Here is a 72,089-nt window from a genome sequence, read left to right as displayed (position 1 = left end):
TCTTGCATCTTATAGATTGGGAGAAAAGGTGTCTTGAGAGGTAAGATATTATTTTAAGGTCATCCCACCACATAGTGGCAAACCTCCCATCCTGTTAATAGGATCACAGAAGAACCCATTTGTCATACCCTCCTACCCAGTGCTCTTTCCATTACACAGTGTTATTGCTCACCACCTTGCTTCTCATTTGTAGCTTGCATGAGAAACCCTTGACCTGGCTCAGAATTTCCAAATCTTGCAACACTGAGAATTTATTTCAATGATGTATGTTTTCTATCATTGTATTTTTTAATAATTAATAAAACCTTATCTGGAACTACAATACATGCAACAGGTAGAATCAAAGAATCATTTTGTTAGGCAATTAAAATTTCTGTTGTAAAAACCCCTGATGCTCTTTCAAAGGTCCAAAATATCTGGGGAGCTCAGACTGAAAACTACTTGAGACTGAGGGAAGAGCATATTTGGTAGCAGGAGTTGTGAATTCGGCCACTCAACCAACCTAATGCTCCACTTGGGCTTGGACTTGGACAGAGCTGACAGGTACAGCAAAGGTTACTTTAGTCTTTTTTTTTTTTTTTTTTTTTGAGATGGAGTCTCATTCTGTCATTCAGGCTGGAGTGCAGTGGCACAATCTCGGCTCACTGCAAACTCTGCCTCCCAGGTTCACGCCATTCTCCTGCCTCAGCCTTCCGAGTAGCTGGGACTACAGGCACCCACCACCATGCCCGGCTAATTTTTTGTAGTTTTAGTAGAGATGAGGTTTCACCGTGTTAGCCAGGATGATCTCGATCTCACCTTGTGATCACCCGCCTCGACCTCCCAAAGTGCTGGGATTACAGGCGTGAGCCACTGCATCCAGCCTACTTTGGCATTTCTGTGTCTCTTAACAGTGCACTAAATAATTACCACAATGAGACAGTAGTATAAAGCAGAGCTCAGCCAAGACAGATTGATACAAAATTGGGCAGTAGAAGCAGTCCTCCCATGCTTTCTTTCCTTCTTTTCCACCTTACATACATTCATTTTAACAAATCATGTTTTTGGTTTTTGCACTGTTTCCCCTAAGGAGCTTTAATCACCAGTATCTTGGCAGTGTCCAAAGTGCTCCTGTAACATAAAGATCTGATATGGAGGATACAACAGACAATTTTTAAAATATGGTTTATGTTCTAGACAACGTCAGTCATTAAGTTATTCGCACAGGCCTGCTCCATATTTCAAGCTCCTAGTAATTCTTCAGTCTATTTCTTATCCTAGCTCTTTTGTTAAGCCATGTCTAACTCATCTAAAGGAGGCCAAGATGGCTTCCTCCTTTAAATTGTTACAGTGTTTTGCTCAGACTACTTTTGTAATACCTAGATTCATCAGAATTAGTCTTCACAGGACCTTCCTTCTCTCTGACCAACCATTCTCTTCTCTCCTTACCTCACAACACACACTTATATTCTTGAGGCAGCTGCTCTCTTTATCTATGTATCCAAAAGAGCAACCAGCCCAGTACCTGGAAAAACACTAGACTTTAGAAAAGATGAATTGAAGATATACTTTAGTCTTATCATTTTTTTAGCTTAACATATTGGTTGTGTAATCTTTTTGTATCTCGATTTTCCCATCTGCAAAATGGGCATAATACCTGTCTTGGAGAGGTAGGTAAAATTCTTGGTAAGGATTGTGAATAATGCCTGGGCAATCATTATTCAATACATATTTATTCTGATTCAGTGGCATGGAACTTTGGGTCCACTCTTTGGTTTGTAGATTGCTATGGCTACAGTAATAGTCTTTCCACAAGGCCTAGAACGCTGCATAGCCCAGAGCTTGGCCCATCAATTCTGTCTTGTACAGGCAGATTTTATTTTCTACCCAATTTGTTTTGTGGTCCTTGGCATACCCAAGAAAGCAAGTTATGATGGGACAAATGCTGGATTTGGAGGCAGAAAACCTTGTGTTAAACCTAAGCTTTAACTGATTGTATGATATGGAGGAAGTCAGACACCTGTATCCTCAGTTAATTCACATATAAAATGAGAATACCTGCCATGTTTGCTTCACAGGCTTTTTGCAAGTACCAGAGGGAATTATGGAAGAGAAAGCTGTTTGGAAACTGTAAAGGACAATACAAATATGAATTAAACATTTGGTTATTTTATTTGTATTTTGAATAAGTAATATATAAACTTTGTACAAAATTCAAAAAGTACAAATGAGTACATAGTGAAAGGCAAGTCTCTCCATCCTGTCCCCCAGCCACTCAGATCACCCCTATAGGGACAAGAGATGCTATTACTTTTGTTTATCCTTCCATAGATTTTCTATTTATATGTAAGTCATTATGTAACTTTTTATACATCTTTCCAACTGCCCCCACACTTTCCTCCAGCCTAAGGCTCCACTTAACACCTTTGAAGTCAGCAACACCCAGGGCTAACACCTACAGTTGGCCTACTTGCACTGTTAACTGTATTTACAATTAAGAGTCACTCAGTCACTGAGAAAGATTCTGTCATAAGTCTGAAAAGGCCATCTTTCTCAGCACACAATCCCCCTGGGGAACACAGGGCATGATGAGGCCCAAAGTTGCTACATCTTCTGCTCAGAACCCTAATAACTAAATGGTCCCTATTCTCGCACATTTACTTTTTTCTTCTACATACCTTTGCTTAACTTAGTTGCATATAAAATGTTTTATTTGGATTTTCTGCTTGAATCTTGTATACTTGAAACAATCTTAATTTTTGGCTGTTTCATATGTGTGATATTTGCATCCTATTATATTCGTGAGAATATTGTACAAATTAGCTAAAAGTGTCAGTATTACAAAGTTCATTCAAATTGTTAGGTGAAAAGTCTACATTGATGTTAATTATATAGTATTATTTTCTTTTGGTAACTCCATCCCCTAAGTATGTGATTTCAATATTAAAAAGTCTGTCTAATTTTAAACCACTTCAAGTGAGTTTTGTAAATCCTGAAATTTCCTAAAGATTATATTCTTTAGACCCTTTGGGTAGATATAGTCTGAACTTTTAAGACCACACTTCAATTGATCACGATTAACTTTATGTTGCTATTTTATCACCCATGTTTCTCTTTCGTCACATTTTCCACCTGCTTTATTAAGGTATAATTGACAAATAAAAGTTGTGTATATTTATATTGCACAACATGATGCTTTGATGTATGTATGTGTTGTGAAATGATTAAATCAAGCTGATTAACATATTAATTACCTTACATATTTATCATTTTTTGTGGCAAGAACATTTAAGATCTAATCTCTTAGCAATTTTCATGTATACAACACATTATTGTTAACTGTGGTCACCATGTGCACTGTTGATCTCCAGAATTTATTCATCCTGTCTAACTGAAACTTAAGACTCTTTGAACAACACCTCCTTATTCCTCACCCTACCTCCAACCCCTGGCAAAGACCATTCTACTATCTGTTTCTATGAGTTCAATTTTTTCAGATTCCAAGTTTAAGCGAGATCATATAGTATTTGTCTTTTTGTGCCTGATTTATTTCACCTACCATAATGTACTCCAGGCTCATCCATGTTGTTGCAAATGATGGGATGGGATTTTTTCTAAGTCTAGATAGTATTCCATCATCCATTATTTTACACACATTATCTTACACACACATGCAAGTGTATTTCATATTTCCTTTATCAATTTACCCACCAATAGACATTTAGGTTGCTTCCATATCCTGACTATTGTAAATACTGTTGCAATAAATATGGGAGAGTTATATCTCTTCAACATACTGGTTTCATTTCCTTTGGGGAACCTCCATACTGTTTTCCATAATGGCTGTACTGACTTACATTCTCACCAACAAGGTACAAGGGTTCCCTTTGCTCCACATACTTGCCAACACTTGTTATCATTTGCTTTTTTAAAAAAAAAAAAATAGTCATTCTAATTGGTGTGAGGTGAGATCTCATGTGAATTTGATTTGCATTTCCCTGATAATTAATGATGATGAACTTTTTAAAATATATCTGTTCACCGTTTGTATGTTTTCCTTTGATAAATGTCTTCAGTTCCTTTGCTCATTTTTAATTTTTATATTATTCATAGGTTATTGGGGTACAGGTGGTATTTGGTTACATGAGTAAGTTCTTTAGTGGTGATTTGTGATATTTTGGTGCACCCGTCAGCCGAACAGTATACAATGAACCCTATTGTACCTCACCCCCCTCCCATACTTCCTCCTAAGTCCCCAAAGTCCATTGTATCATTCCTATGGCTTTGTGTCCTCATAGCTTAGTTCCCACATATCAGTGAGAACATATGGTGTTTGTTTTTCCATTCCTGAGTTGCTTCACTTAGAATAATAGTCTCCAATCTCATCCAGGTCACTGCAAATGCTGTCAATTCATTCCTTTTTATGGCTGAGTAGTATTCCATAGTTTCTTTAGTCAGTCATTGATGGATGGATGTTTGGGTTAGTTCCACGATTTTGCAATTGAGAATTCTGCTGCTATAAACATGCCTGTGCAAGTATCTTTTTCGTGTAATGACTTCTTTTCCTCTGGGTAGATACCCAGTAGCGGGATTGTTGGATAAAACGGTAGTTCTACTTTCAATTTGTTAAGGAATCTCCATGCTGTTTTCCATAGTGGCTGTACTAGTTTACATTACCACCAGCAGTGTAGAAGTGTTCCCTGATTACTGCATCCATGCCAACATCTACTGTTTTTTTGATTTTTTGATTATGGTCATTCTTGCAGGAGTAAGATGGTGTTGCATTGTGGTTTTGATTTGCATTTCCCTGATCATTAGTGAGGTTGAACATTTTTTTCATATGTTTGTTGGCCATTTGCATAAAAATTCTAGAAGATAACATTGGAAAAAGACTTCTAGACATTAGATTAGGCAAGTATTTCATGACCAAGCACCAAAAAGCAAATGCAATAAAAACAAAGATAAATAGCTGAGACTTAATTAAACTAAAGAGCTTTGGCATGGCAAAAGGAACAGTCGGCAGAGTAAACAGACAACCCACAGAGTGGGAGAAAATCTTCACACTCTATACATCTGACAAAGGACAAATATCCAGAATCTACAACAAACTCAAACAAATCAATAAAAAAAAAAAGCAATCCCATCAAAAAGTGGGCTAAAAACATGAATAAACAACCCTTTACCCATTTTTAATGTTACTTGTTTTCTTGCTATTGAGTTGTTTAAACTCCTTATATATGTTGAATATTAACTCCTTATCAGATATATAATTTGCAAACATTTTCTTTCATTCCATAGGCTGTCTTTTCATTTTGTTGGCTGCTTTTTTGGCTGCACTAAAACTTTTTAGTTTGGTTCAATTGATTTTTCTAGTTTTGCTTTTGTTGCCTATACTTTTGGGGTCATATCCAAAAAATCATTGCCCAGAGCAATGTCAAGAAGATTTTTCCCTGTTTTCTTCTAGTATTCTTGTGGTGTCAAGTCTTACATTTAAGTTTTGAATCCATTTCGAGTTGGCTTTTGTATGTGATGTGGGATAAAGTTCCAGGTCATTCTTTTGCCTATGGACATTCTGTTTTCCCAATATCATTTATTGAAGAAACTCTTCTTTCCCCATTGTATTGTCTTGGAAACTTTGTAGATGATCAATTGACTATAAATTCATGGATTCATTTCTGGACTGTCTATTCTGTTGCAGTTGTCTGTGTGTATGTTTTAAAGCCATACTATGCTGTTTTGATTACTATAACTTTGTGGTATATTTTGAAGTCAGGTAGTATGATGCCTCCAGCTTTGTTCTTTTTGCCTAAAATTATTTTGACTATTCGGGGTCTTTTATGGTTCCATATGAATTTTACAATTGTTTTTTCAGTTTCTGTGAAAAATGTAATTGGAATTTTGATAAGGATTGCATTGAATTTGTAAATCATTTTGGGTTCTATGGCCACTTTAATAATATTAGTTTTTCCAGTTCATGAACATGGAATATCTTTCCATTAATTTGTGTCTTTTCCAATTTTTTAATCAATGTTTTATAATACTCAGTATGCTGATCTTTCACCTTCTTGGTTAAATTTATTCCTAAATATTTTTTAAATGTAGCTATTGTAAATGGAATTGCTATCATGATTTCTTTTATGGACAGTTTATTGTTAAGAGTATAGAAACACTACCAGTTGTTGTGTGTTGATTTTATATTCTGCAACTTTACTGAATTTACTAGCTCCAAGAGTTTTTTGGTGGAGTGTTTAGGGTTTTCTACGTATGAGATCAAGCCATCTGCAAACAGGGACAGTTTAAATTTTTCCTTCCCAATTCAGATGCCACTTATTTATTTTTCTTGTCTAATGGCCGTGGCTAGAATTTCCAGTACTAGGTTAAATAAAAGGGTTCAACTGGGCATCCTTATCTTGTTTCTTATCTTAGACAAAACATTTTCAGTTTTTCAGCATTGAGTATGATGTTAGCTGTAGGTTGTCATAAATGGCCTTTATTATGTTGAGGGGCATTCCTAATACCTAATTTGTTGAGCATTTTATCATGACAGGATGTTGGATTTCATCAAATGCTTTTGCTACATCTATTGAGATGATCATATAGTTTTTTTTATTCTGTTAATGTGTTGTATCACATTTATTGCTTTGTATATGTTGAGTCATCCTTGCATTCCAGGGATAAATCCCATTTGATAATGGTTTATAATCCTTTTCCTGTGCTGTTGAATTTGCTTTGCTTGCATTTTATTGAGGACTTTTACATCTGTGTTCATAAAAAATATCAGCCTATACTTTTCTGGCAGTATCTTTGTCTGGCTTTGGTATCAGAGTGATGCTGGCCTCATAAAATGAATTTGAAAATGTTACCTCCTGCTCAATTTTTGGAAGACTTTGAGAAGAATTGGCATTAATGCTTCTTTAAATATTTGGTAGAGTCTTTAGTCACTTTATGAATGAAATTTCACCAATAAGAATAAAGCCAATCTAAAAATTTGAATTTCTTTTATATAGGAAACAATATGTATTTTGTTTCCTATATAAAAGAAGAGAGAAACCATATCTGTTATAACTAAGTATCAAAGAACTAAAAGCAAAAAGGAACAGAGGTAGCAACTGAGACAGCAGTTACAACCCCTGTCCTGGAGCACAAAGGGAAGAGGTGGCATTGTCAAAATCTAGAAACTTAGAGTTAGAACCATGGAGGGGCTCTGTGGAGCTGAAATTGATCTGAGGAAGAGGCTCTGAGTAGGCTAGTGTTACTGCCTTCGAGCTGTGAAACAGACTTCGACCTCAAGGACAGGGCACTGGTAAATTGGCACCGACGTCTCTGAGGGACTGTGATGAAGCTGGTTCTAAAGCTTGGGAAAACTGTGAACTGGAGTCAACAGCTGCTTCTACAAAATACTGCCACTGCCAAGTAAATTACTATAGCTACATTGAAGGAGACAGGAAGAAGATGCAAAAACAGAAGTAGGAATAAACTAGGAAGCATGAGAAAGAAACGCGTTATTTCTCTCTCCTCCACCCTTGCATTCTCCCTCCATAATCACTGATGAGCAGAGTCTAACAGGAGCAGCTGGCAAAGCAGAAATGTGTTTTGTAGAGTTTATCTCCAACACCACAAAGCAGGGTAGGGAGAAGTGCATTAAAAATGAAGTGAAAATAGCTTCACTTTGGTCACAAAATGTTACATAAAATTCAAAAGGGAACCTCATACGTGTTCAGACTTTTAAAAAACAGGTGAACAAACAGAAAAAAAAATAAAGAAAACCCAAACTCTAACAATGAGCCAAAAAAATGAAAAGTTCTACATTGTTTTGGAAAGACCTGTGAACTTCCCCTTGTTTCTTAAAACATTGGTTAATGGAATGTTGACATTATTGCCTTGCATACTTTTGAGGGAACAACAATATACTAGAAGAGTTAAACAAAACACTGTCATATTACTTTTATGAAGAATTAATTAAGTGGAATATAAATCATTTCTCCACTTCCACTCTAAAATGGAACTATTCCGCTCTCCTAAATGATTTTTTTTCTGTTCAGATGCTTGAATTAGTCGTTTCACCCGTTGAGAGATGCCATACAAAACCAAGAAACTGTGTGTTTTCTTTAGGTTAAAATAAATTAAGATGGCCTTTAATTTGGTTCTTCCCATTCATATTATAAAAATGGTCTAGTTCACATGAACAAAGATAGTGCAAGAAGCCCACACTAGCCCAGGAGTTGTTTGTGTTTCTGTGAGTGTGAATACCTATGTCTGGATCAAGAGAAATGAAAGTAAGAATTAAAATAAAACTGTAGCTATCTTCCTTTTCTATCTGACCTAATTCTGTAAAGCTCAGTTCTACACATATCTTCAAAAGTACATGAAATTGGGGGCATTCCAAATTAACATCACCTCTTTTGAATTATGTCAATGACTCTCTCTTGAGCTTTTGAACATGTAATTATAGAAGTTGTGGTGGGTTAAAAATGGCCACAAATTCTTCGCAGTTCCTTTCATCAGGGGTGGAGACTGATTCCTCACCTCTTGAATCTGGACCAGGCTTTTGAATCGCTTTGTGAGACCAATAAAACGAGACAGAAGTGACAGTGCTCAGCCTCCATACCAGGCCTCAAGAGACCATTTCGTCGTCTCTGCTCCCCCTTCTCCAGCCCTACCCCATTGCAGGCCTTGGGATTCACTGCCTATTCCTCTACTGTATTTCTTTCCTCCTTAGAATCTTTCAGGGCTTCCCACTACTGTGAAGGATAAGACAAGATCCCTCCTGCCTTTCATATTAGCCTAGGAATATCACACTTCCCATGCATGCAAAGCAAGAAGAGAATTAGATATTATTTTAGGTGGTTCTATAGCAAATATTTTGTTTAATATGTATGAGATAAAAAAAGTAACCCACACATAAAACAGATATTACTATTTAAGTTGTTAATTTTGAATAAGCTATTTAGTAAAAAGAAGATCCACAGCTTAAACTGAGTAATAGTAGAGGCTGTGTTCAAATATAGAAAACTTTTGGGAAATCCTGCTTTAAGGCAAATTGGCTCAAATCTCACTTGGAACAAATACACTATCTAATTTACTTTCTTTCCTTTTACCAAAAGGACCCCTCTAACTTTAAGATCCTCCCTGCTTCAGCTTTCTGTTGCCAGTGAAAAAATCAAGCAGCTTTTTAAAGCTTTCCTAACTAACTAGTAGCAAGATGGTAATTTTGGAAATATGCTACCCTTACCCCCCATCAATATTGTGCTTCTCCATTCTATTCATATTTTCTCATCATATAAATTTTGGCTTTTTGATGTTAAATATGTATTGTGGTAGAAAATTGCAAAACATTTTCATCTCACTGCTCTGGAAACCTCTCTTTCATCTTCAGCCTTTCCCATTATTCTGTAATTCCTACGTTATGTAGCCCACTTTTCTGGCACTACTTCTAGTTTTGGTACTGAGTAACACATTGTCCCTTTTTTCCCTTAGATTTCTTGACTCTTCCAGTGCATTTACACTGCTTCTCATTATTTTCCTGCCGTCTTCATCTCTTATATCCTCTGCCTCCACGCTCTTTACTAACTATCCTTAACCCTCATGCTTTTACCTGTCATTATTATCCCACCACTATTTTAAGCCCTAACCACTATCTCCTCTTCTCTTCACTCTTTTCTCTTCTATTTTTCTCCTCTTACTCAGTGCCTTTATCCTTCATTTTATTGTGTTTCTTCTACATTGTGCCCTGCTGCACTTACCTTGAAATCCAGAGAAGAAGCAAATAGAAGGTTTGTAAATGTGTTTGCTGATGTAAAGATAAAGGGAGCCAGACACTTCTAGTGCTTTTGAAGTTCTTTTGGCATTTGAGTCCCGCTTGATTTGTATGACTGATTCCCTTAAGAACACTGTTATTCAAAATAAATTACAAAAATTCTGGTCTAAAATTGATTGGATATAAGATTATCTTTAGTCTTTGAATGAGACCCTGTTTAACACAAATTACATATTCCTTACAGGTCAGTGTGCAATTTCCCACATAGATAAGGTCTTTGAAAAGTCCTTTCAAAATCAGAGTGATTTTCTCATGTTTTGACAGATGTACAAATGAGTTCTTTTGAGTTTAGTGTTTCAAATGACCTCTGAGTTTCAAGCCTATTTGAATTTTCATCATGTTATTCTCTTCTTCTAATTGCAAAAGAAAAAAAAAAATTTGCAGTTTCTTCAAAATAGGAATTCCCTCAGAGTTTCATTGAGTAGTTTCAGCTAGGCAATTGAAAGTGATAGAATACCACTATGATTATCACATTAATAGAAATTATGGTCTTAGAAATATAGAGAGCAATGGATAAAAGGCTATGGAGACAAAAGAGAAATATTCAAGGCTCTATGTTTGGTTATACTTTTTGGATGAGAAAACATTAAAGGATTACATTGAAGGAATGGAGAGGATTTCGACTGGGTACATTTAAGCTTACATTAGAAAAATTCAAATTTTTCCTTTATAACACCAAGAGTTTTTAGAGTTACATTAGACACTATTGGTATGGAAACTGTTTTCCCAAAATCATTTCAGTGATTCAATTACCATTTATTATCTAGAAAAAAAATGGCCCTACTTCTTTTAAATGACCTGAAATAATGCATTTTTTCTTCAACAGAGCATAATGAGAGTTGAGAAGTTGCGCTCAGAAAATGAGAACAGTCCCTGTTTCTCATTACAGTCCCATACAGATTTTTGCATTTTATAGAGTAGTGATTCATTTTTGATCTAGTTTTACAATAGAATCTGATTTGGCATAATGAAGTAAATATTAACACATTTCTTTCCTAGAGGTGGTATTTAAAAGTAGAAATGTGACAAAATCCAGTGTTAACTGGTCTAATCCAATAAGGAATTTAATACATTTGAGTCTGATAACACACATTGAAAAGCTTAACATAATTTTAAAATAATGCTATTCTACTAAGGTTTTATTTTCTCTAGGGAAATTTCCTTTCTACACCAAACTACTAGAAAACAGTTAAAAATGGTTGTTAAGATGACTGGACTTGGCTTATTCTTTCTTTCTTCAGTTTGTTCTCCACATTTGTGAGTGACTACCTTGAATCCATTTCAAAAGGGGAGGAGCGAGTATAATAGCTAAAAGCACTGCCTGGGTTCAAATTTCTTGGCTAGAAATATGACAAGTTCTGATAGCCTCAGTAGCATCATGTCCAAAATAGGAATTGTCATAATTCCTATTGAAGATTGCTCTCGTGAGGACTAGTGAGCAGTGAGTGACAATAGCAGGCACTTAGAAACCACTTAATAAATAAGTGATTAAATGACCAAAAGGTTAAGGTGGAGATCTCCCTCCTTTAAAAAAAAATAACTCAGCTCTAGGGTTAACAGGTTACTTGAAATAGAAACTGGCTGAATCAAAAGTATATATAATTATATACCTACTTTTTATGAGCTGACATGGTGAGTTTTTTAAAAATTGTTAGCCCTCCTCTTCACTGCTTTTCATAGAGAAGTTAGTTTTTTAAATGTCTTTAGGAAAGAACTCATACTGTGTCAATGACAGAGTTTAAATGATTTTCAAATAAAAGAGAAGACTCAAACAGCTAAATCAGTTTGGACTATTCCACCTCCCTCTGGCTTAATCTTTGAGACTTCTGACCTCAGAGGTTTGTGGCTAGAATTGATGGATAGGTACACTTTTGTGAAAACACTACATGTGGTTAGATTTGCTCTTATATGGTGCCAACAAGGAGACGCCAAATCAAATTCTGTGGTAAGATCCCTTTTTAAATAATGCCCATTAACGTGACAGCATCAAAAAAGAAAAAAAAAATCTGTGAAATTAGTTGATAGAGGCTCCAAGTAATATACTGGGGCAGCTTGAGTTGGTTCAGAACACAGGCTTTGCAGTTTGACAGAATGAGGCTCAGACCCCTGCTCAGCCACTGATGGCCATAAACCTCAGTTTTCTCATCTGTGAAATGCAAATAATGTCTTTTTCACTGGATGTTTTAGGAATGAATTAGTAAAGGGAAGAGTTTTTGATTTGTTACCTGAAATTAATCATTTTGGCCATCCTAACAAGCAGGGTCTAAGTGATTCCTTTTGTTTTATTTTTTCACTTACAAAGTACAGTTTTCTGATTAGGCAGAGGCAATGTTTTGTTTATTTGAAGGAAAATTGAATCCTGGGAGTAAGAATTGGCGATTATTATATAGGCAATTGTTTAGCGCCTATTATATATCAGGCGCTTTACATACTCAAAATAGTTTAACCCTGACAATAACCTTATTAGAGAAATTTTATTATCCCCATTTTACAGATGAGGAAACTGAACTTCAGAAAGATTAAATGACTTTCCAAGTTCACACAGTCACAGAGTTATTAAATGTCAGTGCAGGAAACTGTACCCAAGACCTCTGGCTTGGATGTCTGTGTTCTTTCCACTACATCTGATTCCATTCAGCTTCAAAACATTTAAAAAAATAACCAGGCTTTATGTCTTTGTGGCCTCAAGGCAGTATGATATCACTGGCACATAGCTATCAGGAACTTGGGCCAAACTGCTCACATGAAAGAGTTTTCTTCTTTAGCTGTGCCTAAACAAGCCATGGGATGTAGAAAACAAAGCAATTATTAAATGAACTCAAATTATAGGAATGTATTAATCACACAATCTCAAACTGTTACATTTAAGGATCTATCTCCACCCGTTTCTTTCAGCCCTTTCCATACTCTAGGCTGGACCAGTATTTTATCTCTTTATTTTCACGTGTAGCTTTAGTACCCTCACAACACTGCTGCTAGCTTAGGCTTGCATTGACTGTCATTGCTGCAAGATTGATACAGAACAGTCTCCTGGAAACAGCCATCCATGCTGCTTTGGTTAACTAACCTGGACCAGAGAATAGTTGTGGGATCACCGGCTGAGACTCAACATTATCAGTGGATTCCTTCTTCTAGAACACAGGAGGCGGTTAGGAAATGTTTTCAGTATCGACATTTTAAAAAAACCTTAATTTTTTCAGCAAGTAAATGATATAGTGTAATAAATCAATTAGTAAAAACTTTCATAAGAAATGGGATGATGGGTGGATATATACTCTGAAGTGCAAACAAATCAGGGATTTTTATATCAGAGGAACCCATTAATTGCAATCAAGATAATGTCTCTTTTACAAACCACCAGAGTCCTTCTTAAGTGTGGCAAGTGGCATTTGCCTTATTGCTTTTTTTCCTTTAGGTTTTACTCACTGCCAAGAGGATGAAGCCTGAACCTCTACTACATGATCTCTCCAATTTGCCCAACCTAGGTATCCAGTTTCTTCTTCTGCTAACTTCATTAGCAAAATCCATCTCACCAAATGACTCTATTCACTGCCTCTGAAATGTACTTTGGTGTTTCCTTTCTGTGAACCTTTCCTGGATGCCATTTCTGTGGTTTTGATGCTCTCATCCTCTTCTCTACCAAATCAAATCTTTCCCAGTGGTGAGTCAGTTATATCCTATAATTCTTAGCACTCCTTTGACTGTTGTCATTTGACATCTGATGCTACAAGTAATATTTAAAAGCCAAGTAACTAGTCACTATCATACTGTGTGCTCTCTGAGGGCACGAATAATATCTGTCTTTTTAATACTGTATCTTCAACATCTGAAACATAACAGGCATTTAATAAATATTTATTGAGTGTCTAAAGGAAACAAAGAAAACATATCTAAACTCATCTTACAGACTTTTTCTGGGCAAATACTATGTTTTAGATTTTTTTGTATCTCTTTTAGCACTGTGCTCCTTGCCTTGAACAAAGTGAGAATTACATTATTTTTTCAATGTCCTAAATTAAGCATTGGAAATTCAAGCAAATTGCATTTGAGGGCTTAAATATAATTTTTAATCTTTTATTTTAATCCAGTGGTTTTTTGTAAGATAGTGGCAATTCTGATTTAAGATGTTGTTAAACGTACCATAATGATCTTAAAACATCCCATTCTACTTCCTGAATGAATTAAAACAAGGAAAATCAGTTGATCTTATGTACATATGTAAAATTAGGGTAATTTTTAAAGTAATAGTTAATTTCATAACATTTCCTGAATATGTTGTAGTCTATGATGTTCCTTCTTCCTTCAAACCCTCGTTTACCCCACACCCCCATCGGTTAGCCTAGGATGACTGATCCATCCTTCAGATCTCTATTTAGATGTTACTTTCTCCAAGAATCCTGTCCTGAGGCCACACTCTCACCTTGGTCACTGACTTATGCACTGCCCCATTCCCTTAAGATATCACCTGCTAATTGCTTAATTCTTCACTACACTGCAGGTTCCTCAGAGCAAGGGCCTCATTTATTCCTTGTTCCCAGCAGCGAGCAGAGGGCTGGCGTATAACAGGTGCTCAGCAAATGTTTATTAAGGGAATAAACACCCTCAGGAAGAATAAAAGGTGACCCAGACTTGATGTTTCAACTTTACATTGGCTAAGTGTGTAAGAGGTGTCAAATTACAGATGATCATTAATTTTTAAGAGACTTTAGAGAACTACTTCTTGAATTGTTTAAGGAAGAGACTGAAACTGAACCAAAAGACAAAAGACTATCTGGTGCTAGTGTGATCTGGGATATGACACTGTTTTATCCAAGCTTCAGGACTTGCAGGATGGTTTCTATCCGTTCTGTTGTCCCAGTCCCCATTGTAGAGATGTCGACTATAACACTCTAGAAGTTTATGTACAGAAGGATCTATCTACATTTGTATAAAATGAGAACTGTATTGTACAATGCAACTGAGGTGATGGCCAATCCAAGGGCAGAATATTATTATAAGCTTCTGATGATCTTTCAACCTTCTTTCATGATTGAGCCTAGTCCATATGACAGTTGTTCTTAGGGCCACTTGACAGTCTGAAAATTATTGTGGACCCCAAGCAGTTTTTGTTATATAGGTTATTTCTTTCAACAGTCAACATATGAATTATAACATAAATCTTTAGATTATTTATTAATTCATTTAAATAACTAGAGTAAACCTACAGCACATTAAAATAACATTATTTTCCAAAGAAATGTTTTACATTTTTGTTAATCTCTTTAACGTCTGGCTTAATAAAAGACAGTTGAATTCTCATATGTCTGTTTTCAATCTGTTGCAATTTGTTGTCTTGTTTGAAGTATATCAGGAAAATCCAATTTTTCACAGATATGTAGTTGGAAAATGAAGAAACACTTCAATAATCTTTTCAAACAATTCTGGATATTCTTCTTTAATGTGACACCATAACTCAGCAAATGGTAGTTTCTTAAACCTTGTAATTGCAGTATGGAATATGAAACCGTATAAATTAACTTTTCAATGTGTTACATTAAAACCCATTGGTATATTTTGCACTTTGAATGGATCCTTATGCATGATTTTAGATCATCATGCATTATCAGTCATTTGGAAATACTTGTTCACTGAGTCGTGCAGCTCTTCCAAATGTTGATACATTTCATTGTACGATATCTAAAACCACATTCATTTAAATGATCATGATCTTACTAGGAAAGACTTTAAGTACTGGGAAACTGTCAAGCTTGTGGTGACAGAAACAAGTTTTCAAAATTCTAATTTTTTACTCAAAAGCTCAAATTTTTCATTGGAAATAAAGATTGCTGTTTGTTTGCCTTGAAATGACAGGCTGACTTCATTCATTTGTTAAAAGAAAAAAAAAGTGTGTGCCAAGTATCCAAGTCTGAATAACCATAGTTTGTCTGTCAGTTGTTCTTTCAAGTAAAAATATGTCATATAAAAAAGCAGGTAGTTTAGCTCACAAATCAGTTACATAAATGTCTTCGTTCAGGATAAACAACTGTACTTCAAATGCTGCAGAAGAGCTTTATTTGTGCCCCCCAGTTTGCCATACAGAATATTAAAAAGACACAGTCAAGAGTTAAAATTTAATAAAATCAGTAGTTTTTACTCTTCGTCAAAGACATTCTTAAGTGAAATTGACATTTGGAGCAGTAAAAAATACAATAACTACTAGGATAGTTGGGTGCCACTGCTTTGAACATGCTAAGGTGCTAGCAGTTTTACCCACCATTGCTTCTGTATTATCAGTGCAAATGTCAACACAGTCAAAGAGGCCAAATTATGTCTTAGAATCAATATGAAACTAGCTTTGTCCTTGCAAATCTCCCCTGAAAGGATCTCAGAAACCCCCACGGGTCTACGAACCACAGTTTGAAGACTGCTGCCTTAAAACATAGGTTTCAACTAGTAGTTCTCCTAAACAGACTTAAATTCACTCTTGGCTTTATAGTTTTTGGCTTTTTCCTCCAATTGCATATTTATGAATTTCCTGACTTAAAAGTAAATGCAGATATAAATATGTAAATATCTTGCAAACACTTGAATATGTTATATTATCCAACCCTCACGAAACATCTGTAAGTCAACTATAATTTATTCCATTTTTATATTTGAAAAAAGCCACTAATGCTCAAAGAGGTTTTGTCCTACAGCAAATAATTTTCAGAGTCTAGAATTAAATATAAGCCTGTTTGGCTAAATAATGTATGTTCTATCTAATATGGCACACTCCCCAAGTCTCTCAAAACACTGAAGATACTTACATATGTATGTACATATAAATAGATACAATGCCACTGGTTTTATTGGTGGCATAGTTTTTGAGAAGACAGAGTATTGCGTATATTGATATACGCAAAACACAGATATTTTGATGAATTTTATGAAATTCACAGAGTCCTTACGGAACTTTCCTATATAGTCAGGTCTGTCATTAATTGCCTGAATTAATGTTGTCTCTCTAACATCATTAGCACTCAGTTTCTTCTTAATGGCAATTTTAAATCAATACCCCAGTCACTGGTTCATTTGAATTCCCAATCAACCCTGTGAAATGCACGGGGGTAGATAGTGTTACCTCAATGTACCAAAGAGAGAAGTGATCCTCATACACATAACGCATAAACTACAACTGCATTGTTCAAGAATACCAAGACGTTTTGTAGTGGAGCAGCAGCTTTTCAGTCTGGTTGTCTTCTGTCTGCCTCATTCTACCCTGGTCACTAGCCCTGTCCTCCCTTGGCTTCATCGGTCTTACTCTGTTACCCTTCCTCTGGTGTTCATCCCTTTGTTTTGCAGGGTCCTCTTCCTTCATCCATACCTAAGACATTGGTGTTCTGCCACGTCCCATCCTAAGTCTTCTCTTCCTGGCTGCCTTACTCCTCCCCCATGCTTGCCAGACACCTGAATGTACCCTTCCAGCTCCTATCTACTCTCCTAGGAACTCCCCTTTTGGCTGCCTACATGGCAGGACACCCAGATGTTACAGAGGCACCCCCAACTTAACAAGTTTAAGACAGAACTCATTACATTCCTCCTAAAACTGCTCCTCTGTGTGTTTCTCTTGGCTAGTGGCACCATCCCTGCCTTAGTGCACCAGCCAGAAAACGGAGTCAGTCTAGACTCTCTTCTCTGCATTACCCTCTATGTCCAATCAGTCACTAAGCTCTGTCTATTGTATTTCCTAAATATCTCTAGAGCTGTCTCAACCTTCCAAATAGCATTTCTGCTGCCTTAGTTCAGACCTAATTTTTCCTCTGGAAATAACCTCACTGTGATCTCTCTTCTATTTGTCTTGCACAGTGAAACCAGAGGAAACTTTCTAAAACACATTATCTGATAATACTTACAAACTTTAAAATCTTTCCTAACTTAAAACCTTTAACAGTTTCCCAATTACTCACCACCTCCAGGAAAGTTCTGGCTCCTTACACCCAGAGAGCCTTGTGCAGCTTGGCCTTGCTTACTTCACCTGCAGTCCAGCCGCACCTAGTCTCCTAGTTTCCAGGACACACCATGTACTTTGACACTTTCCTAACCTCTTCACTTGTTTCTGTTTGTGGAATGCCCTCCCCCCTCCCACTACATGCTTGTGCTTCCTTGTCCTTCAGAACTCTACACTGAAATCTCTACCAAGAGAAGCTTCTGAAGAGGAGTTAGCTGTTTCCTTTTCCATGCTCCCATATGACCAGGATCCTGCATTTATTATAGTGCTAATCACATTTTCATTTATGCCTCTGTCTCCCCGTCAGGCGGTGAGTTCCTTAAAGGCAGCACCATCACCTCTAAATCTCAGCACCTAAGACGTATCTGGTACACAGCAGGGGCTTCATAAGTGTTTGTTAATGATTGACCCAGTGGTCTGCTCTAGATCATATCTCCTAAGTGCAGGGCTTTTCCCACCTCAGTGTCTCACCTGCGAAAAATATGCTTGCACAGAGATCGGAAATGTCCTTTTTAGTGTTTAAAAATTTTACGAAACTATTTTGTGACATATAAACGGTTTTATAAATCCATTTCCTGCAGTGTTTTCATTTAGGAGCCACAAAACTTTAGGAGCTGCATTGGTCCACCCTCTGTGACCAGCTATTTAACAAAAAAGAACATAGTTCTTTCTTAATATGACCGAGGTAAGGCTGATTTTCATCTTATCTATCTTAATTTCATTGTGGCAATAACAGAACTAGTGTTTTCAATACTGACACTATATCTTAATAAATAATTTTATATTATTAGAACTCATATAAAATCAGGTTTGCAGGAAATCAGGTTCTCAGTTGCAAAAATGAGATCAGTAAATCAATCGGTACTTTTTTTTTTCTTGGTTTTCCTAAGCCCAGGCCAGGTTGCTAATTAGGTAACTTCTTATCATAATTACCTAGTCAGTCTTAATGGCTTCACACACTCTGCTCAGTTTCACTGGTCCTGTAGGGCCGCTTTTCAATTGTTAAAACAGCTGCTGAGTTTCAAACCGGAGGAGGCTCGGTCTGCGCCGAGGGGGAAGCGCTCTCTGAGTGAAGGCTGTGATAGGCAGGCGTTCGGGTGAAAAGTGGGACATGAATGCACAGTTTGCACACTCTGCTTTCCGCCTCCAACCACCAACCTTCTGGATTTAACACGTCCCCCTCCCTGCCCCCAAATCAACCCCAGAGTTTCCCTCTATTGTGCACCCCGGTCTCCTTGACAGTGTGATGGTCCCGCGTGCGCGTCTCCTGGATTTTGCAGCTTTGTCGGGGACTCGGTGGGCCTCCTTCATTCTCCCCGAGTGGCACTGAGGTTAGGACAGCAGTGTGTCCCTTGCGATGCCGCCCGCGAGGGTCCTGTTTGGGGAGCGCTGGGTTGCGGAGCAGGGTGGTGAGTGTGTGAGAGAAAGAGAGGGAGGGAGGGCTACAAGGAGAGAGAAAAGGAGGGAGAGGGTGTCTGTGTGTGAGTGTGTGTATGTGTATGAGTGTCTGTGTGTGTGTGTGTGTATGTGTATGAGTGTCTGTGTGTGTGTGTGTGTGCGTGCGCGCGCGCTGGCGCGCAGCGGGAGGGAGAGAAGGAGGGACGGAGGGGGAGGCAACGGGCAGAGGAGGGAGGGGGCGGGCGGGCAGCGGTGAGGCGGGAGGGGTTAGGGCTGGGAGGAGAAGAGACTCCAGGCTTCAGCGGTGACACTCTGGAGCGAACACACACTCCCCGCTTCCAGCCGCGAGAGAGCGGAGCTAACTGAGCTGCGCACCCGCCACCGCCGCTGCCGCCCCGTGCGCCCGGTTCTACCCGCACCCAGCGCGGCGCTCCAGCAAGGCGCCTGTGCGACTCGCGGCCGCCCGCGAAGCCCGCGCCAGCCCCGCGGGTCGCTGCGGCATCCTCCCGCCGCCCAGCCCCCGAACGTTCCCGGCCGTTTAAAAGGACCTCCCGCGGCTTCCAGGCTCTGCCCCGGGATTCCCCAGCCCCGCGCGGCTCCCTACTCCACTTCGCAGCAACTTCTGCAGCCGCCCGCCGCCCGCCCTCGCCCGCCTTTGAAGTTTGCTGTGCAGACTGCAAAGTTGGGATACTTCAGCGGATTGAATTTTTCTCTTTTATCTGCCTCCGTCCCCGCCCTCCAGGCTTCTAGTTCCTGAATATTGGTGCTTAGCATCTTGGCAGGGTCCGGGGACGTGGACTATTTCGCACACCACACCTCGGTGAGGGATTTTTCCTCTTTTCCCTATGAAAAACAAACAGATCTTTTTAAGGTAAGTGGGGAGAGGAAAGCAATGCCCCAGAGCCCTGACGCTTTAGCCCGCCACCCCTAGACCTAGCACAAGGAGCGTTCACGCCCGAAGGGTCATGTGAGATGGGGGCTCGAGGCGCGCGCCCTCAAATCGTCAGGGCCCAATAAGCTTCTCAAGGGCGCCCTATCAGTAGGAACTGAGGGCATGAGGGACAGGAGCAGGTTTCTCTCGTTTTTGTTTTTGTTTTGTTTGGTTTTTGTTGTTTGTTTTTGTTTTGTTTTGTTTTTGTTGTTTGTTTGTTTTTAATTTAGCTGCTGTCGAAGCTGGGCGGCCCGGAGAGATGTGAGGAGTTGGACAGACAGCGCAAGGGCGGGGAAGACCTGGGACCGGGGATCTCGGGGTGCGGTGGGGTCCGGGGAGTCGCGGAGCCTTTATCCCGGACTTAGCCTAGACACTTACTTTGCCCGCCTGCCAAGAGGGCTGTTGTCTCCCTCTTTCAGGTTCATGCCCTCCGCCAGCCGCTAGGGAAAGTCTGCGGGACTGCGGTTTTGCAGAGGGCGTCTGCCTGTGGGGCGAAAAGCTAGAGGTCCAGGCAGCGCGCGAGTTCCTGGTGGGCGTCTGGGAGCTGCGCAGCCGGGGCCAGGAGTTCAGTTGGCCCGACCCCCAGCCGCTCTGGCTCCTCATGTGTCCTCTGCGTGGTAGGCGAGCATCGTTACAGAAACTTCCTTGGGCTGAGCGAGGTGGCCTGGGACCGGCTCATACTTTCTTCCGGGGAGCAGAGCGGCCACCGAGGTGACGCCCGCTCCGCCCCGAGCCCGGAGACTCGACTTCGTGCCCTCGTCCCGTCTGTGCGTGAGTTGGGGTTCGCTCTCACCCGCGCTACTTTTCTTCCTGAGCCGAGTCGCCGCGGCCGGGACAACCTAGGAGTCCGAACGAGTGATTCCAGGTCCCAGCTGTTTTCTTGGAGGCACTTTGCAAACTGCTGAATTTGGGGTGCGGTTTCTTTGCATTGTGCGCTCTCGGTTCCCCTTTCTTCCCGCACCCTATCCCAGGCCCAGGCGTGAGAGCTCCCCTTAGTTCCCCGGACCCGCCCCGCACCAGCTTCTCGGAGTTTGCCGCGGGCACCTCTACGCTGTCTGAGCTGTCCCTCCGGCCAAGTCGCGGTTCCCCTCCCGGCCCCCTTCCGGGCGCTGTCCATTTCTTGCTCTTGGGTACGGGTGGCTCCCTAAAACCAAGACCTTGAGCGGGAAATGAACCTGAGTATATGCCTGGGTTTTGTTGTTGTTATATTTTTTCCTTCTTCTTTTCTTTAAATTTATTTACAGAGTTCTTTTTAGCAACTTGGTTGGGTTGATAAATTTGCTTCTCATCTGTCGATCCCGCTAAATCACAAAGAAGAGTTTATTTTTTCATTTAGTTGTTGCTCTCCCCAAACACACTACCCTCTCTTTCCCCCCTCCACCCCTCCTCCTCCTGCCTCGCTTCCTGAACCCTTTTTCTTTTCTGACGGAGGGAATCTCCGCACCTCCTCCTCTCCTCCTCCCACCCGGTCCCTGAGCGCCTGTGAGAACCAGGGGAGTCATCAATGGAAATAAATAGGACCCCGCTCTATTCTCCGCCCCCTTCAAACAAGTAAAATCCTCCCTGGGCTCGCAGAAGTAGAGATAAAACATCCCTCCCCGAGGGAGCGGTTGCGGGGGATTTGATGGGATTGAATTGTTTCATTATCTTGAAAGAAGTGATGGATGGATCCGAGAGGGAATATGTATATAAAGCAGAGTGTGGTGAGGGCGATCGGTATGATTATTCATTATTGTTTGTTAAGAGTAATAATAAGGCCGCAACCCTCGCTCAGACTGTGTTTATATACTTGGGTTCGAGTTTATGTCAGTCTCTTATTACAGTGGTTTCAGAAAGTGAAAACACCAAAACGGTATTAATTCTTCAGTCATTCTGCATATGGGATTAATCAAATGTCAAAAAAGATGCTGTTGTTTTACCAAAGTTTTAATCTATGAACTTTTAGAAGGTTGCACTGTCATAAAATGTCATTTGCCTCCATCTGTCTTCTTAAAGTTTAAAAAACTTGGCAACATAATTAATTATGGTCCCAATTCCCATTTTCAATCTAAACCTATATTCAGGATTATATTAAAATACCCCATCATTTATTCCTCAAAAGTGACTCTTACGAGTTTAAATTCTTGGAGGGGAGAGAGGGACAACTGGGAATGAGGGGCCTAGGAGTTAGAGAAATTAGTGCTATTTCAGATTTCTCTAAAAACTCCTTTACTTCTTCCTTTAAAGAAAGAAATTACAAAGTCCTTCTCTGCACAGTTCATCACTTCAGTGAATGCCCTTAATCTTTACCACACACTTGAAACATAACAGCTTGCAGCCTTGTCTCCATTATTGCTTTCATTTTTGTGTCAGGACATTTTATTCATTAAACCTGTACGTCAAAGACTTAGGCTTAGTGTGGCAGTAACACTCTGTTTTAATCAGTAACTATCATAAAAAAGAAGCTAGAACTCTGTAATAGGCCTAAATTGCTATGAATTATGTGTGGTTTAAATTACGCATTTATTTCAGCAGAAATGAAACCATGAATATAAAACATCTTTTAATCACTTGCAGATACAGCTTTTATCTCTTAAGATGTAACAAAATATGTAATTGAAAAATATCCTTCTAAGGATAAGAGAAGCCCCCACCCTCAGTTTATTTGTCCTGGGTCTGTTTAGCATTCACATAGTAAAGGATGAATGTTAAAGAGTAAAGACTGTTGTCACAACATTGCCAGTATCAGGCCGATGGAATGCTACCTTGAAAATAGCCACAGTGGGTCAGTTGTCAGCTTAATGTAGAGACACTTCCAGTTGGCTGCATGAACCTTGCTGTTTCAGATTTTAGTTTTCTCACTTGGATTTATCGACCAGACTCTGTTGCGGAAGGGGGAAAAAAATGTATTTTAAAACTCTTAAATTATTTGACATGAAGGGGAGAAAGTTAGAAATAAAATATTTATTTCTATAGCAGTTCTCTTCAGCCTATCTAGAGGTCAGAATTTTTATTTTAAAACTGATTGTGTTTTTATTGTCGTTGTTAGGACATACCATTTTGGTATGATGGATGAGTAGATATTGGAAATGGAATAATGATGACAGAATCAACCAAGAGCATAGAAACAGAGTGTGAATTCCACATCATATGTGCTAATTAAAATTATTTTAATCTCCTTTCCTTAGTTTCTCCATGATAAGGTGGTCGATAGTGACCAAGCAGTGCTCTCTCTCACTTTTTTGCTTCCTGCCTTCCTGTCAGGTCTTGCTTTGGGGAGCCATACACCTATAGTAGCAGCTGAACCTTGCCAGAGTCAGTCGCCATCAGCTAATCACTTGGAAGAAAGTATGTCTCATAGTCATCTGTATTGGGTTAAAGGCAGGGATACCCAATATAACCAACAAAATAGTTCAACTAATTCATTTGACTCTGAAATAATATCTAGAACCTCTAAATGTTTTAGAATGATTATTCTAAAGAACATAATTTATTCTTCCCCTGTGGGCTCATAATCATTTAATAGAAGCCACAGCGTGGTTGATAGTAAATAGTAAACCATACGAAATCTTTGCTTTGAAAGCTGATTTTAAAATCAAATCCTCCAGTATTTAAATACTCTATTTTAAAATACTTTGTATTTTATTCCCTGAAGTTAGGATAAATTCTGCTGTATTTTTCCACTGTATAACAAATGTAATATTACATGACACTTAGCATGCATGCAGTCATGCTTCCATGTTAATTTCCTCCTAGAAAAAAGTAAATATTTTGCTGCTGTTGTTAAAAAATAATCATGTAGTATGAGACAGAAAAACAAGAATGCTAATATTTTATTGAATCACCTGGTGGTATGTTGACCATAAACTCAGTTATATTTTTGTTGAAAATCACACCATTTCAATGTAAGTCTGTTTGCTTGACTGTGTGTATTTCACGTATTTCTTGCCTCTTCTGAGATGACACCTGGCATTTGCTGTTCCAGTGCCTAAGCCAGTGCCAAAAGCAGGTGTATCCTTGGCTGCTTCCTTCCTAAACACACAACCCAAAGATGCAATATCTACATCTTTCCCATTCCTTCTGGTACTTTATAAAAACTGCAAACCAACAAACACATGAATTTTAGTCTTTTGAAATATTTGGAAAACATGTAATATATAATGTTAATTCCCCCAATAAAAAAAAGTTGTGGCTTGTTTTGATTTTAAAAATTTAGGATAACAAATTTGATCAGTGTGGTATAAAAGCAAGCTAGCAAAATGTGTCTGTAGATTCTTCACTTTGGGATAAAGAGACAAATTTGGCCACAGAACAACTGGGTATTGGGCCCTATTACAATGCCAATTTTTTTCAAGGAACTCATTGAGTTAACTTTGATTTAAACTTCACTTTAAAGTCCACAAACCTCAAGTTTATGAGAAAGGTATAGAAACTTCCAATATTGTATGTCATTATTCTTTCAATAATTTCCGTATCCTTTGGAAACTGATTTATTTTAGTAAGTTAGTTAATAGGTCTTGGATTTCACTTGTTAATTTTTTCTGTAGTGAATTTGAACATGACACAATTAATATTTTATATATTTCTCTGAAGTATTTATTTTTAGCTTCACTTATGAAATCTCTGAAATGCATCTTTTCTTTAAAAAAGAAAAATATGGCTAGAGGTAGTAGCATAAATATAATTTATCAAATGTCTCTTTCAATTCTTTTAAAATAATTTTCTGTCTTTTTTATAGTTAAAAGAAAAACATTTTTAGGAATAATGGTAAGATTATATAAAGTTTGGAGGGTACTCAATAAAAATATGATTACGCATGATTGAGAATCAACTCATTTGAGTAGGACTCTTAGACACTGCCTCCATAGTGTGGAGACTTTTAAATATAAAAACCAAATTATAAAAACAGTTCACAACATGCATGCACGTTTGCTTTCTAACTGGAATGATTTCAGGTAATATCACAAATAGTGGTGACCAGCTGAAGTAAATGGAGACTGTACAAGTTTCTGTCAGTGTTTCTTCTCTCTAAGAGGAAATCAAGGTAAACACCCTCTTCTTCCAGCTGTGTACTCTGAGAACATATATTCCACAATCTAAAAACATAGCCAGAAATATGGACTATATTCAAATATGTGTTTTATCAACAACTGAAAATCACCATATCTTGTCTTCTGAGGAAATGCCCTTGTATACACAGATGTAATAAAATAGGAGACTGAAATTTAACATTTTCCAAAATAAGCAGTGAAATCTGAACTCATAATTAGACCTGTAAAATATGATATCTTGTTTTTGAAATCACCATGACTGTTTTTAAAATTTACAATGTAGGGACTATGAACAAATTGGTGTATACAAGACAGACAATGCCCTATCCTGGCAGTTGGCAAACTGTTGGCAGACAGTTGGGGGTAGTGTTGTGGTACTTACTTGAAAATACTGTGTTTAAGAGAGAAAAGCTAGTGTAAAAGGGCCTGATTGATTTATTTAGGATTACTTTCTCCAATTTAGCTGCTACAAGTGTATGGTGACTTCTGGAGTGTAGATGGTTATAATTTATATTATGCTGTAGTGAAAAGTAAACCATAGTAATCCGTAGACACCTCAGAGATGGCTTTGATGACTCTTTTGCGTGCAAGTCATAGGGATACTAAGTCTGTGGGCATTGCCATGTGGAATGCTATGCATTTTATTCCAGTAATAAAATGCATTTCCAATTAAATTATCAGAGCTATACAAAAAACCCTCCATGCGAACATAAAAGTACTTGATTCATTTGAGTTATCTTCTTTAAAAAAATACATTTAAAAGCACATAATAAACACATTTTACCCATAATAATACACTAGTGTGTGTGTGTATATATATATAGGATATAGGTCTAAATATTATGTGTATGTTGGTGGCCCTCAATAAATGTTGTCATTTTACATTAAATTCCAACATTCACAAAATTTACTGATATTATCAAAAGCTTCAAATTTGGATTGATTCGTAAGTCGCTGCATCCTGTAATTCAAGAGAGATTTGTTGCCAACAGTGGGACAGAGATCAGAAACACCAGCGCTAGCTAAGACACGTAGTTAACTGGGGAAAAACATCAGTCGTTTATTGCTGTGCCTTCCTGAGTCTCTGATATTGTCAGTTCTTTGGGTGCTATGAAAATGCATTACTTTTTATGGTAAAAGAAAACTGCATGTTAAATGAGAGGTAAACATTTAACACTTTGGTGATAGCAATGGCAGGATTCACCATACTAGTAGAACTAACAGGTGGGTTACATGAGAGATGGCCTTAGAGGTACCCTGCTCCCAAGGCCTCTCAGGTACCAAAACACTACCTCAAAAAATATGTTTTTTTTTTTTAACTTTTAAAGTAATTTTATTTTTCAGTGTCCTCTATAAATATGAAAATGTTTCTGCAATGGGAAATGGGTAAACTGATATCAGCTAACTTTTTACAAAGGTATTTTAATAACTAGATAAAGCCAGGTCACTTAAGACAACATTTTAGAAAGAGGTTATTTTATACATATATATGTATAAAATATATATGTGTATAATATATGTGTGTGTGTGTATTTCATTCTTTACACGTAAAAGTGAATATAAATAGGTCTTTTGGTATTTCCTTCTTACACCATAATGGGCAATTTGTGCCCCGCAATGAAGCAAAGAGGACACCCCCTTTTAGAGACCTCTGCTTTCCAAGGTTGACACTATCAGAAGCTGTCCAGGAATTAGAAAAGGACATTTGAAATTATCTTTGCAAGGTTAGGCCCAGTGAATATTTGCATTTAAAAGCTTGTCTTTTAATTGCAGTAAAGTGGAGGATACAAGATACTGTTTTAAACAATCAAAGTGGAGGTTGCCCATTGCCTCTCAAATCGTACTGAACAGATATTCAGCTTCTGTTAGTGTCAGCCTCGTGAAGCAGAGGTCTCTAAAAGGGGGTGCCCTCTTTGCCTCATTGTGGGGCAGAGATTGCCTCATTATGGTGTAAGAAGGAAATACCAGAAGATCTATTTATAGTCACTTTTATCTGTAAAGAATGAAGTCAAGTTTTGTGAATATTGGTTAATACTGTATAAATTAACAAAAGCACTCTTACTCAGGATATCAGACAGCCATGGAACAACAAAGAACAGCAGAGGTGACAGCATGTGTGAAGCAAAAATAATGCAAGATAAAAAGAATGACATTCTGCTAGGTGCAGTGGCACAGCTATAGTCCCAGCTGCTAAGGAGGCTGAGGCTGGAGGACCACTTGAGCCCAGGAGTTTGAGGTTATAGTACACAATGATCTCCCTTGTGAATAGCCACTGCAGTCCAGCCTGGGCAACATACTGAGACCCCATCTCTAAAAATATGATGATAATAATAATATTATAATCAGCCCTCTTTACAAAACACCTCTGAAATTAACCAGAAAAAGATTTGAAATGTACAATTATATCTACTATAATTATCTATGATACTCATCCCAGTATAGAGTGCTTTTAAGTATTTTTTAATGTACTATGAGTATGTATGTGTGTATACAGACTCACACACACAAACCCACACACATGCATATACATTTTCTTAAAATCACAATTCTAAGAGGTTTGGAGACCTCAGTGTAGACAACACATTACTGAGTGAGAGGCGTTGAAAGGAAGTAAGAAGCTGAAAAAGCTCTCAAACTAGTTACTATTTTCAATATTATTCTGTTATTTGTAGAGGTATTTCATAATTCCTCTTTTATGAATAAATACATATTGTGCCCCATTATGTTTTGAAAATTTCAGTAATCTGAGAGTTTAAAATGTTCCATCCATCATATTTCATGTGTATTGTGTTACATTTTGCAGTTTTTCTTTGAAATTATATTTTTTCTCAGTAATGCTGTCAGTTATTAACTAATGTTAAAGTTGTTTCCATGCTTTGAATTTCACAATGGAAGTGGAAATGATTCTATTTATTAATAATGTTATATCTTTATATAACTCTTGATTGTTTACAAGGCACTTCCACATCCATCACTTTCCTTAACCCTCACAGCAACCCAGTGAGGAAGATATTCTGTCCTCCTACTCCTGATAAATCTGACTGACCTAAACTCACAGAAACTTTTTAAATAAAGTCGTAACTCTTTGGTTTTAGAAGCAAAAGTGTTTTAAAACGTAGGCTGAGATTAGTTGCCAAATTAATTTGTCTGGACAATTTGCTTAGAAGTTTTTTACAATTTAATTATTCGGAATACCACTTGTTTAGCCTAAATCCACAAGACCATAATTGTAGACTGTCTATGCACTCACTGTTTGTTTTTGGTAATAGTTAACTTCTTAGGGAATTTTTAAAGTGGAAACTGATTAAACTTTTTTACTTGTAAATCATTATTTCAGGTAAAACAGAAACAAAACTTACCTTTGAGAGTAAAAAACACTAGTTACAAATGGCACAAAGGGCTAACAGTGATACGTAATCCCCGTATCTCTCCTTCCAGAAGGTTAAAGTCTTTTTTAATAGGGGAAATCATTGAAAGTGAAGTAATCTCTGAACATGCATAGGTTCTGATGTAAATCTCCTCTGGCCCCCCCACACCCCCAGTCACCATTTGCATAGATTCTCCTCCAATCATAAAAGGTAAACTAGGTTGTCAGTTGGCTTTATTAAGTCTACTTATAGCCTGAAATCATCTCTTGAAGTCAAATTTTCTCTCTTCAGCCCTCCTTTTAATTAGTACTACTAACCCAGTCATTCAAATCTGGGTATTGCAATGTTCTAGGATATGCTATTTGTTGAGTTTGATTTCTCCTCTCTCTCTCTCTCTCTGTATGTGTGTGTGTCTGTATGTGCACATATATGTGACAGACAAAGCCTTTCACATACTTTGGAGACAAGTTACCGGAAAAAGGAAATAATAAAATATATTTTCTTCAGTAAATAGAGCCCAATAAGAAAATTTGGGATTCGAAAAATAACTCATAAGTTTATTAGAGACACATAACCCATGATATTGAAATATATTCCCATTATGTATGGTAGCTGCAATCACTGAAAAATCAATAAGCTGCAGAATCCCTTGTGAAATTAGAAGTAGTTAGTAAATTTACCTATCAAGTTATTCCATTATAATGTTAATTATGTGGCATTCTTGAGAGGCAGGAGTTGAGGTTAGATCAGTTCTAAGATTTTTAAAATTATTTTTAAATTATTTTTTAAAAATTGGATGAAATTGTACATTTCAGCAAAATGAGAGCACCTATAAACATATATACAAAAGATATGCCAAAAATTCTAAAAGTTTAAAACCCTTTAAGATTTACTAAGAAAAATAAGTTCAGATAGTGAAAGTATTTATACACTCAGCACTTCAGCCACCAAACTCAGTCTATATATATATTTTTTAATTTCCACATTTAAAGTTTATTCACACTTACAAAGCAGTGACAACAAGCAGGCAGTTTCAAGACCTCTTTTTCTCTTGGCAGGCTCTATCTTGTGTAATGATCACTGACCATTGTTGACCGCAACACTCACTAGCTGCAGCTTTTTCCTTAGTGCTTCCCTTAAAAAAAAAAAAAAAAAGGAGAAGAAAAACCACACCTCACTGTATATCTTACTTCCTTCCGGGGAAAGGATTACATAATTGTGGGTCTGAATTCCCATATTGTGTCAGTACTTGTGGTTTGTCATCTCTCTAATTGTTGGAAGTTTACATGCTTGTATTATTTCATCACAATTTGCTATAAACTATTGAAAATGACTGTGGGATCTGTCTGTGTTGTTTGCCTTTTGAAAGTGTACTTTTCTTTAACCATCTCTTAATCCAGAAATAATAATGCAGAACATCCCAGGAACTGATCCTAATCCTCAGTGCTCTGATCTCAACACGTGCCTCTTAAATCCTTTGCTAGATATAGTGCCTAAAGAGCCCGAGCACACTCACCTTTGAACCAGCGTTGATCTAGTTTTGTTTATTAAAAAATGTTGATGTCCTCAGATACGGTGTATGAAGGATAACAGAAAGCATATTAAGAGTTTACAATTATTTTTGTGATTATTTTTTAAAATCCAACATCTTGGCCTTTTACTTTGTGCTTCTCATGAGTATCTAATTGAATAGGGTCCTAATCTTTTACCTGATAGGTGAGGTAAATAAAGATGGAATAATCTGATGCTGAAACTCCTTCACATATCTCTGTTTTAAGAGTAAGTCAAGACATGTTTTTTGCTGCCGAATAAAACGTTGCAACCAGTTTTGAGAAACTGGCTTACACTACTTGAAGATCAATAGAACCTTTTTAATTTTAAAAGAACATTCATATCAATTATTTCATTTAATCTCATAGCAATCCTGGGAATAATTGTCTCCATTTTGTAGATGAGGTGATTCAGATTGAAGGGGATTAAGAGACTCAGTCAAAGTACCAAAGCCGATCATGGTTTAATCAAGGACTTCTTCAACTTAGATCTTTGACTCAGATCTTACTCTTAAGTTGAGTGATCTTTTTCTATTTTGCTTTGGCACCCTGTAAACTGTTTCAAAACTTGACTAAATGAATAAATGCATGAATAGATGAATAAATAATAAAAATTACGTAGTAGTTGGTGGGGGGAGAGGGGGAAGTAAAGAACAGACCAAAAAATAAATTCAGGTGTTTGCAAGAAAACTCAATCCTGAATTGATGAGGAACTCAGACATGGGAAGAGGTCACCTGAGACACTGAACTTTGAGCTAGCAGAAAAGAGAGAAAGAAAAGGAAATGATATGTTACCTATTCTTTCTCCAAATTGTGAGATGGTGGCTGTGAGGGTGATCTGGCTGCGACATTTGTCACCCCTTTGATGGCCAGGGTTGATTAGGCTGATCTGGCTGGCTAGGCGGGTGTCCTTTCCTCCCTCCCTGCTCCATGTGCATCCCTCCTGAAGCTGCGTACTGGGCCAGAGAGGATGACTGTCCCGATGAAGGGGGACCGGTCTTTGGTCAAGGGTATATGAGTAGCTGAGCTCCCCTGCCAGAACCTCCAAACAAGCTCTCAAATTACTAAATTATCAGGAACTAATATCTTTGGAGAATATTTTCTAATCTCTCCAGAGGTATTTTTATGTGTTTTGGGGGCCTTGGATTTTATAAGAGGGCTGATAGAATAAATACATATTTGAAAACTTCCTTTTAAGTTACTTTCTTTTACAAAAACAAGTTAACTTCATACTTGTGTGTCCTCCCCTTTTTTCTGGAAGTAGTATTTCCAGGGCATGGAAAGGGTTTAACCCTTTTAACTCTTTAAGGTCACTGGTACATCTACTCATTCATCTATCTATGGATTATATTAGCTTTATTATAGTTTTTAAAAATTACTCTTTTGTTTATGTCTTGTGCTTTGGCACTGGAGGCCACCACACATCCTTTAATAGTAAATACTTAGACTTTAGTGCTGACCCATCAAAAGAACTGCTGGGGACCTTGGGGGTAAAGATGAGGGAGAGTTGAAGCTTCCAGACCATCAGATATTTCGGTAAATGTGGGATTAGGCCGACAGAATGAAGCATCACTGTTTTACTCTATGCAATTTATTATTCTGTAGTAGTAATAAATGGTTTCTTCTTGATCTCATTTTATTTATTAGTAGTATTTTTGCAAACTCTATTTAAGTATATGAACAAACCAGAAACTTTGGTGTAATTTTGAATCTTGTCACCATCTCCTAAATAGTCCATTGGTCCGTTATTGGGCTTTGTGATAAACACAAACTGCTCGAGGGTATAAACTTTTTTTTTGTAATGTAAAAGAGGTAGGCTGGGCATGGTGGCTCATATCTGTAATCCCAACACTCTGGAAGGCCAAAGCAGGAGGATCACTTGAGGCTAGGAGTTCAAAACCAGCCTAGTTTTGAACCTCGTCTCTACAAAAACTAAAAAAATTAGCTAGACATGGTGACATGTGCCTGTAGTCACAGCTACTTAGGTGGCTGAGGTGGGAGGATTGCTGGAGCCTGGGAGGTCAAGGCTGCAGTGAGCCATAATTGCACTACTGCACTCCAGCCTGGGTGACATAGCAAGACTCTGTCTCAAAACTAAAAAAATAAAACTAAAGAAAGAAGGTAGAGAAAAGAGAAAACTGAAATAGTATGGATATAATAATATTTATTAGAAAAAGAAAGGATATGGGCAATGTCTCTCCCATTCATACCTCTCCCTAAATAGAGGTTTAAAATATTAAAACTTGGTAGTCAATGAAAATTAAAGATCAGAAAGTTCTAACAATCAAAATCCTAGAGATGAAAATCCTACTGCTGCTACTACCAGATTATAGGTCTTCATACTTTGGAAGTTTCAAAATAAAAATACACAAGAATCACGAGATTGGAAGAGACAGACCCATCCATCACCTAAAAATACATGAGAATCGCGAGATTGGAAGAGACAGACCCATCCATCACCTGGCTATTCGCGTGCAGTCCATGAACTGTCAACATCAACATCTCTTGGGAGCCCGTTAGAAAGGACCATTCTCAGGACTTACCCCAGACCTGTTGAACCAGAATCTGCATTTTAATGGGAAAACAGTGATTTCTGTGCCCACAAAGGTTTGAGAAGCACTCGTATACGCCATTCCTGTGCTCAGATCAGAATAGATCCTAAGCAAACCAAAATGTACATTATTTCAGAGGAAAGAGGCCCTCCTGAGTAATATGCTATTTTTGTTCTTATCAGGACATTTTTGTGTTCTTAAAGACAGAAAAATGCATCCTTACACCAGGCTCCTGGACCATCCAGCACATGTCATCACCATATGGCAGCCATGCCAGTGGATGTCCATGATGTCCCCCTCAACAGATTAGAGATATGCTTCCAGACTATTTAGGTTTCATGCAATAACCTATTATGTATAAATTTAGTGCCCATAAAATAGTCAAAACATTCATATTTTATTTGCTATTTAGCCTATATTCTCTTGAAACAAATTCTGTACATCAGCTACAGTAGTCAACTTGAATGTTCTTTTTCATTTATTCGTTATGCACCCACAAAATGTCATGAGTATCTGCTTGATGTTGGGCTCTGTGGTCAGTACTATAACTTGTAGATATACGTAGGATTCCTTTTCTACCCTTAGAAAACTCTAGAATGTGTATAAACAATTTAAGATGGTCTTCAATAGAAATATGAGCATAGAAAAGTGCACAACCAAATTTCTCTGTCATTGTTGAGGATTGAGTCTTAAAGAATGAGTAGAATTTTGCCACCCAGAGAGGCAGTAAAGGCATCCTAGCAAAAAAAGTGGCCTGTGCCCAGGCTAGAGGCACTTACTGGGAATATGAAGCAGAGGGTGAGGAGCTTGTAGGAAATGAGTGTGGCAGAGTGCAGGGCTTGAGAATGAAGGACCTCATGGGCCGTAGACTTCATCCTCTGGGTAATGGGAAGCCATCTGACTTTTAAGTTTTTTGAAGAGTGAAACAGATTTTTGTTTGTAAAGATGCCAATGTCAGTACCATAGAAAATGAATGAGAGATGTTGGAAAAGGGTATGAGAGCAGTTAGGTGAGACACAATAAGTGGACAATTTGAGGCATTGACAATTTGGATAGAAAAGAGAGAACAAATTTTGGAGAATATGCAGCAAGTAGATTGGCAGGATTTGAGGATTAATAGGACATGGGGATTGAAAAGTCAGATAGCATGAAGGTCCCTAGTCTCATAATTGGAAAGATGGTGCTGCTACACTGGCATGTCCTGATTTTCATGCAGCATCCTCGTTTACCCTTCAGCTGCCTCATCAGGACCTACTGTTACACTTCAATCCACAAACATGGAAACCGAGGCTTGGAGCAGTTGCATCATCTGCCCACAGTCACAGTGGTATGGAGGCATTCTGGCAGAGGAAGGAGTGGAACTCAGATTCAAATTCAAGCCTGACTCTTGAGTCTTGAAGCTAAGAATTAGCCTTGAGGGTTTGGTAAACAGCCACCCCTAACTTCTTTGCACAGTACAGAAATTTTAGGAATTTTTCTGATGGGAGATATTTCAGATTGCTTTGCTGTCTACTGTTAGCTTCTTGAAAACAGTATAATTCAGCAAATATTTATCTAATGCCTACTTTATACAAGAAAACTAAAAACAGCTATGAAGGGAATATAAAGGGGAGTAAAAGGTAGTTTTTGTTCATAAACTTGTGTTATATAAGCCCCATGAAGAGCTTTTTTATAGGGACAAGAAAAATATAAAAATAACTATAATTCAAGTGAGACGAGAAAGTAACGTAAGAAACAAAGTCTTCGGTTTCACCAGAGGACTGTAATTCCACCTTATTGGCCTCTGAGGTTCCCAGGGGACTTGGAGTAGGCACTTAATAAACACTGGTTGACTTATTGACAGTGTACAGGGAGAGCTCAGATAACAAACCATCTAAGTAAACACCACACTGTCGCAATCCTATTAAGAATTTCCCCGGAGATTTTATAGCCCTGTTTTGGGAAAGTCAGGAAGCATCCTCCCTCTGTAGGAACACTTCCTACCTTTCAAACTGCTTCCTTCAGTGGAATGGCTTTGTCAGATATGCCTTTATGTTGCTGAGCTCCAAACTCCTTCCTCTAAAACCATGCTGACCATGGGGACTGGCTGGGCTAGCCGGAGAGCCTCTAATCCGTCTCATCTGATAATGGACGTCAGAGCATCTGGTGTCCTCCCTGGGTTTAACACTGGCCAGTTATTCCTCACCTGACCTGACTGCCGGGCCCCGGTGAGCCAGTGCCTGTCTTACAGTCCCCGTGACTTGGCAGCGTGTCCCTCTTAGTGGCTGATGGTTGCAGTTAACTCAGGTGACGCAGGTTCCCAGGTGCGAAGCCAGGGAGACTAGTGTTTGTCTTTCTGCTGTCTCTTCCTCAGTGTTTTCATCTGTTAAAAGTCACTTCTGGTTCCAAAATTGCGTGGCTCTGTATGGCTTACTCTTCATGTGAGCCCTTGCTGAAATGTTCCTTCCTCAGAGAGGGTTTCTTGACCACTTAGCTTAGAAGGGCCCCTTCTTCCCAGCCTTCACCTTTCCAAAGGTCCTCTCTAGTCCCTTATCCTGTATCATTTTCTTTAGAGTGCTCAGTGCCCTCTGGGATCATTATATTAATTATACTTTGTTCTGTACTTGTTTTTCGTCCCTCTTATCCACTGAGTATAAGCTCTATAAGTTCAAGATCTTCACACTTGTTGTTCACTGCTTCATTCCCAGCATGTCAGGCAGTGCCTAGTATAGAGTAAATGCCCTACACATATTTGTGGAATTACCCACTGAACTCTGTAATCCCACCATGCTGGCTCTTTTCTGTTGTTACTGCCTTATTCGTGGGTATTGCTTCTTGTTACATCACCGAAGCTGGGTTATAAAAGATTTCTTTGACGGACGCTTTAGGGAGGATTCAACCCATGTGTTTAACAGACATCGCCAGCAGAATCACCAAGGCAGTTTTTAAAACCAGGTTTGTCATAAGAACAGAAACATCTTTGAACTTGAATCATTTTAAGTAGCTTATCTTGTTAATATGGTGAGTAGAACTAGAAAAACCTTTTGAATGTTTAAGATCCTTTAAGTAGATAGTACATATGGCCTGAGATAGATGGAAAATATACAAAAATTCAAGGTCGTGACTGAATGAAATGACTGATAGTTTTTTAGTATCTTTTTTTCTTGCTGTACTATTCTGTTTTAGTCTTTCAGTTTTATCCTTGCTGTTACTAGCAAACAAAATCAGTAGTTATCTCAGTTCAGAAGAGCTAGTGATGGTTCAATTTGATCCATCAGTAGTGAGCATTTAACATGCGTAGTGCAAAATGTATGAAAAGATTGCTGAGCTGCCCTGTGAAGTATTATACGTCAAAGCTTGGTATCCGTCCTAAAGATGCTGCCAGTCACTTCCTTACTCTCTCTAGCCTGGTTTTCTCGACTGTCTCGGTGACTGCAGTCAATTCCCTCCTAGTCTTTTCTTCACTGAGCTCACCGTCTGCCACTTCCCTGCTCATGCTTGTGTAGTTTACTACATTCTGGATTACTCCATTGCCTTTAGAATTCCTCCAGGGATGGTGCTTCTTTCCAAATAAATGCCTAGTAGCATAAGTTATATGGTATTTGGCAGGTGTGAGTTTCTAGGAAGGTCCATAGGTTTTATTTAGCCTATCTGTTTGGATACAGCATATGAAGAGGTCTGGTCACATATACCAAACAGTAATATTTTCTTGTCAAATTTTCTTTGTACCTTCTGTATCTGTCTTTCTTAATTCTGTTTCTTTCTCATTTACCATAACCACTTTCCAGGACGAAAATATGCCTTCGGACTTCTTTCTCCTCTGGGTACTTTTAACAAATGGGTTGGCCTCAAATAATATGCATCCCTTCACTTAAAATTTAAGTTCAAAGAAGCGACTTCTTGGGGGTCGGTGCATGTGTGTATGTATTGCCTTTCTCTAATATGTCTCTTCAACCATCCATGATCCAATGGCAGATCACATTTCCCACCATGATAATTGAAATCAGTCTTCTATTTTTTTAACCACACTTCCTACTAATTTCCACTGTAGCCTTTCCTCATTTATGTTTCTCATCATTTAAAGAGAATGCCTTCCTCTTTTTCTCCTCTCTTCTAATACCTTCTTAAATATAATAACTAGTTTTTAAAACTGCATCTAAGATAGACAGCTATTCAGGCTATTAGATGCCGCCTGAAAACTCTGTTTGACTAATTTATTTCTCTCCTTTCTGCTATCTTTGCATTACTTTCTATTTGTCATTTTATCATATGCATGTTCCTATAATCAATGTGTTATTTTTTATTCCTCTTTTTTCCTCACTTCCTTCCTCCAACTTACCTGCACATTCTGGCAATCCAACTGCTAAACATATACCCAATTTTTCCATTATTCCTCATCTCCTCTCCAAAGTTGAAACAACCACCATCTCTACCATGGACAACTGCAGTAGCCTTCATCTGATCTTTTTGTTTTCACAAAGATGAAGTTGTTTTCTGCTTTTAACACTACCTCTTCTCTGAAAGTCATTTTCTATACAATAGACAGGGTTATTCCTGAAAAAGCTTGGATCACTTCATGGCCTTTCCATGCTTAAAGAGCTTTCCACTCATGCCTGTAATTCCAGCACTTTGGGAGGCCAAGATGGAAGGATCACTTGAGCCCAGGGGTTTGCGACCAACCTGGGCAACATGGCAAAGATCCCTTCTATACAAAAATTTAAAAACTAGCTGAGTAACGTGGCACACACCAGTAGTCCCAGCTACTCAGAAGGCTGAGGCAGAAGGATCTCCTGAGCTCAGGAGGTAGAGGTTGCAGTGAGCCATGATTGCACCACTGCACTCCAGCCTTGGCAACAGAGCAAGACCCCGTCTCAAAAAAGTTGGCGGTGGGGGCCTTTCCAACACACTTGGAACAGAATCCAAACCCCTTAATATGGGTGTAAATCTTTATGTGATCGGCACATACTTGGTGCTGAGATAACTTACTTGGTCTTCCTTTCTTCCCTCACCCACTCTGTTCCACACTGATGTCCTTTCCTTTTGTCAATACCTCATGCTTAGTGCAACCTCAGTGCCTTCACACCAGCTATTTCTCTGCCCAGAATGCTTTTTCTCCTGACATTTATTTGCTTCATTGGTTTCCTATTGTCATTCAGATGACAGCATAAATGTCATCTCCTCTAGGAAAACTTCTCTAAATATTCAATCTAAAACAGCCCATCACCACACTTTCACACAAGCCTATTTTAATTTTTAGCATAGCTACCAGCAATGATGTTTTCTTGTGTATCTGTTTATGTGTTGCCTGTCACAACCACTAGAACACTCACTTCCTGAGGTCACAACTGTTCCTAGAAGAGTACCTGGCATGTAGCAAAAACTTATTATATAGATATTGAATTAAAATAATAAATGAGTGGAAATGCTGACATTGGACTCTGTTGGCTGGGCAGGTACATTTTGCCCCATAAATAGATTCTAAGTTCCTAAAATATATATTTTTTTGAGACCTCACAGTACCCGGTTGAGTTTGGAGTATGGCATCAATACTTGACAAACTCTTAATCTCTTCATCTTTGCTCTTTTGGACATATTTAGGTTGTGGTATCCTAAGAAATCCATGGAGTGACTTACTGAAGAGTTAACTTCTTGGATAAAATGGCTATAAAAAAATCAAATTTTTACGGTGCTACACACTGCAGGGACTCAATATATTTTTTGTTGACCACAACAATTCATGCCTCACTTTCCAGGCCAATATGTGCTGTTGCTACATGCTACTGGCGCACTGCCATGCTCCATCTTAGCTAAATTTCAGTAGAGAATGAGGTATGCAGTTTGTAAACTGCTTTGGGGAATGTTGCACAGGAAGTCATTTTCATTTTGTTGCAGATCAACAGGAAATAAGGCTTAGTTGCCAAACAAAAGCAAGAAAAGCAACCAAGCATATTATTCCTTCCTTTGGGGCTTTCTAAGAATCATTAGCATCACCTAGGACAGTGGAAGTTATCCCAGCTATCTCAGTTTTACATGTACAGGACATTTTGATAGGAAGAAGGTATTTAGTATTTTGTTCCAGTTTTTCTTTGCATTCTCCCATACACTGCTTTTGAACTTTGTCATATCTTCTAATCACCCATCTGATACATTTTAAGAGTTTTACTCCTTTCTTTATTAAAATGGGTCTGGCTTCTTGAATTACAGACTACTATCTATGGGACATTTATTTCGGCCAATTCTATTGTTCATTATTCTTCTCATTGGCATTAATATTGATGGGAATACAAGATTACTTACTTTAAAATCTGATCCTCTTTGAAATAATTCTGATTGTGTAGGCTTGGCCATCTTTTAAATTAGAATGCCCTAACGTTATCCCTGTTATGAACTCTGCATCATGAGACTCAGAGGGAGTGCATGACAGAATGGAAACTTTATTCGAATTCTTGGCATGTTTTAATTTCACATTGCTTTTTTATATTAATTTAATTTCCTTCCAGAAGGAAAGTTGGCAGTCATTTAGAAAAGTGCTAAGGGAGGTTGGAATGATTGCAGTTGAAATGCGTGTGCAAGTCCCTAATCCATAGATTATTGACATAATGAACTCTAAAACCCTTAATAATCATGCCACTGTGCACTGACAGCCTGCATTTAGAGAGCTTTAGTGTATGAGTTCTGTACATAATGTCGGCTCTACTTTGTTGAGCTGGGTAGAAGTTGGCATGTTATCGCAGAGTGTGAGCTCACCTAGCATGTGCCAGAGACCACTCCTCAAGGCAGACCAGGAATCCTTTACTTCCATCTGCTTTATTTCTCCCTTTTCAAATATGGAAATGTCAGTCCATAATAAGCTATATTTCCTTCAAATTTTTAACAGATTTGGATTTTTAAGAACAACTAGCTTCAGACATTTTCATTGTTTGCAAAAGAAAACAAAATAAAACAGCTTTTGGGAATTCAACTTTTGATTGTTGCATTTTTGCCTTGAGGGAATCCGTACGTTCACGCTGACACATGGTGGACATTCAGTATTAAAGTGTGCAGTCCCCTTCGCTTGCTGCCCAGCAAGTCAACATCAGACACAAGGTTCTTCCCCCAACCAAAGCGATATATGTTTTTCTTACACCTTGACCAAATGCTTCAGATTTATTATCAAATGTGACATGAATGATTCAAACAAAAGCAAATGCCCTTGAGTTTAAAAATGGAAATTTAAAAGACTAAATATTTGCACTTAGGAAAAGAAAATAACAGAAATCTCTGTGGCAGACCATTGCTTGAAATTATTCTCACTAAATTATAATCATGCACTTTCCACTCTCTTTAATTAAACATTAGATTCCATTTATTCTCAGTACATTCGCTTCAAGTAAATCAGAATGCCCATCCTTTTTTGTCATTGTAAATTTGTTCCAACTTCGTGGCCTGCACATGACCAGGCACATTAGATAATTTTTATGCGAATCTCAGTGATACTATATATTTTTTCAAATTTTATACTTTATGTTATATTTATACTGATGAATCTGATCTTAAATTTTATAACATGTAACGTGTATAAGAGCTTGATGACATTTTTGACAGCTACATTTATACATTTCTGCAAAGAACTTGTTGGTGTTGGAGGGATGGAGGAATTTGTTTTGATCATATTGTCACAGGTAGGTAAAGCTGTTGGCTGCTGTTCTGAGGAAGCTACAGTTTGAGAAAGGTCACGGTGCCTTAATTTATATCACGTCTTCTATTTTGAGAGCCTTGGACTATTATATGAAAGCCTAAAAGAACTTTATATCTACCAGATTTGCAATTGCTTGAATTGCTCAGATAATACAACCAAATAGCAGTCTGTAAATATTAAAGACAAGCTTTCTCTAGTGGTTGAAATAAGAGTCTGCTCTTAAGAGTCTTAATTGTCATATGTGGTAAAACCATTTAGTGGAATTTCAAGAAAAAAATTAGCCAGATTTATTTCTTATCACTGTTCATACAATTTCAAATAAGAAATGTTAGCTAACTGAACCAGTGGTTTAACCAAGGTGAATAAATTGACTAGTTGATCTTATGTAATTGCAGATAAATTTTGCAAAATGATGGTAGTGGAACTGCTATAGACATTCTGGGACAAGTTTAATTTTTTTAGGTATGTTGTGCTTTTTTGTGATGATAGAGGTAATTCTGGGCATTTAATTGATAAAATAAATTACTCAAACTCCTTTTAAAGTTTTACTTTGCTTATCACTGACCGTTTTATAATTCACAAGCATTTCCACAGGTCTGTGGGAAAAGGATATGCCAGGTCAGTTGGACTGTTTAATTTACCTAAAAGTTCCATAGACTATGAAGTTCAAATTAATGCTAAAGAAAGTCTTAGAATTGTTTGTACATGCTCAGTTATCCATCATTTGCTGCACTCCCTACTCCTTGAAGAGCAATAAAAATGCTTTAAATCTATTCACTGACATTTTCTTTAAAACCGGAGGTGATGAAGGGGAGAAGCAAGTGCCCATCACCATAGTCCTAAAATATTAGAAAGAATCCCTTCTCCATATCTCTTGGGTTGTATAGTATTTACCTGCTCACCAGAAAGTGAGCAACAGATATTCCATTTTTATACTTAAAAGTTTTCTCTTTGGGGACTACTACTCATTTGCCTTAACTCCAATATCAACTGATTGAACTCATAATGTTTCTACATTTTTGATCTAAAAATACGTGTGTGTGTATATATTCATACACCGTATAAACTAATTAATTTACTTTGGATTATCCAAACCCATCTCTACCTTTGTAAGTATAGACTATATGGTTAATCTTTGGCCAGTTTTATTTCCCCTTTTAACCTGTAGGATATGGGCATTCCAAAGAAAAATATCATATCACCAATTATCTGTTTTCTAAAGATTGAGGTGTATCAAATCATTGGATCATTTTTATTTTCTCACCTCAGTTTTAGCAGTATCTGAGGACTTGTGCCAAATATGAAGGCCTTTGACAACATAAAAATAGCATAATTATATATTAGCATCTATATCTTTTATTCATTAGTACTTTTCAATTGAAACAAAGTCAACTTTTTCAGTTACAGAATACCACCACTAAGTTCTTCTGGGTTGTGGATAACTGTGCAACCAAGTTGATCTGCCTAGCAAAATAAAAATATTTGGAATTATCCTAGCAACTTTCAACTTATGTTTGAACTAAAGCCTCAGTTGTAGAAAGATAGCAAGATTTGTTGCTGTGCAAACACATTTCCTACATCATCCACCAGATGGCCATGAAAAAGGAAATAGTGCTTAAAGTGAAACTCTGATTGATGTTATTTAAAGTTTAAATCTGGATAAGCTCTGCCTACCTAGAAGTAACAAAAAGAAATGAGAGGAAAAGTTATGCCATTAGAGGGCACTTTTGTAATTTTAGAAAAAAAGTCTGTTCTTATAAAGTAATTTAAGGCTTATGCTTAAGAAGAATGAATTTTCATTGTTTAGTCTAAATGACTAGTTCTTAAACTGTGTATCTGAGAGAGAACATTTTATTGGGAAGGAAAAATGTGTAAAATCTTAAAACCACCATTTGAATAATTTTTATCAGTAAATGTAAGTTGTAAAAATATATGCAATGTATCTGCACCGTCATTTTTTTGATTAGCTATATTCCGTGCTGCTTTTAAATATATTTTAACTTCTGCCTGTAACCTCACCAAATCGAACAAGCCATCAATGCTCCCTAATATTTAAATTTTTCCCCAACAGTAGTTGCATGTTATTAGATAATATTTGTAGAACCAGAATCTGACAGAGTATAAATTTCTGTGTTTGGGGTCCATACTAGTTTTTAAAACTTTTTCGAAAAGTGTGCTTTGCCCATAATTGGTATAGCAATTAAGATGGTTAAAACTGTTTCAGAAAAAAAAAAAATGTGGCCCAATGGAATTTTAGTTTGGGAAATATGATGTTTTTTTAAAGCAAAAGATAAAGTTCAGTCTGTTACCTATTTATTGGTGATCATCTAAATAAAAACATATACCTGAACTAATAAAGTAGGCAAACCAGTAAAATAGTTTAATAAATAGAAGCTTAGTGTCAAAAACTATGAAAGATTTGAGATTTTAGCCCACTTGCAAGCTAATAAATTAGTCTGTCATAGTTTCATGGATGCTAGAAGAAGGCACGATACTCCTGGGTCAGAGACAAAGGCCTTTATTACTCACAGTGATGTATTACTCAGGCAGAGTATCATTATTTTCTTCCACTGGCTTCCTGACCCCCACTTTGCACAGGATGATGCAAAGAGGGCCAGAGGGCACTAGGCCATGTTTGGATTTTATTACAGGAGAGGATTCCTGAATTTAGGAACCTAAAATCTTTTATAATGGGTGATAGCCATGCCTGCTCTTTGCTCCGGAGGCTTTATCTTCCAAGGCTGCTCACTATACAAATATCCTTGAAAAGATAATGTGGTACAAAAGCAGTCAGTACTTCTGCTCCCAAGTACTTCTGCAAAAACAAACACAGAGACCCATGGAGAATTGCTTCCCAACACTGCATAATCCTATAATTTGAATTTGTTTACTAATATTCATTTGTTAAGTAGCTGAATTGGAGAATATATAATAATCAGATTTACCATATTTTAAGCCACCTATAATAAATAGTTCATGTTTTTTATGTCGGATAGTATTTATTGTATGACCTTACGATCTAAGTCTCACTTTGATCATTTTTAAAATGAGAAAAAAGAATAGTGCCTACATTATAGTGTTGTTGCTAGCATTAGATGAAATAATATATTTAAAGAACTTAGAAGAATGCCTGGCATGTGGCATGTACATGACAAAATTTATTAATATTGTTTTTATCTCAGAATTTTTTTTTCTTTTTTTTGAGACGGAGTCTTGCTGGAGTGCAGTGGCGTGATCTTGGCTTACTACAACCTCCGCTGTCCGGGTTCAAGTGATTCTCCTGTATCAGCCTCCCAAGTAGCTGGGATTACAGGCGCCTGCCACCACACACAGCTAATTTTTGTATTTTTAGTAGAGACGGGGTTTTGCCATTTTGGCCAGGCTGGTCTCAAACTCCTGACCTCATGATCTACCCACCTTGGCTTCCCAAAGTGCTGGGATTACAGGCGTGAGCCACTGCACCCAGCCAGAATTCATTTTTTATAAGTATCTGATTTAATAAAAAGAGAGTTATTTCTTAGGGCAGTTGAGGATGCAGGGAAAGTTCCTATCAGTCAACACTATTTCTCCAACTCAGGGGCTGACCTAAATATCCCAGATATCCTGGGTCCTTAGGCAACTGGTCCTGCTAAGTCATACTGTGGCACTGTGGTTGGCAGCTTTGTGGGCAAGCATGGGGCCTAAGGAGGTAAGCCTTGAGTGGCTCTGAGGCAAATATGCCTGTGTATCTCGCTTTCAAGTGCTCTGGTAGCATGTTTGCTATAAGTTTCTAACAAGTACAGAAAGTGAAATTCTAGCTATTTCTAAAGAGATTTTCTTCTTTAGTTGGCCTCGTCTGTTCTCACAAGGCAAGTTTTGGGGATGGTACTACAAAGAGAAATAAACTGGTAGAATTGTATGTGGCATGTCTGTGGTATTTCTAAAGAGAGGCAGCATAACAAATTTCATTTGGATTTTCTGTTTTTGTTAGCTCCAAACAAAAGAGGAGCAGAGGGGAGGGACAGAGAGCGGTGAGGGAGGTCCCATTCCGGTCAGTCTACCACGTCCTTGCTTGGTTAGATTAGATCAACTTAGTCTTGATTTTGATCCATCCAGCCATCTTTTGCAGACATAGCCCTTGTCTACTGTTAGCAACTCTCATGAGCTCCCACTGACATCCCCAAGTTCTTTTGGATTTCTCCTTGACAATCATCTGGATTACTTCATGCAACTTAAGAAGGCCTGGTCTTACTCTTAAACTGCCAGCTTGTTAGGAAGAAAAGTTTATTTCAGTCACAGAAGCATTGCTCATTAGAGATCACCCATCCAAAATCTTCAAAAAACTGAGGTCCAGAGTGGCTAGGTGAATTGCCTAAGATCACACATCTAGTTAGGAACTGAAACTAAACATCAAGTTTCTTAGCTCTCAGTTGAATTTTCTTACACTTGTAATACAATTAAGAAATAAGAGTCGGAAGGAAAACCTCATAATAAGTTATTATGGCTTTCTGGAGAGTTATTACAGAGGATGAACATTGGGCTCTGCAGTCAGATCCACCTGTATTTATATCCTTTCTCTGCTTACATAATGGAGGTTTATTTTTGCATAGGATAGCAGCTACTTCACAGGCTTATTGTGAGGACTAAAAGTTGTAATGCAGCTCGTGAACTTAGCACAGTGCTTTCAACATACTAGCTCTAAATCACTGCAGATATGTTGTATGGAAAACCACAGAACACAGAGCAGAAAAGAATATTTGGAAAAAAGTAAAATGCTTTTTGCATAAGCTCGCTGTGAAAAATCCACCTCTCGTGTCCACATTGTAAAAAGGAGAATGTTTATTTTTTTCAAACTATATATTTTTGGGATCTGAATCTATTTTTGATAGCATCCAAAGAAAGACAAAATGAAAATCAAATGATGTTTTAAGTAGAGATTGATTACAGTAATGTCTATTTAAAAATAAAACTGGCATTCACTTCATCTTGAATTATCACAAACATTTGCTATTTCAAGTACCTCAGTGTAAAATCACTATATTTCTCTAATGCTTTAATTCCCTGACACATGTTAAGTCAAAGAGGTAAAGGAAAACAATTATTTACATATTTCTTTCTGTGAGAAAAAAAATGTACCAAATGGTCAGAGGAAGCAAAGTCTTTTCATGACTGTCATGTCAAGGAACTTGCCTACCTGAGGCTTCCTGTTGGGAACATCAAGACACGTGGAAGACAGTGCCTTTGACAACACCCCTACAACAATGTGCAGTAGAGAATGATCCATCATTACTTAGAGGATCTTTGATGAAAGTCAGTGACAAATGCCAAAACGTAACTTAGTGAAAGTACTCTGCTGGAAGTTAAGACAAATGTTCTAAATATACACCTTTCTGACTTGATGTGTGAGTGGGGGTTCAAGCCCATTTTCTGAAACGATAGAGGTGTATATGTCAATGTCAATGTTGTGTTGAAGACTCTGGTACCTGATAACAACTAGACATCAACAAATAACTCATCATGTGATTCTGGATAAATTGCTTAATCTGTGAGGGAGATGAATTTTATGATTTATAAATCCCTGACTTAAGAAAATTTGATCTTGGAAAAAGCATAATACTATATAGAGAGTTATATATGTATAATCCCTAGTCAGATTTTAGGGAAGAATAAAAATAATTGAGCAGTGATGATTTTCTGGTTCTCAAAGAGTCTCTGACTTATGTTGAATGTAATAGTTCAATCATATCAGCAATTAGCAACTTGACTGCTGAGCAATGATACCAGCCGACCATTGGTTTAACTTTTATAATAGTTCGAAGAACTGACCTTAAGAGATTATTTTCACACAAGCTTTGAGACATTGATACAATGTTATCTACAATGTCCATATAGGCTTCTGCTGTAATGAAGTGAGGATTTTCTCTCTGAATACCCAGAGAAGTTAATGCAGCAAGAGTCTTTTCATTTCAAAATCTTTTTAATGTCTGAAATTCTAGTGAATTTATTCTCAACATCATGAAATCGTTTGAAGAAAAAATGTAGTAAAGTTGCCTTCAAGATCATGTGCATGTATCAAAAATACGTGATGCGTCCCTAAATTTCCATCAAAGCTAAAATAATGTTAACCCTTTAGAAAGTCTGTGACTTGCCCTAGTGTCTGCCTGCAAAACTAATAAAGCAGTCATTTCTGTTGCCTCAGGATGGTGCTGCTCCACTGGTGTCTGCTGTGGCTTCTGTTTCCACTCAGCTCAAGGACCCAGAAGTTACCCACCCGGGATGAGGAACTTTTTCAGATGCAGATCCGGGACAAGGCATTTTTTCATGATTCGTCAGTAATTCCAGATGGAGCTGAAATTAGCAGTTATCTCTTTAGAGATACACCTAAAAGGTACTCTCCCTGCAGTATTTTCTTTATTAAAAAGCTCACAAAGGATGCCTCCAAAAAAGAAAGTAACCTTTAGACCTAGTTTAGGTAATTTACATATCACCCTATGAATAGCATTACCGATTTTCTGTAAGTAAGGGGGAAAATGGTACTGCAACTTCTCATGAAATAAAGGCTGTTTGATTCTTGCTGATTGTCATCTCCTTTTGGGTGGAGTAGGCAATGCTTGCACTTCTTATATTTTGGAATGATTATTTTCTTCTTTTCAGTACAGTAGGCTATTTCTAAAAAGGATTCTGTAGGATTAAAATGAAATCAATTTTCATGAATATGTATAATTCTTCAAGAATTTGCATTAAGTTTTGTTTTTGTTTTTGAGACAAGGTCTCTGTTGCCCAGGTTGGAGTGCAGTAGCATGATCATGGGTCACTGTAGCCTCAACATCCGGGGATGAATCAATCATCCCACCTCAGCCTCATGAGTAGCTGGGACTGTAGGTCTGTGCCACCTTGCCCCGCAAATTTTTAAAATTTTTAGTAGAGATGGGGATCTCACTATGTTGCCCAAGCTGGTCTCTAACTCCGGAGCTCAAGTGATCCTCCTGCCTCAGCATCCCAAAGTGTTGGGATTACAGGCGTGAGACACCACACTTAATGCATTATGTTTTAGGAGTATAATATTTCTTCAACAAATACTATCAGATTCTGAGAGAATCAAACTAAACAGTCATAAAAACTGACACTGTTTATTTACCTTTACTCCAACATCAACAAATTGGGCTCACACAAAGTTTCTAAATATTTTGACCTTTAAAAAAATATATAAATAATATAAGTAATATGTTATAAATTAATTACATTTAAAATTACCTACTTTGTAGTGCCGAAACTCTTTTCTCCCTTTATAAGTTTAGAACACACAGTTAATCTTTGGATAATTATATTTCAGAACCAGTTTTTCCTTCTAACCTGGGATACAGTGACATGCCAAAGGATTAAACTGTCTCAGAACATTAATAACCCATTTTCTAGAGATTGAGGTATATCAGATCATTAGTCATCTTTTCAGTTTTCATTAACAGTAATCATGGAAGGTGGTGGTCTGAACCCCTTCCACTTAATGGCCCAGTCATATCTCCATCTGGTTAGTCAAAATACATTAACTAGAGCGAACTATTGTTTGGATATCATTTTGGCACTGCTCGAGGGAAATTATTTGTTTGCATGACCACATCAGTCTAGTAACTGACTTGTCAATAACATATAAAATAATATTGAACCTTTAAATGACATTCATGAGAGTAAAGGCAGAGAAGGAAATGATTATATTGAAGGAACTTACTGTCTTGGTCCTGACTAAAATTGAGTCTGTGAAAACAGTAAAAGGCATACAAGGCAGTCCTCATACTTCTAGTTATTCTTAACCACTAACTGAGTTCTTGCGAACACGTTTGGCTTTTCATATTATTTTGTCCTTTGAAATTTACGTGTGAGTGAAATCAAATAAAAAATTTTCTGTAGAAATTACTTTCATTTCCCAAATGCACTTGTGCACTGCCTTCTTTGCAGTATACTTTAAATACAGCATTCCACATTATGTAATCAAATCACTTAATTAAATAGTTCATCTTGTTTAGTCTTCCAGTTTCTTAAAAATAAGTTGCCTTTAAGAGTTGTTTTAGGGATTACACTTCTGAAGAAAAGCTTCTCCATGTTTTTATTATGAGACATTATAAAACATTTTCTATTTTTATTTCTTTCTTTTATTCATTATTTTTATCTTTTTTCCACCAATAGTTATTGAGGCCCTTGGTATCCACAATATGAAAAAATGTTAACATAAAAGCGGACTTATACTAATAAAGAATTATAGCCACAAGTAGAAACTTCATTTCTAGGTGTGAAATATGCAGTGATAAGCACACATAGATGTTGTTGATATTCCAAATAATAAAAGAAATTCCAGATAAAGTTTCACAGCAGTAAACTTAAAAAGACAACAAATGCATTAATTATTCTTATGTTTGTACATAAATTCCAAAGGCTAAATGGCTCATGGTGTGATTATCCCTCAGCTTTGACACTATAATGTGTGGCTGTGTTTCCTTAGTTATTATGTTTCTGTGTCCCTCACTAGCCAGTAAATATCTCGAACGTGTAGATTACGTCCTGTCATCTCTGATTGTCACTCTCTTGTACAGTTGCTTTGTGCAACTGTAGAATTGTGCAACCATCAAATTGTTAAGTATATTCAAATTATCATTTATTCCTAATCTAAGTGCTTCCATATGAAAATGTTGACTTAAGAGGGACTCCCTGCTGCTTTGTATGCATAATGATTATCTTGTGGAATGCAAGCATTGTTTTATTTGTAATTGGTAACCTATGACCTATGTTTAAGTTACTAAGACACAGTTTGGGAAATAAACTACTTCCTTGTGTGAAATGAGAACAGAAGGTAATAGACAAACTTGGACATTGTTTTCTTCTGTGCCGTTGGGTTAGCTCTGCTATTCACATAAAACCTAAAATCAAACAAGAAGTTTTGAACACTCTTTTACTCACATGATGCCAATCTAGTTATATTGTTGTATCTATTTCTTTGTAATATAGATAGGTTCAATTGTGTTTATGTGGTTAATAACTCCCATGCAATCTAACCAAAGAGACAAAATTCTACTCACAAAAAGTAGACTGCATTAAAAATTAAGCCTTCCAACACTCTGTTCAGGAATGCTTATGGTACATTAAACTTTCCAGACAGTAAACAATTCAATCATCTATTTTGTCTAGATGATGGTTTAACTTTACTGTATTATGAATAAATTGCTTTTGCATTTATAGGGTCTTCACTTTATTTGTCTGCCCACTGCCCCCCGGCCATTCTCCATCTCCAAAAGCATCTTAGAATGGTGGCGGTGGAGAGGGGAAGTACTTATATTTCAATTCAGATTCTATGTCTTCAGATAGAAGCAGACTCTAGGTATATGAACCAGGCTAGAACAAGAAGTGTGGTGTTCGGATTCTTAGGTTTTATTTACTCATTTAATAATTCAGATATTTTAAAATGTTGATCAAGTACATACATGCAAAAATCTGTGCTAATTGCTAGGAACACAAAGGTGTGACAAATGAACCCTAACAGGGCCCTTGTGAGGAAAATGACATTAATCAAATAATAATACAATTATATAGTCACAAGTAACAATAAGTGCCCGCAAGTAAAAAGTATAGGACATTCTGAGAATACATACGAGGACCTGATCCAGAGTGAGCTGGAAAAAGCATCCCTGAGGAAATAACTTTAAATGTGAGTATGAGTCACAAACCTCTGTAGTGACAGGGCCTCTGCCTACCTCACCTGTCTCTTGTCCTGTCACTACCCATTTAACTCTCTGTGCTCAAACCTCAAAGGACTTCTCTAGTTTCTGAACCCTACCCACCCTACCATCTATGGGATGTGGTTTTCTCTGCCTGAAAAGAACTCCTTTGCCCCAACTCACATTTAAAGTCATTTCTTCAGGGATGCTTTTTCTTTAGTCTCAAAGACTTCTCAAGGAATGTTTGTTGGATGAATTAATGAGTAGTTTCCCATACATCCACTTTCACCAACTCCAAATCAAAAACTGCAGCAAGAGGAATCTCCTAAAACAGCAAATGTACTATGTGATTTCCAGCTTAGAGTCCTATCGGAGCTTTAGATTTTAGCTTTGGGGAAAAATTCCTTAATTGTATGAGCCTGGATGAGGTAGCACAGGGAGTGAGCATAGGTAGAGAAGAGATGTTCAAGCACAGTCCTGTGGTTCCCTCCCGACATTAGAGTTCAGGGAGGTGAGAAGGAACCAGCAGAGGAGACGGCTGTGGTCGGAGGCTCGGCGGTCAGTGTTGGTCAGGGTTATGGAGAGAATAGGAAGGCAAGAGATATCCAGGAGGTTCACTCCACAGGAGGCAAAGCCTGTTTCTCTCTGCATGGAATCAGTGAGCAACTCTGGGGTTGCTAGAACCGAAACACACTGTTTCCTCATTGGCAAGATTATAGGTTTTGAAAGATAATTAAATGAAACGGTCTTAAGTCATTTGGAGTAAGAATATATGGTATTTCTATAGTTAAGCAATATTTTTATTCTTTTTAAGGCATTACAATAAAGGCTCAGGGGAAAGCACAGAGTAGAACATTTGATTTTTTAAATTTTGTTTTAAAATCATTAACTTATTTAATTCAACAGAAAACTTGTGATAGAGGAATGTGTCTTTCTACTGACTGACACAGTGCTCTTTACTTTTTAAAAGTATTTCTCAAATGGTGATTAGATAATGCCATTCAAAAAGATATGAAATGGGCCAGGCATGGTGCCTCATACTTGTAATCCCAGTGCTTTGGGAGGCTGAGACAGGAGGATCACTGGAGGCCAAGAATTTGAGACCAGTCAGAGCACCATAGTGAGACTCCCATCTGTACAAAAAATTTAAAAATTAGCCAGATATAGTGGCACATGCCTGTAGACCCAGCTACTCAGGAAACTGAGGTGGGAGGATCATTTGAGCCCAGGAGTTTGAGGCTGCAGGGAGCTATGACCACACCACTGCACTCCTTCCTGGGAGACAGTGCAAGCCTGTCTCAAAACAAACAAATAAAAAGATATGATATAGTAAAGCTGTGAATAAAAGTCACTAATGTAAAAATGTGAATACAGCGTTATAGTGCCAGAGACAAACATACACTTTAGGACTAGGTTGCTGTGAAAATGATCTTTTGAAATAGTTGCAACTATGTCAGAGTGCCCTCAAGGTAATGTACAAATTTATCACCAAATGTATGGAAAGCACAGCACCTTTAGGGCATCAAACCTGGAAATGTTCTTGGTTGTGATTCATTTTGCAATGGCAGGGCATGTGTTAAATAATACCAGACAACACGTAAGTGTTGCTTTTTAACTCAAAATACTTTGGGTTCAGTGTCTTTTATTTCACACTGTATTTGTTGATGATAAATCTGGTTGCAGATCCTTGAGGCTGTTGGACTTCCACAGTTAATGCCGTGTCATGTTTTTGTGTCAAATAGCCAAGTTTATTTTCTGTTAAGAGAAAATACAGTGACATTTTATGGAAATTTTATAAAATTTGTAAAATGAAAACAAAATTAAAACCAAATTATTTCTCTGGTAAGTCTTGATTGTAAATGTTAGAAAGAGTTACCACGATCTAAACTGGTCCACTTTCCCACAGGTATTTCTTTGTGGTTGAAGAAGACAATACTCCATTATCAGTCACAGTGACGCCCTGTGACACACCTTTGGAGTGGAAGCTGAGCCTTCAGGAGCTTCCAGAGGACACGAGTGGGGAAGGCTCAGGTAAGCAGTGGATAGATCTGCCCCTGGACCTTTGAATGGATGGTTTTAAGGCTTGTGAAACATACAAACTTCTGTGTGTTAGTAAGAAAAAGCAGCATGGGTGCACAGGTGAAGCTGAAGGTATGAGACAGAGATAAGGGAAGTATCTTATCTGGGAGGGTGGCATCAGATGACTTTGATCCTGACAAAAGGTTACGAGAGACAGGTACGGGGACTGATGCCTTGAGGAGAAGGGGAGAAGTTTGGACTAGCCTCTATGGCTGTGGTTTGCAATCTTGCCTAAACATCCTAATCACATATAAGGCTTTAAAAACTGCTGATTTAATTGCCACGGGGTGAGGTCCAAACTTTGGGATTGTTAGCCCCGCCCTCCAGGTGATTCTAATGTACAGCCAAAGTTAAGAACCTCTAATCTCCAGGGAATAAGAGATGGTGACAGAGAAGCAGAGAGGCATTTAGTAGCAGTTAAAGGCCAAGATGAAAACAAAGTTAGTAGGATAAGTGGGCTAAGCATTTAAAGAAGACAGATGATGGAGAGCAAATAAGAAGATAAGAGGGAAATGAGAAGAGTCTGTATGGCGCCCTGAAAGCTCTTTAAGGGCATCATAGGTTAAAGGTGAAGGCTTGACAATGGTGCCCTACAAAAGACCATATATATAATCTATATATATACACACATATATATAGCTATATATATAGCTATACATATATATAGCTATATACAGCTATACATATACATAGCTATATATATAGCTATATGTACATATACATATATATACATAGCTATGTATACATAGCTATAAAGGCTAGCTATAGTAGTTACAAAGAGGAGCAAACATCACAATTAGGAAAATTATGGAAGTGTGTTTGGGAAGTAAAGGGACCAAGATACAGAAAACGAATCTTGATGGGCCTGTTTTTCCAGGACAGGGTCTCGCTCTGTCGCTTAGGAGTGCAGTGGTGTAATCTCGGCTCACTGCAACCTCCATCTCCTGGGCTTAAGCAATTCTCCTGCCTCAGCCTCCCGAGTAGCTGGGACCAGAGGTGCATGCCGCTATGCCCAGCTAATTTTTTTTTTGTAAAGACAGGGTTTCACTGTGTTACCTAGGCCGGTCTCAACTCCTGAGCTCAAGCGATTCGCCCACCTCAGCCTCCCAAAGTGCTGATTATGGCGTGAGCCACTGCACCTGGCCAAATCTTGATGTTAACATATCCGTTTGATGATTGTGTTTAGGAATATGAAATTCTGTATAGCTCACTTTCAACCTGCAGTGATAAACTGGGAAAGGTTTCTTCTCACTGTAGCTACCCACTCATTCACCAAGCCCTGGAAACTTATCTGTACACTGGTATCTGTGTGATATCTGCTACTTACAGTAACAAAATATGGAAAAATTAGTTTAGTTTTAACACTATTCCTATGTTATTCCTGGGTGCATGTTCTATACGTTGAACCTTAAACACTCTTTTAAAAATTTTTATCTTATTTTATTTTATTTTGAGACAGGGTCTTGCTCTGTTGCCCAGGCTGGAGCATAGTGGTGCAATCATAGCTCACGGCAGCCCTGAACTCCAGGGCATAAGCAATCCTCCTGCCTCAGCCTCCCAAGTAGCTGGGACTACAAGCATGTGCCACTATGCCCAGCTAATTTTTGTATCTTTATTTTTTGTAGAGACAGGGTTTCTGTTTGTTGTCCAGGTTCAGCTTCAAGTAATCTTAGAGCCTCAGCACCCCAAAGTGCTAGGATAACAGGCATGAGCCATGACACCCAGCCAAACATTCTTACTGGTACTTTATATTCCGTATTTTAATCAGATTGTCTAGTCCTTCTAACAGTAGTGAAATTAGCAAAATGGCCATCCAAATGCAAGCTGATACATTTCTTTTGGTAAGCAGATTGACAGTCAGGATTCCTAATATCTCAAAAGTTTATAGTCTCTGACCTGAAATTTTTACTAATTGGATTCTGCTCTGAAGAATTAATTTAAATTCAGAAAAGCCTTACACATATATAAGATCATGATGTATATAGGTCAAAATAAATATTATCTTGAATACATTTATAAATATTTTTACTTATGAACATGTACTATTTTCATAATGGAGAAGAAATAAGATAAAAGGATAACTTAAGGCTGGCAAGCCACAGTGTATGCCCTGACAGTAGCCTGTGCTTCTTATGTGTCTTCTAGGTGATCTGGAACCTCTTGAGCAGCAGAAGCAGCAGATCATTAATGAGGAAGGCACTGAGTTATTCTCCTACAAAGGCAATGATGTTGAGTATTTTATATCTTCTAGTTCCCCATCCGGTTTATATCAGTTGGATATTCTTTCAACAGAGAAAGACACACATTTCAAAGTATATGCCACCACAACTCCAGAATCTGATCAGCCATACCCTGAGCTACCCTATGACCCCAGAGTAGATGTGACCTCACTGGGGCGCACCACGGTCACTTTGGCCTGGAAACCAAGCCCCACTGCCTCTTTGCTGAAACAACCCATTCAGTACTGTGTGGTCATCAACAAAGAGCACAATTTCAAAAGTCTCTGTGCAGTAGAAGCAAAACTGAGTGCAGATGATGCTTTTATGATGGCACCAAAACCTGGTCTGGACTTCAGCCCCTTTGACTTTGCCCACTTTGGATTTCCTTCAGATAATTCAGGTAAAGAACGCAGTTTCCAAGCAAAGCCTTCTCCAAAACTGGGGCGTCATGTCTACTCCAGGCCCAAGGTTGACATTCAGAAAATCTGCATAGGAAACAAGAACATCTTCACCGTCTCTGATCTGAAACCCGACACGCAGTACTACTTTGATGTATTTGTGGTCAACATCAACAGCAACATGAGCACCGCTTACGTAGGTACCTTTGCCAGGACCAAGGAAGAAGCCAAACAAAAGACAGTTGAGCTAAAAGATGGGAAGGTAACAGATGTATTTGTTAAAAGGAAGGGAGCAAAGTTTCTACGGTTTGCTCCAGTCTCTTCTCACCAAAAAGTCACCTTCTTTATTCACTCTTGTCTGGATGCTGTCCAAATCCAAGTGAGAAGAGATGGGAAACTTCTTCTGTCTCAGAATGTGGAAGGCATTCAGCAGTTTCAGCTTAGAGGAAAACCTAAAGCGAAATACCTCATTCGACTGAAAGGAAACAAGAAAGGAGCATCTATGTTGAAAATACTAGCTACCACACGGCCTACTAAGCAGTCATTTCCCTCTCTTCCTGAAGACACAAGAATCAAAGCCTTTGACAAGCTCCGTACCTGTTCCTCGGCCACTGTGGCTTGGCTAGGCACTCAGGAAAGGAATAAGTTCTGCATCTACAAAAAAGAAGTGGATGATAACTACAATGAAGACCAGAAGAGAAGAGAGCAAAACCAATGCCTAGGACCAGATATAAGGAAGAAGTCAGAAAAGGTCCTCTGTAAATATTTCCACAGTCAAAACCTGCAGAAAGCAGTGACCACAGAAACAATTAAAGGTCTTCAGCCTGGCAAATCTTACCTGCTGGATGTTTATGTCATAGGACATGGGGGGCACTCTGTAAAGTATCAGAGTAAGGTTGTGAAAACTAGAAAGTTCTGTTAGTTACCTTATTATAGAGATATATTATGTAGAACTCCAGGAGGGACATTAAATCACTTTAAGTATAAACTGACTACTCCCACAGCTGAGAGAAGTTGTGACCTGTACTTGTACTATGGAAGGAAGGATATCAACGTGTGTATATTGATGTTTATATAAGTAACTCTTGAAGGAGACTTGCTCTAGCGTGCCCCATGGTACCTAGTGTGTGTCTTATGCTGGTTGGTGTCAAAGATAGAGGACTTCTTAAAGGAACTTGCCATTCCTTGCTTTGACCACTGCATGAACTGCTTCTAAATTATTTTATTACCTAAAAATTTAAAATATGCCATTCATTGCACACACCCACAAATGCAAATCATTCCTCTCTATAGATGCTAGGATATATATAAATTATTTTATAAATTCTTGTTTTAAATGTCAGTGTTTCTATGACTGTAAACTATTAAATTCCTTTCCTATTACAGATCTAATCTAAGTATTATTAAGTGAATAGCCCTCTAGTCAGTTATATTGCTATTGTAAATTCTTGTTTGTTGAGTAAAATGTTTAAATACTATATGTATCTCATGTACAAAGTTGACATACATTATATTCATGTTCATAAAATTAAAGATATTAGATTATATACTGTTCGTTTTCCCAAGCAGCTACCTTGGTGTATTCAGTTTCTAATCTGTCCTCAAAACTGCACCTTCTGTAGTTTGGCACCAAAACAGAACCATTTTTAGTAACTAAAAAGGGATGCCCCATCTCTCTAAGTTACTATGTCATTAGAAATAGTTATTAAAATTTGTATTTTTGACGTTGAATAGGAGCCAGCTGTTAGGAGAGTTGAGAGAGCTACAGTAGACTTGTTTTAAAAGAATAGGACAAACCAAACACTGACTCGATAAGTATTCAACAAATTGTCCTTAATAACCTAAAACAATCACATTATAAGCATTTATTTTAAGTACAAAATTGAGATATTTCAAGTATTTTCCATCTGTTTGAATATTAGCAGAATAGTTAAATAATTACTTTAACCTCTAGCTGATGCGACTTAACAAATACCAATCAGGACTTTCATTAGTAAGAAGAAAACTAGGAAAGCTGTTGTTTTATAACACTAATGGTCTGCTACTTTGAACTTTGATTTTTCATGGATTTTTAAAAAGTAATTTCAAGTGTAAGAGACAATTTAGGCAAATCATAATAGAAATATTTTATCAGAGACTGTGCACAAAGGGCACTTTTAGGTAACTTCATTTTCCACTGGTTTTATACATGAATCATGAGGGGTTACAAGAACATTGGTCCAGGAATCAGAAAAGTCTGGAATTTACCATCACCTAAAGCAATATGACTTTAAGAAAATCTGTTACCTCCCATCATCTCCCTTTCCCATCTGTAACATTAGGTGGTGATAGATTTAGATGAGATGACATTGTTAGATACTTTCTATTGTAAGAGGTGTCTTTGGTGGAATTCTATGATTCTAAAGTACTGTGACTACAAGTGTGGACAGGTATAATCCCTTTACCTCTACTGCCCCCTGCATACTGACCCTGCCGTTCGTATGGCAGGCATTCAACAGCAACATTCCTGTGGAGTATATATGGCTATGACCAAGGTAGTGTGCGTGGTGGTCCTTATAAAATGTGCTCTGCTTGCCTTAGGAAAAGATAGTTCCTAAAAACGTTATCATCCAACTCCTCAGTGTTAAGATATCTAAACAAAAGTGACCACATCTGTACCCAACAGTAATGACACCTGAATTTTTTAACAGATAAGGAACAGTACCCCCATGGTTATGTAACCAACCAACTTGGAAGGAGAGACTTTAAAATTGAAAGCATCCCAGAGATGCTGTATCCTAAGTTATGAATGTGCTGCCATTGAAGAAAAATCAGCTTTCTCATATTACTCACATATATATATTATTACATAACAATGTGTTAAATGGGACTACAGTGAATCAAAGAGTTGTTGCAGCTTCTGAAGGTGACAGACTTAACTTTCAGATATTGCTTAATGCCTGGGAAACCCTGGGAACCAGGCCAAGTCAATTTAACCAAGCTTTTGCTTTTTAGCCAGCTGTGATGGTGGTTTCTACATAGTCTGGATAAATCTGAGAATTCTTTCATGGCCCCAGTGAAATTTGCCTTTTTGAAATTATTAGGAAAATGAAATACACATTGTGAAACTTCTATCACTCCTAAAGAAAGGGGAAAACCTATTAAAAATGAAGCTCTCTTATTTACTAATGCATTTCTATTTCAGGAGCATTGGCTAAACTGGGGACAAAAAACAAAAACTTGTTCTTAATTAACAAAAGAACTAGAAAGAAGCTCATATGAAAGCACCACCTTGTGTTCAGTGAGCTTCAGGATAGCTCTGTTGACAGCAGGGCATTTAGAGTCCCAAGTATAGTCATGTGTCATTGGGGAGGGAAGAATCTTTGAGGACATTTAGTTTACAATCTTTTATTTTTCAGGTGTAGAAAAGAGATTAAAGATCATAGAAGTCAGAATAAATTTGTAAAAGTTCTCATAGTCAAAACAGCTGAGTAATGGCATTGCCCAGACTCCAAAATCCTGACCAGAATATAAATCACCAATTCTTGGTTTAAAGGGGTTATTTGTGAATCATTTTCCAAAAAAAAGAAGCACACTTTTTGTATTACTCACCATTTCAAAGAAACTTATTCTTCAAGACCATTTCAGATTTCCTTAGGAATGTGTGTGTTACCCATAATCGACCATTTCAAACTTGTAAGAAAAAAATTTTATGGTCATTTTGTTATTTTTAGAGACACAAAGTATTTCTAATCTAGGTTTGCATGTACATACAACCTTGAGGCTCTGAAATAGTTAGTCAATTGCTTTAATTATAAGCCCTGTTTTTTAAAATCTAATACTAATAAAAAATCTATGAGAATTATAACAGATTATTTTCTTTGTTAAATTACTTTATAATCAAGTTCTAGATTAAATGTTTAAGCATGCATTTAAGGATTAGTGCTGAAAAGCACTTATTTTCATTACTCAGAACACATTTGAAAGATTATGATTTTGATATGTTGAAGAGACAAAATGACAAAGATGAACTTCAGAGTTTGAAAAACACTTAATGATTCTTAATGGTTTGACTCTGAATGAAACCACACATGTGCGCATGCACGCACACACCCACACTTTTGTATATATTCAAGGAATCTGTTGTAGCTGAAACCAATCTAGTATCCTTTCCAATATTTTACCAATCCCTTCTAGAGATGATCTAGTTATATCATCTCATTTTACAGATGAGGAAATTGAGGCCCAATTAAGACTAGAATCCAGACTGCCTTACTCACAGTTTAATGTTCACTCAGGACTTCATCTTAAGCACTTCCTCACTATAGAAAGCATGGGACAACTCACCCAGAGTATACTTCTTTGTCTCTATTCACTGGCTAGCTTCAAAACAACACAAAAACAAGCATCTAACTTGGAGGACAATGTCATCTGGAGCATCTCCAGCCACTTCCTTCCCCCACTCTGATATAGTGTGACAGAGATACAATAGGCTGGGAACCTACTTTCTGGCCCTCTCCCTATGACCAAGTAGAGTGACCACTGCCAGACTTTAGCTGGTCTTTATGTGTAGTCAGCCAAATGACCTGGGAAGCACCAAGGTGCACTCACAATTGTGTTTCCCCAGAGAGTTTTAGCCAGAAAAATAGACAGTCTTTGGGGATTTGGGCCTTTGTTGTTTTGAAAGTAGGAAGTAGGAGAAAGGAGAACAGGGAGAGAAGTGGGGTGTGGAGAGAAGTATAATTTTATCTCATTTCTTTCTCTGAGAGATCTAAGAAGTCAAGAGAAGCAAGAGATCCAGTGTAATTTGATTTTATTAATGTTTGCATTCTGTCCTTCATGTAACCTTATGCTGGAGCATTGTACCTGGATCACCATCCTCTCTGTCAGAATTGCATCTCACTGATGGACATTTTCATTTCCCAGGAGTGGCTGATCATGCATCTGGGCAAGATTTCCTTCATTTCTCTTTACATTCTCCATTCCTGACCTTTGAGAAACAGTCATCAAAGTATAGAAATAAAGTCTTTTAAAATGCCTTTCCAGATGGACCCTTAGAACTCTTTCAAAGATGTTTGTAAATATTTACTCTAAGTGTAATAGAAATAAAAGGCTGTAGATCTTCATTACGGAAAAACCATTAGCTCAAGATTGAATAGCTCAAGGTCTTAGGCACAGTTTCATCTTACACTGTCATTATTTGGATCCCAAAAAAGAGAGGGTGAGATTGGCTATGCCACAGTATAGCGGGGAGGAGGGCAATGCAGGGAAGGACATTGATTCCTAGTAAAAGATCCATTAAAAAACAGAAATAAGAATGAAGTACCAGAATGTAATTTATCATCCCTTTATGCTACAGAGGAGAACTTGCAAGGCAGTGTAAGGTTTCCCTGGAACTTGTTAGAAATGTCGTCTAGACTTTGAGCCAGGAACACAATCAAGCAACCTCCCAGGGTATAGCCAGGCCCCAAGCCTCTTCAGAACTGGGCATAATGTTTTGAATTGAAACAGAGGTGTAAAACAGAGAGGTCAGAGCAGATCAGTACTGGTTATGGGTGATGAGATCCAGACAGAACAGTCTCAAAAAAAGTAACTCTTACAATGAGGGGGTATGATGGAAGTGTTATTTTGTTTTTTTGAGTGTAGTAGTATTACTGTCTGAAACTGGTCAGTTTTTAGTTGCAACTTCAAAATGTTGTTTGTGTCTCTCTTTTCTTGTAAACACCTGCCCAGATTAATACCCAATCAAATGCCATGACTTGGAAATAAACAAATATTCATTTCTTGTCTATAATTACCTTTTAGGATAATCCTTTCAACTTGTGTAAATAAGATATAACAGAATAACACCAATAGTTATTTCAAGATAGACTGGAAACCCCAAAATGCCCCTATAACTCTGACAGTAGTGTGTTTCTGAGAAAGATTGTTTATAATAAACAGAACCAAGTACATGAATACATTACAGGCATAGAAGTCTGACTGTTTGTTCTCATCCCTTCCTATAAAATGAACTCAGACCTATTTAAATAGGATAAATATATTAGTTCCTTTCATCATACAGGCCTGATAATTTCCACATTGCCAGACCAACAAACAGTTTTTGGAAGAAGTATGTCACACTCAAGAACCACTGGTAAATGTCTCATAGGCATCTGCATTTGTCCGACCTGGTTTGTGCTCTGTGGGTCCATATGGCTGAAGTAACAAGATTGTGGCTTAACCAATGTCATAGTTATAACAGTAGACATAGATTGCTACATGAGCAATTTGGTAAGAGCAACTGATCTAGTCACAAATATGGCCCATTTCCAATGGTTCAGTTTTCATGTATCACAGTAGCTACACTAGTTTTAGCAACATTTGATGTTTCCAGCTCTTCTGGATATGGTAAGAACTTTAAGTGAGAGAGACAAACAAGCATGCATATATGTTTTAAATAATAAAATAAAATTCAACCAGTTTTATTATGGTAAAATATAACTTTAAAAACATTTTTAAAGAAATAGCAGACTCTATTTCTATTTTATGGCTATTTTAAAAGAGTAATATTGAATATCTCATTCCTGCTGAATAAAGCTTGTCATTCTTCAAATAAAGAGGTCAAGCTGTAAATTACAGATTGCGGAATTTTGCCTTCTATTATGCACAGGATCCCAAGTTCTGTTGGGTTGTCCTGGGGTGATCTTCAGGTATGGGAAAAGATGAAAGAGATATGAAAGCAGGGTAAGAATCACAACATTTACATCTAAATTGAATTTTGTGCAAGTTCCATTGACTAATGGCAGAGAGCTGTGCTTCAAATACAGCTGTGGACTGAGCAAACTTGGCTGCTCTAAATACTGAATGCCAGTTCCTTTGCCAATTCCATGGGCAAGCATTCCAGGAGGCCCGAGTTAAAATGTGCAGATAAATACTCAGTTCTGGAGTTTTTTGGTGCCAAAGCATACAGAATACTGACTTTCTGCTATGGAAATCTGGGAAGAACGGAACTTCTGTTTTTAATATCTCTGAGGATTTAAAACAGTTCTTAGACTACTTATTACCTTTCATAAAACTCACTCCTACTTTAAAAGTCTCTTGGTGGCTTACCTATATTAAAAAGAGGAAAAGAATTCTTTTTGATTCCACTGAGTTTTCTCTTCTCTATTGAAGTTAAGCAAGCTAATAAGAGGACAGCAGAGGAAAAAGTGCAGAAGTGGGACTTTGGGCATTTTCTTAAACTTCTGTGGACTTGAGCTTTCTCATTTGTAAAATGAGAAGGGAGATGATCTCCTAGATTCCTTTTTGGAGAAGCAGGGAAACTAACAACCTTTAAGCACATACGGAGTGCCAAGCATTTGAAATACCATTATTTAATCCTTATAACAACCCTGAGATGAAGACATTATTGTATTCTTATTAAGCAGAGGAGAAACCCAAAGAACAAAGAAATTACATAATGTGCTCAAGGTCACAAAGTTAATACAAGATGGAGCTGGAATTTAAACGCAGATACATCTGGTACCAAATGAATGCATTTTCCCACATCCACCTGTATGCTTGTGAGTTCCAGTGCTACTTAGTGAATCTCACCAGAATGGAATACATGACGAGTTCCTTACTAAAACTGCAGAAAGTTAAAGTGTATTAAAGCTTGGCCTGCATATTTGTAAGCAAGTTTTCTCTGACGCAGATACAAATCAAGCATTAGGGACAGAAGATGAATAATTGACAAAGTATTGCTAAGTTACTGTTATTGTGTAGAACTTTCCCGTTTTAATGGGGACTCATACTACCATAACAACTTTGCTTGGTGTTTCTTTGTGTCTTATAATATAGAGTTTGATGTAATGCTTACATATGATACAATGTGTCTTTAATATGATGTTAATAAACCTTTATTTAATGCTTTTGTGTTTTAGCATATCAAGAGTTGTCTGTGGTTGTCTTTGTTTCTGTTCCTGCTTTGCCTTTGCACATGTTTGACTTCTGTTATCATTATTTAGCAGCAAATGTTTACTGGGCCTTCATTAGATGCCACATCCTGAGATGAGAGTTATAGACTGAGCTGAGGCATCTCTTTAATCCACATAACAACCTTATGAAGTAGACATTACTATTTTCCAAATTTTACTGATGAATAAACTGAGGGTCAGAGAAGTTTAGTAACTTCCCCAATTTCATGCAGCGAATATGGGGAGCAGTTCTGTGTCCAATTCAGGGTTTTAGATCATGCCAGTGCAGGAAGGGATGATACTTATTTACTGCCTTTGGGAAAGATCCTCTGACTGCTTTTCAAGGAACTCATTGGCACGAATCTACTTTTAAAATTTGTTAGACTTGTGTTCGGTCTACAAAGCACTTGTTTTGATGGCTCATGAGATACTTACTACTGACATTCTTGTGATTTGCTTTATTACACTTTTGTTTCTATATGAATTTTTCCTCATCTACTTCATAGTGAAAGAGTTCACACAGCCGCTTCCAGAGTTCCAGGCTGAGAGCTAGTGAACTTCATGTCCTGCATGGGAAAGGAGCCAGCTGATGACAAGATTCAGGTAGTGTCATCAGGGCTTGTTTGGTTGGACTCCATCCTGGACAGTGCTAGGGAGGAATGATGGCCGTGTTGATTCTCTGGGTCCTCCTCCAACTTGAAAATATTTTTTCTAATTGCTAAAGTAATATTATAGATATATATAAACTACAAATTATTGAAACACATGACATGAAACTTGAACATTCGCCCTTATTATTTTCCCCAAAGAAAACTATTTTTAACAATTCTACTTGCATTCCAATACTTTTTGTTTCCTGTTAATAAAATATTTGTTATCTTTCATTTTTATCAAATATGGAATTATACCGAATACACAGTTTTGCTTTTTTCACTGAATTTGATATTTTGAGTTACATTACCTGCCAACTTGACCTTTAAAAAAAATCAATTCTTCCCAGACATTCTCCAATGATTTGTGAAGGTGTGTGTCTTATGAACACACATATTAAATCATCCTGAAATTTAATGCTGAACCATCACCTACCTCTTCTATATTCACTGTTGCATATGCGCTTCCTCTCCCAACAAGTAACATATTCTAGAACTTGTCTTCATCTTTAGACTTATCAGTGTCTTTGTGGGGGTGTCTCCCAGACAATATGGGATATCGCTTAGGGGTTCATGGACACATTATTCTAAGAATCAGACAAATACATTTAAATATAAGTTCAAACAAAATGTTCTTAAAGCCCAACTAAGTGTTTTTCATATTAAAATTTTACTGAATACTGTTTCTGTCTCACACTAATCAAGTTGATATTTGGCAAGTAAAGATGACATTCTGTATAGAAATTTTTCCTGAGTACATGTGACAAAGAGGTTGGGTTAAAAGCAGGTCATCCATCCCGGTGGAGTGGGATCAGAAACAAAAATAATAATAATAAAAAATAATAAATTTTAAAAAGCGGGTCATCACCTGGTTTCTCTTTTACTATCTCCTCACAAACCTCTACCCCCAACCACTTGATCTAATCAAAGCAAGGAACCAAGTATTTTCTTTTTTAAAAAAGTTTATTTTGTTGTGGTAAAAACACCTAACATGAAGTATACTTAATAAAAAAGTTTAAGTGTATGATACAGTATTGTTGACTATAGGTACAATGTGCATAGCAGATCTCTAGAGCTTACTCATCTTGCTTACTGAAACTTTATGCCCATAGGTTAGTAACTCTCTATGTCTTCTCCCCTCAGCCTCTGACAATCACCATTCCATTCTTTTTCTTTCTTTCTTTCTTTTTTTTCTTTGTAAGACAGAATCTTGCTCTGTCACTCAAGTGCTGGAGTGCAGTGGTACAATCACAGTTAACTGCAGCCTTAACCTCCCCAGGCTCAGGTGATCCTCCCACCTCAGCCTCCCAAGTCGTTAGGACTACAGGTGTGTGCCACCACACCTAGTTAATTTTTGAATTTTTTGTAGAGAGGCATTTTCCCCATGTTGCCCAGGCTGGTCCCAAACTCCTGACCTCAAACAATCCACCTACCTCAGCCTCTCAAAATGCTGTGATTTACAGGTGTGAGCCACCACACTCAGCCTTCCATACTTTCACTCTATGAATTTGACTATGATAGATACATCATATAAGTGGAATAATGCAGTGTTTGTCTTTCTGCAACTGGATCATTTCACTCAGCATAATATCCTCAAGTTCCATGCATGTTGTTGCATATTGCAGAATTTACTTCTTTTTTAAGGTTGAATAGTAGTCCAATGTATGTATTTGCTACATTTTATCTATTCATCTGTCAATGGATGTTTAGATTGTTTGCATATCTTAGCTACTGTGAATAGTGCTACAATGAACATGGGAATGCTAATATCTTTTCAGTATCCTGATTTCAATTCTTTGAATAACTATCCAAAAGTGGGATTCCTGGATCATTTGGTAGCTCTATTTTTAATGTTGGGGGAAACTTCCGTGTTGTTTTCCGCAGTAGCTTCACCATTTTGCATTCCTACCAATAGTTTTCAGGGGTTTCCATTTCTTCCCATCCTCACCAATATTTGTCTTTTATTTATTTTTTCTTTTAATAATGACCTCCTAATAGGTGTGAGGTGATAATCTTATTGTGGTTGAAATTTGCATTTCCCTGATAATTAGCTATGTTAAGCATTTTTTTCATAAACTTGTTGGCCATATGTATGTCTTCTTTGGAGAAATGTCTATTTACGTCCTTAGCCCATTTTTTAAATGTCGTTTTTAATAGACACATAATAATTGGCCATATTTGTGAGGCGCAGTGCAACATTTTGATACATGTATACATTGTGTAATGATAAAATTAGGATATTTAGAATATTCATCACCTCAAACATTTATCATTTTTGGCAAGAACATTCAAAATCCTCTCTTCTAGCTATTTTGTAATATATGATATAACATTGTTAATCATATCATCCTGTTGTGCAACAGAACACCAGAACTTTTCCCTCTTATCTAACTGTAACTTTGTACCCGTTGACTAATCTCTTCCTATCCCCCACTTCCCACTACCTAGTTATTAGTTGTTTCCTACTGAGTTGTAGGAGTTTAAAAATATGTTTTGAAGGTTAACTGCTTACCAGATACATGATTTACAAATATTTTCTCCCATAGGTTCCATAGAACCATAGCCTTCTCACTCTGTTGATCATTTCCTTTGCTGTGCAGAAGCTTTTCAGTTCAATATAATCCCAGTTGTTTATTTTTATTTTGTTGCCTGTGCTTTTGGTGTCATAACATGCCCTTTCAAAGTAAATCTTTACATGTGTTTCTGAATCACAATTAAATATTCTGAAGGGTTTGATAATTTCTTGGTTGGTTAGCAGGTAGTGGGAAGAGAAAGACTCTTACCTTTTCATCTATTACTGCCAAACAGTTCTGGCATAGGTGAAAAAGATAAACATCTTCAAGCTCTCTGGACACTTTCTCCTTTGCATGCTGCTCTTTGGAATGTTCAGGCAGAAGACTGACACGTGGCAGACACAAAAGAAGATAGAGATGCGGGTTCAGTGTCTCTGCTGTCTGGGAATTAAATGTCACGACAGCTGTCTCTGTAAAGAGCTTGAGCAAAGATACTTTAAAATTTCCATTGCATGCTCATTCCAAATTCTGGTTAAGTGAAGTGACAATAAAAAAGTAAACTGAAACTACTTTCAAGGGATCCACAGAGGACTAAGACTTGAAAAGTATATTTAAGGAGTATATAGTAAAAATTTTTATTGCATCTGCATTTGAGGTATGATAAAATACACAGTTAATGCTAACATCTGGTTTGTTGTATATGTCCTGATTTTATTGTATTTACAGGAATGCATGTGTGTTTTATATGAATAAACAGAGGATATAAGGTTATGTATAAAAACTATATATGGCATATATTAACCATTACATACTTAGATTTAGATTTACATACTTAGACTTAGATTTATGTTTTCATGTTCCAGAATGAGAATGCCTTTTAATTTTTAATTTTTCCTTCTCATGCTTCCTTTGTCTGGTTTTCTTATAAACGTTATCCTTGCCTCACAAAACTAATTGGGAGGCATTCCTTCTCTATCTAAGAAAAATTTTGTATAAAATTAGGAATTATTGTTTTCTTGAATATTTGAAAAAACACAGCTGTGTTTTATCATATGTTATTATCATTTGGGGTGTTATGACTACCTTATTCTACTTCCTTACTGATTATATTCTACTCAAGTTTTCTATTTCTTTTTGAGTCAAAACTTTAATTTATATTTTTCTTTAAAATTTGCCATTTGACTTACATTTTCAAATTTATTGCCCCCAAGTTGTTCATAGTATTATGTTATAGTCTTTAAATATTTTACCTATTTATAGCATTGTTTCCTTTATTATGTTTTAAATTGTGTCTTATCATTTTCTTTATTATAATGGTAAAATAAATCTTCCCAAGAGCTTACCTATTGCTGTATTTTTTCAGAAGCAGCAGCTGCTAGTTTTGTTAATCTTCTAAATTGTTTCTTTGTCTTATGTTTTGTTGATTTCTAGTCTTATTGTTATTATTGTCTTTCTTCTGCTTTCTTTGCATTTTTACTGTTTTTCTAATTGCCTGAGTTAATCATTTAGCTTACTTATTTTTATGTTTTTACTTTCTAATATATGGTTTTCCAACCCTACATTTCCTTCTGGGTGCCACAATAACGTTCTCTTTGAGTATAACTCAAGTAGTGTTCTATTTGTTTTTATATAAAATGTTTTGTTAGGTGATAAGACATTCATAATTCTCACAATGATTTCTTCTATTATTCAAGAATTGGAGTATTATTTTCTTTTGGTTATTTATACAGACAATTTTATTATGGTCGAAGAAGGTGGTCTGTATGCAATTAAATCTATAGGAATTATAGTTATTAAGATTTGCTTTGTGTCTTATTCACGTTCAATTTGTATAAATGTTTCGTGAGAGCTTGTAAAGAACATGTATTCTCAGACCATTAAGTTTCTACAAAAAATATGCCCATTCACACAGCTTGTAAATTGTGTGCTTCGAACATTCTATATCCTGGTCAGGGGTGGTGGCTCATGCCCGTAATCCCAGCACTTTGGGAGGCTGAGGCAGACGGATCACGGGTCATGAGATCGAGACCAGCCTGACCAACACGGTGAAGCTCCGTCTCTACTAAAAATACAAAAATTAGCTGGGTGTGGTGGCGCGTGCCTGTAATCCCAGGTACTCGGGAGGCAGAGGCAGGAGAATTGCTTGAACCTGGGAAGTGGAGGTTGCAGTGAGCTGAGATCGCACCACTGCATTCCAGCCTGGTGATGGAGTAAGACTCCCTCTTAAAAACAAAAAAAATTCTATATCCTTTCTTTTTGGTTTATTTGACACATGATTTCTGAGAATTAAAATTTCCAATAATTGTAGAATTATCAAATATTCCATGTAATATTGTTAGTTTTTGCTTTATATATTATAAAGTTGTGTTGCTATGTGCATATGAGCTCAATATTTATAACTTTTCAATGAATTTCCCTTATATCATTAAAGAATAATATTTATACTAAATAGTCATTTCCTTAATCAAGTTTTTTGTCTAATATTTTTATTTCTACCCCAACTTTCTTTAGGTTAGTAGCTCTTTGGTACAGCTTTTATTTTGTCCCTTTGCAAATATGTTTAAATTACATTTCTTTTGAATAGCATAATGGTAAAAATACACATGTGATATGGTTTGGCTGTGTCCCCACCCAAATCTCATCTTGAATTCCCATGTGTTGTGGGAAGGACCTGGTGGGAGGTAACTGAATTATGGGGCAGGTCTTTCTGTGCTGTTCTCCTGATACTGAATGAGTCTCACGAGATCTGATGATTTGATAAGGGGAAACCCATTTCGCCTGGCTCTCATTCTCTCTTTGCCTGCTGCCATTCACGTAAGACGTGACTTCCTCCTCCTTGCCTTCTGCCATGATTGTGAGGCTTCCCCAGCCACGGGGAACTATAAGTCCAATTAAACCTTTTTCTTATGTAAATTGTCCAGTCTCAGGTATGTCTTTATCAAAAGTGTGAAAATGGGCTAATACAGTAAATTGGTACCAGTAGAGTGGGGCATTGCTGAAAAGATACACAAAAATGTGGAAGCGACTTTGGAACTGGGTAACAGGCAGAGGCTGGGACGGTTTGGAGGGCTCAGAAGAAGACAGGAAAATGTGGGAAAGTTTGGAACTTCCCAGAGACTTGTTGAATGGCTTTGCTAAAAATGCTGATAGCAATATGGACAATGAAATCCAGATAGAGGTGGTCTCAGATGGAGATGAGGAGCTTGTTGGGAACTGGAGCTAAGGTGACTTTTATTGTGTTTTAGCAAAAAGACTGGCAGCATTTTGCCCCTGCCCTAGAGAACTGTAGAACTTTGAACTTGAGAGAGATGATTTAGGGTATCTGTCGGAAGAAATTTCTAAGCAGCAAAATATTCAAGAAGTGACTTGGGTGCTGTTAAATGCATTGAGTTTTATAAGGGAAGCAGAGCATGAAAGTTCAAAAAAATTACAGCCTGACAGTGCAATAGAGAAGAAAATCCAACTTTCTGAGGATAAATTCAAGCAGGCTGCAGAAATTTGCATAAGTAACCAGAAGCCAAATGTTAATCCCTAAGAAAATGAGGAAAATGTCTCCAGGGCATGTCAGAGGTCTGCATGGCAGCCCCTTTCATCATAGGCCCAGAGGTCTAGGCAGAAAATATGGTTTAGTGGGCCAGGCCCAGGGTCCCCATGCTGTGTGCAGTCTAGGGAATTGGATCCCTGCATCCCAGTCACTCCAGCCATGGCTGAAAGGGGGAATTGTAGAGCTGAGGCTATGGCCTCAGAGGGTGCAAGCCCCCAGTCTTGACAGCTTCCATGTGGTGTTGAGCCTGCAAGTGCACAAAAGTCAAGAATTGGGATTTGGGAACTTCTGCCTAGATTTCAGAAGATGTATAGAAATGCCTGGATGCCCAAGCAGAAGGTTGCTGTAGGGTCAGGGTCCTCAGGGAGACCTCTGCTAGGGCAGCACAGAAGGGAAATATGGGGTCAGAGCTCTCACACAGAGTTCATACTGGGGCACCATCTAGTGGAGCCGTGAGAAGGGGACCACTCTCCTCCAGATCGCAGAATGGTAAATCCACCTACAGCTTGCACCATATGCCTGGCTCTCATTCTCTCTTTGCCTGCTGCCATTCACGTAAGACATGACTTACTCCTCCTTGCCTTCCTCTGTGATTGTGAGGCTTCCCCAGCCATATGGAATTGTAAGTCCAATTAAACCTCTTTCTTTTGTAAAGTGTGCAGTATCAGGTATGTCTTTATCAGCAGCATGAAAATGGACTAATACATCATGAGAATACAAAATTAGTAACAGTGATGTGTTAATTACAAAGGTTAGGTAGTTATTCAAGTTGAATTTCAAATTCTAACTCTTTTTGATGGCCAGGTTAAAAAGAAGACATGGTCAGTTACATAGATCATAATGCCATAGAGGAATGGTATCATGCCAATTCCTTAAAGAAATAAAGCGTTTCCTAGCACTAAATTTTAAACAGAATTGGATGTGAGAGTGATCGGGCATTAAGTCAGCACATTTATTTACCACAGCTTATTCATATGACCTGACCGGCAAAACGTGTGTCGTATTCATCCCATTCCTGTTTGTGCAAAATTGAACAATCATATTAGGAGGAGCTATCTTCCTAGCTAAGAATGATTTTCTTTGAAAAGCTTATATGAATAATTACATTCTCCTAAGTGAATCTCTGAAAAGCTCTTCATTAAAAAATGCCTGCATTTCTCATTTGGAACTCCTGTCTGGAAGGTAGAGAGATGAGGTTATGTAATAAAAAATATCTTCAACAGCCTTCCTATAGCAAGTGCAGTGAGGGCTGTTAATGTGGCTGTTTCCTCTAATCCCTCAACAAAAATCCTAAGGCTTAACCTTAAAACACAAGGTCCGTATAGACAATCTGCCTGGGGCCAGGACAATATGGCACCAGCATGTACTTGATAATCTGATTTGATAGAACTTAAGAACATCTTATAAGGGAGTCAGTGTTCCACAAAACATAGCCTTGATTTAGTCTGATCATGAATATTTTTCTAAGGTGGGATTCTGATAAAGATAGAATAGCATAGTCACTTCAGATTGAATTCTCTGGTGAGGATCTGAAGTTTTGAGTTGTGGATTGAAATTTAATCCATGTACATTAAAAGCAAAACATGAAGATGTGTTAATTACGTGGAATTCAATTCATGGAATTGAAGAATCTAAGCAAGAATATACACAGAATGGAGGCCCATCTCAACTACACATAGAGTATTCAACCACAAACAACACGATTTTTATAAAGAACGATTCCATTTTACACATGGGAAGTAATTGCTTAAAAATACACATTTTTACAGTGTATAACGTGGCCATAATGATTTTGGCCAGTTAAAAAAGTAGATGTTGCACACTTTTCATTTTTAAAAAATCCATTAAACTTTACAGCACAATGACTATGTATACAAATGTTAAAAAATCATTTAGGAGCTTGGGGGATCCCAGAATAGAATGCAGACTTTGATCATAGATTCTTACTGTATTACAAATGTATGAAACAACCTCACTGAAGAAAGTGTGGAAACAAGTTGCTGACCTCAGTAACTTGGTAAATAAATTTTGTAAGATTCAGGCCAAAATAAGCTGTATGTAAGCACCATAGTCTACTTGATAAAGTTCTTCCCAATGAGGGCAAAAGTTATACAATTCTGAGAATGCTACGCGTGTATAGTGAAATTGTGCAATTAGGTAAATGGATTACAAATGGTGGAAGGCAGGTTTCTCACTGTTGGAGTGGGAGTTTACAGGTAAGTAGGACAGAAAGCTAGAATGATTCATGTGATAATGAATGAAAGTCAGAGATGCCAGTATATGTTCATGTTTTTATTAATATAAATATTTATATGCAGAAATATAATATTTATCAGTTTTGTATATACAAAGGTTAATATACATACACATATTCCTATGCTCTGTTAGCTGAGAGGGCCTAGAAGCAATGACACCCTAATCACAATGAACACATCTAGTACCCAAATCTTTGTTTCTAACACCATTCTCCAAAAAAGGATTCAGCGTTCCTTGGAGAAATGATTGATTCTGTGACTGGGACACGAAATATACAAGATGAGCCTGGAACATTTTATACCACCAGAAAGTAAGGAAATAATTTAAAAAATAATTAAAAAGTTTTAAACCCCACAATGCTAAGTGTATGTCAATAGAACACAGGAACCAACTGAAAGTGCTCCCAATGCCAAACCAGGAACAATTTGAGCAACAAAATTAATAAAGTAGTATTGGATTACAACTTAAAGCATAAGTAATATTCATGGGTTTATACTAACGTAAATTAATTAATTAATAAGTGGGGAAGAAGAGATAAATCTTCCAGGCAGAATTCCAAATAATGTATGTACATACTCTC

At 37.5% G+C, this 72,089-nt stretch overlaps 1 protein-coding gene across 2 annotated transcripts; it reads left to right on the top strand.

Moving 5' to 3' along the window:
• The first annotated feature begins 18,970 nt into the window (after positions 1-18,970).
• NDNF (neuron derived neurotrophic factor) lies at positions 18,971-62,518 on the top strand. 2 transcript variants are annotated; one of them, XM_030923883.1, is made up of 4 exons: positions 18,971-19,096; positions 46,430-46,618; positions 51,841-51,965; positions 54,159-62,518. In XM_030923883.1, exons 2-4 carry the CDS (start codon positions 46,431-46,433, stop codon positions 55,550-55,552), a joined length of 1,707 nt encoding a protein of 568 aa, XP_030779743.1. In that variant the 5' UTR covers positions 18,971-19,096; position 46,430; the 3' UTR covers positions 55,553-62,518. The 2 variants fall into 2 exon arrangements, with proteins under 2 accessions (XP_030779743.1, XP_010360088.1); XM_010361786.2 differs by lacking the exon at positions 18,971-19,096 and adding an exon at positions 19,413-20,034.
• Positions 62,519-72,089: the final 9,571 nt, after the last annotated feature.

Source organism: Rhinopithecus roxellana, chromosome 2 (assembly GCF_007565055.1).
Source record: "Rhinopithecus roxellana isolate Shanxi Qingling chromosome 2, ASM756505v1, whole genome shotgun sequence".
In the NCBI taxonomy this organism is placed as follows: domain Eukaryota; kingdom Metazoa; phylum Chordata; class Mammalia; order Primates; family Cercopithecidae; genus Rhinopithecus; species Rhinopithecus roxellana.
The sequence above is the reverse complement of the archived record's forward strand: the minus strand, read 5'-3'. Positions and strand labels throughout refer to the sequence as shown.

What these genes read in the sequence shown, in the direction of transcription:
- NDNF (XM_010361786.2), top strand. Translation starts at nt 20,009, where the DNA reads ATGAAAAACAAACAGATCTTTTTAAG. An exon ending in AACAAACAGATCTTTTTAAG is followed by an intron (nt 20,035 to 46,429) that starts GTAAGTGGGGAG and finishes CTGTTGCCTCAG; the next exon opens with GATGGTGCTGCTCCACTGGT. An exon ending in CACGAGTGGGGAAGGCTCAG is followed by an intron (nt 51,966 to 54,158) that starts GTAAGCAGTGGA and finishes TGTGTCTTCTAG; the next exon opens with GTGATCTGGAACCTCTTGAG.